General features: G+C 38.4%; 5 protein-coding genes, 1 long non-coding RNA gene and 1 pseudogene across 6 annotated transcripts; 4 read left to right on the forward strand and 3 right to left on the reverse strand.

Moving 5' to 3' along the window:
• The first annotated feature begins 4,403 nt into the window (after positions 1 to 4,403).
• LOC133739979 (uncharacterized) lies at positions 4,404 to 6,599 on the forward strand. Its single transcript, XR_009860944.1, has 3 exons — positions 4,404 to 5,376; positions 5,808 to 5,868; positions 6,488 to 6,599. It is a non-coding gene; the product is annotated as an uncharacterized LOC133739979 (long non-coding RNA).
• A 1,177-nt stretch (positions 6,600 to 7,776) lies between these two features.
• LOC133737634 (uncharacterized) lies at positions 7,777 to 8,613 on the forward strand. The gene has a single exon (XM_062165156.1). It carries the CDS (start codon positions 7,777 to 7,779, stop codon positions 8,611 to 8,613), a length of 837 nt encoding a protein of 278 aa, XP_062021140.1.
• A 10,141-nt stretch (positions 8,614 to 18,754) lies between these two features.
• LOC133737636 (uncharacterized) lies at positions 18,755 to 21,919 on the forward strand (annotated as a pseudogene).
• Positions 21,920 to 25,711: 3,792 nt separating this feature from the next.
• Positions 25,712 to 26,595, forward strand: LOC133737637 (uncharacterized). Its single transcript, XM_062165157.1, has one exon. It carries the CDS (start codon positions 25,712 to 25,714, stop codon positions 26,534 to 26,536), a length of 825 nt encoding a protein of 274 aa, XP_062021141.1. The 3' UTR covers positions 26,537 to 26,595.
• Positions 26,596 to 27,245: 650 nt separating this feature from the next.
• On the reverse strand, positions 27,246 to 31,883 carry LOC133738490 (serine/threonine-protein kinase BSK1). Its single transcript, XM_062166047.1, has 9 exons — positions 31,403 to 31,883; positions 31,160 to 31,295; positions 30,411 to 30,544; positions 30,192 to 30,297; positions 29,994 to 30,079; positions 28,794 to 28,982; positions 28,194 to 28,358; positions 27,993 to 28,106; positions 27,246 to 27,757 (listed from the first exon to the last, which is right to left on the reverse strand). The coding sequence occupies exons 1-9, from the start codon at positions 31,733 to 31,735 to the stop codon at positions 27,503 to 27,505; spliced, it is 1,518 nt and encodes a 505-aa protein (XP_062022031.1). The 5' UTR covers positions 31,736 to 31,883; the 3' UTR covers positions 27,246 to 27,502.
• A 5,041-nt stretch (positions 31,884 to 36,924) lies between these two features.
• LOC133735631 (protein ALTERED PHOSPHATE STARVATION RESPONSE 1) lies at positions 36,925 to 41,942 on the reverse strand. Its single transcript, XM_062163026.1, has 4 exons — positions 40,298 to 41,942; positions 39,948 to 40,138; positions 39,260 to 39,483; positions 36,925 to 38,506 (listed from the first exon to the last, which is right to left on the reverse strand). The coding sequence occupies exons 1-4, from the start codon at positions 41,574 to 41,576 to the stop codon at positions 37,768 to 37,770; spliced, it is 2,433 nt and encodes an 810-aa protein (XP_062019010.1). The 5' UTR covers positions 41,577 to 41,942; the 3' UTR covers positions 36,925 to 37,767.
• A 4,566-nt stretch (positions 41,943 to 46,508) lies between these two features.
• On the reverse strand, positions 46,509 to 47,132 carry LOC133737638 (uncharacterized). The gene has a single exon (XM_062165159.1). It carries the CDS (start codon positions 47,130 to 47,132, stop codon positions 46,509 to 46,511), a length of 624 nt encoding a protein of 207 aa, XP_062021143.1.
• Positions 47,133 to 72,089: the final 24,957 nt, after the last annotated feature.

The following is a 72,089-nucleotide window of genomic DNA, read 5'->3' on the forward strand; positions in this document are numbered from 1 at the left end:
ACTTGCAGGCTGCTTAGATGTTTTATGGTGTTAGTTGATGTGCGGACACACTGGTCACATGTCGCGCTATCATCCACTCATAATGCTGCTTATGATAAACTCCTGGCCCAGATCATATGGCTACAAGCTCACTACCCGGATCATCCCATTCAGTCAATTCGACTTGATAATGCTAGAGAGTTTACATCAAAAATTTTCAATGACTATTGCATATCATTGGGAATTGATATTAGGCATCATATTCCCATGTACACACCCCAATGGTCTCGCAGAAAAGCCACCATTAAATGACTACGATGGTAGCCCGGACATTGGTAATGCGCACCAATATTTCCGCTTGGGGTTATGCAATATCACATGCAGCTATGCTAATTCATCTACGACCCATAGCCACTCAACCTTTATTTGCATTACAGCTAGTGACTGGGTGCGAGTCTAATATCTCGTATTTATGCATATTTGAGTGGGCGGTTTATGTGCCAATCACGCCACCACAGCGCATCAAAATGGGTTATTGCAACGAATGCATATTTGTGTTGGATATAAATCTCCAACTATAAGTCCGCTATGTAGAACACCTGACAGGCGATCTCTTTACTGCTAGATTTGCGGATTGTCACTTTGATGAGACAGTCTTCTCGTCGCTAGGGGGAGATTAGAACGTCAACGTTCAATAGGAACGACAGGAATTGTCGTGATCTATCCCCACTATGTCTCATCTTGATCCTCTAAAAGTGACGAGATCACATATACCTACTGCAAACATGCCTGCAAGGATTGATGTCCCCATAAGAGGACATGGTGCCACCCAGAGGAGATGGGTACGGTACCACCACCATGGATGGTGGTATGGTGACGCCACAAGGTGGCATAATGGCATCATAGGCCATGGGTTCCACTAGAGAGCGTAGGAGACCCATAGGTTCAATGGATTCTCATCCTAGAAAGAGAGCGAGTTTGACACAACTTGATCCATTGATCATTGATATTCAAAATCCTTCTCATGAGAATATTCTGGATTGTGGTTATGTCCAAGAGACATCATTGGGGGACGCCTCAATGTTAGAACCAATTCCTGAGAATATAGAGATCTCTACAAACTACACTAGTGTACACGAGAACGTGGGATTATTGAGATCAATGACATCGGACCTTACTCCGTTGAAGACTGCCAACGTAGAGAAAATTGGCCTAAATGGAAAGATGCGATCCAGGTTGAATTGGATTCACTAACGAAGAGGAAAGATTTTGGGCCTGAGATGCCAACGCATCCTAATAAAAAACATGTTGACATTAATAGGTCTTCGTTAGATAGCGTGATGAGAAAAAGATATGGTAATCTCGCCTTATAACGCAATGCTTCTCACAAAACGCCCTGGAATCGACTACGAGAAGACATATTCTCTCGTAATGGATGTCATTGCACTCCACTATCTTGTCAGTTTGGTAGTTTCCGAATAACTGAACATGCAGCTTACGAATGTGGTCACTATGTATCTTTATGGGGATCTAGATACGGAATATAATGAAGGTTCTTATGGACTTCATTTACCTAAATCAAGTGGATCTAGACCACAGAGCGCGTTTGCAATGAGGTTGAAACGCTCACTAAAGTGACTGCTTGATTGGGAAGGGATATGATGGATTATGCTCACTAAAGTGACTGCTTGATTGGGAAGGGATATGATGAATTATACCCACGCGTTTCCATGATAAGTTCCAGATTTGTAATTATAGCTGTTTATGTTGATGAACATAATTTGAACCTTTGAGAGTTAAGAGAAACCGCTGAACACCTGAAATCCGAGTTTGAGATGAAGGACCTTGGGAGAACACGGTTTTGTCTAGATTTAGAACTTGTATACCGTGTCAATGAATACTTTGGTATTTTTATAAAGTCAAGATGCACTCCCATGGCCGTCCGTAGTCTTGACCCTAAAAGGGATACGTTTCATCCCAGGGATGATGACGAAGATATGTTAATTGCATAAGTGCCTTATCTAAGTGCAATAGGCGCATTATTGTACTTAACACAATACAAGACCGGACACCTCATTTGTTATGAACTTATTAGCTAGATGTAGGCCTGTGCCAACGCGATGCCATTAAAATGGTGTAAAGGCAATCTTTTGATACTTAAAGAGTACGATAGATATGGGCTTATTTTATCCCTACAGAGAGAAAAGGAATGACGGAAGAATGGGATCAGACCCCATTAGGCATAATGCCGCCGTCCCCACCGCTGTGACCGGCGAGATGGCCGGCTCCGGCACCACCAAGAATGGTCGGTGTCACCCTCCTCCCCTCCGTCAAAATGATGGTGATGTTTTGATGGGTTTTGTTGATGCAGGGTATCTCTCTGACCCTCACAAATGTCGCTCCCAAACAGGTTATGTCTTTACCATGGGAAGCACCGCGATATCTTGGAGGTCTACAAAGCAGACATCTGTCGCTACTTTCTCGAATCATGCAGAGATTATTGCTCTACATGAAGCCGTGCGTGAATGCATATGGCTAAGGTCTATAATTAGACATATTTGAGGAATTTGTGGTTTGAAGTCTACCACAGATGAATCTACATGCATATAATTAGACATATTTGAGGAATTTGTGGTTGTTTTTTTTTTTTTTTTTGGTTCTGGGCCCATGTTATCTTTGTTTTTCTATTATGATTTATTACTTTTTATTTTTCGTAAAATGTGGCTTCATGCCAGCAATAAGTCCCTATCAATCTATAGTAGGGCGACGTGGGCTTGGTCCCGGAATGCACACCCAGTGTGCCTTGTCTGGCTTAGCGAGGCGGCGGGCCATTTACTTGATTAAATGGACGCAACCTCCTAGTGGCAGGATGAAATTGAGTGTCGCCAAATTTATTTCTGTGCGGCAACATAGTGGGAAAGCTGTGTTATTTGTAATGATGCTTCTTCGTGATAGAGTTATCTTTCCGGTATGTCACCGCTATGTTAAAGCAAATAGAGTAGCCATTCGTGCACTCTTTGCTATTTGGTGCTTGTTAGAATACATAGATTTTATAGAGAGTCTTGGTATTATTTCAGGATGTTCTCTTTATGCTTGTTGTAATCTAGGTTCAGGTTTTATGTCCCCCCCTTGTATTCTGCAATTTCATTAATCAAGGCTTGAGGGCAGCCGCACCAGCCCCTTTCAAAAAAAAAAAAAAAATGCAGCTTGTATCGAACAAATGAAGTTAGGTTTCATCAAAGGCGACAACACCAAGCATATATCGCTAAAGTTCTTTCATTATCAACAATAAAATACACTTCTAAAGATTGAAGCAACTCAAATCCGATTAGAGGATAATGTAGCGGACTTATTTACTAAGTCGTTTCCTAAATCCACTTTCGAGAAACTTGTAAAGAGTATCGGATTGAGAAAGTTATCCGAACTCCCATGATTGTAGCAATCAGGGGGAGATGTCGATATCAGGAGGCATGATGTCTACATGTTCGATCTCGAAGAGTGAAGGATGTGTTGTACTCTTTTTCTCCTCCTCGAGCTTGTTTTTGTCCCATAGGGTTTTTCACTCGAGCAAGGTTTTTAACGAGGCAACGGATGAAGCATCACCACCAAGTTTGAGCGGCACAAGGGGGAGTGTTGAAGAATATTGATATTTGTGTGCCTTATCAAACTAGGATTAGTTCTATGATTGTAATAGGAGAGAAGGTTCTAGAATTCCTAGTCCTATTCGGAATAGTTTTCCTTGTATCATTAGAATATGTACTTTGTAATCCCTATATCTCCTATTGTCAATAGTGGAATACATACAATTCTCTCATCAATCTCTCTCAATTATCTCATATCCTCAAAACGGGAGTGGAAAACATATCCACTTTCTCTTCTGCCAACAAGGACCAAGAGACTATCGCCATTGTTAGCAAGCTAATAGATGTTGAAGCAGTCACTCTCACAGTCTTTGAATCAGTGTTGTCCTTCATCTCTGGGCCAAAGTCAAAGCCTAGCAGCTGGTCTTTGGTTTCCAAGATGGTGCAGTCTAAAAGAATAGCTTGTGATGAAGAAGCAAAAGTAAATGAATTTGCAGAGGTGGATGATGCATTGAAATCATTCAAGAGTGCAAACAAGGCACAGAACCAGCTTAACAATCTGGAGTCATGCATTCAAGACCAAGAAGAAGGACTCGAGTGCCTTTCCAGGCATTTGATCAAAACTAGAGTTTCCCTTCTCAACATCCTCATGCAACCACTAGATACTAGCTTTTTGATACATAGAAAAACACACATGGATACATACATGTATACCTCTTCCTATATCAATTTTGATAATACATACTGATCGACATACGCTTCTGCTCAAATTGCTACTAATTGTCTTGATAAATTATTATACATATATAAAACACACATGGATACTAGCTTTTTGATACTAGCTTTTTGGTATTGACCTGAAGCACCTGGATTTTTTTGGGTTTTAATTCGTTGTTTTATTTAGTTTCTTCTGGGTTTTATGCTTGCTTGCGAAATCGAGCAAACATAGAATTAGACAGAACCCAAGCAATAGTTGAATTAGAAAAAATTCAGAGGAAGAGGAATTTAGAAAGAAGGAGAAGAGGGATTTGAAGCCGGTTTTGCCCTTCGTCGTCGGTGAATTAGGATTTGGTTTCGACAGTACCGAATTTGTGGCTTTAGCGAGTTTGACAAGAGTTTGTGTGTAAGTTTTCTGCTTCTGCTGCTATTGCTTTTGTCAGTTTTTGTGTGATTCGGTTTTTGAGTGGGTCTTTTGTTGTTGGTGGTTTTGAATTGGTATGGGTTTCTGCGTTTTGGGGGGTTTTGTTTGTCTGCGGGTCTAGGTTGTTGATTATTGATTGGAGAGGTTTCAAGTTATGATTTTACTGTATGTTATATCGGTGGGGAAGTTATTAGAATCTCTTAGATTGTTGGTTGTTCTGGAATTGAAGGCTTAATAATAGAATCTAACATGTAAATGCATATGCATGTAATTCTTTAAATTCCAACTTCTGATATCCATATTGAGTTGATAAAACCGTTTCTATTATCTACGTACATTAACCCAAAGCAGTCTCTTAACCCAAAACCCAATCCAATTTAAGATTACGAGGTTATTGAGTCGGCCTCTTGCTTCGTTTTGGTTTGTTTCTTACTTTCAGTCAGTTTTTTTTTCTTTTTTCTTTTTTCCTATGTCATTGTACATTGTTTTTAACCAGCAAATTGATATATGTTTGTTGTCTTAGAAGTTCGTCTCTTTCTGTTTTGAAATTGTGATTGTCCCAATATTCTGATGGCTTGGAGATTTATTTGTCTGGTATGAATGCGAAACAAGAATCATTGACAAAGTTCCAGTGGTGATCATGTGGTCAGAGAACATCCTCAGTTGAATCGATAGGTATGTTCTTGGACCAAGCATGATTGTTTGATAGGTATGTTTTTGTTTGATTAAAAAAAGAAGATGATTATCTGTTGAAATTTTAATTTTATAAACCTCCAGTCTGAGTTCTATGTTAAGAGAGGTTTGCATAATATGAGTTGATCAATGAATTTGATAAGATTTTTGAGCTTGATAATCATGGATTTGATCTAGATATGTACCTAATTGTTGTTAGGTTTCTTATGCGTCTAAAACATACAATGGCAATTTTTTAGTAGTGTGATCTGTGGTCAAGATGATTTGTGAGTTTTCCTTTTATGTTATGCTTTAGGTGAGATAGCTTATTATATCTTTGACATGAATCTAAGGAAGCAAAACATGAATTTGGGTATTTGGTTTTGATTGTAATGGTTTGCTAGATAGCTTATTATATCTTTGATTTAATACAGAAAAGCAGCTTCCAAGAGCCGTACTTGAAATCAAGAGCCTGGATGTGTTCTGATCATCATTGTGAGTACCCTTACTTTTGTCTACCTCCAAACTGTGCAAACTTTAATTATTATTCAAATTGCATGAATGAGTTCATAAACATTAGCTCTAGATCAAAATCAGGTAACAAATTTATGGTTTGTATCTGAATAAGAATAAGAAACTATAGTACTGCAAATTTGCAAACAGCTTTGTCTCAATAATTTGCTGATGACGAAATGAATTCAAATTCAAATACTCAATAAGAACTTCATTTAACATAGTATTCATTTAATAACAATGAATTCAAGATCAGATTTCCACAATAACAAAAGTTAACTTTGTTAAACCCCCCATGAAAACTAAAGAGTTGCTGCTACTGATATAAAAACTTCCAAACAATGGTCACAACTTCAATGTTGTTTTGATGTTTGCTTTTCTTTATGACTAATTATCGCTACTAAACAGTTCTCCTTTGCATTTTTTTTTTCTTTTGTAATGATTTTTCAATTTCATACTAGGATATGTCTGCTGCAGCAAGGGACAGCTTACAAACCCAGTTTTCAATTTCATTCATATCTGTTATTTAAATTTTCCCTTTAGTATGCATATAGAAAAGTTAAGAAACAACTTAATGTAACTTTTCCTATTGCTTTTGCAGATTATATCCTCAGGCTGTTGAGAAGGCTTCACAAACTGATAAGCTGTTTGCGCTTCTCCAAACAACATTCATAATTTTCAAAAGTAGAATACTTAACTGTCATTAAGATTTCATTCTAAAAAAAAACTGTCATTAAGATTCATAACTTTCAGTTCAATTTCGACAGTGCTTTGAACCAAGCCTGCATTATTATATATTGTAACCTTCAATGCTTTTTGAGAATAGCCAACTTTATCTTTCTGTATTTCTCACTTTCATAAAAAATGAAGTCAATTTCAGTTATGTTTTTCATGGTTGTAATTTGTTAGCAACAAGTTCCGCGGCAAAGCGCGGGCACCATTGCTAGTTTAAAAATAAAACATGAATTTTAGCACGTACTGAAACAAAACAAGCACTTATTTATCTTGTCAGTCGAATTACAAGATGAAAATGAATCAACTTTGAGTCCAAAAGAACAGTGAAAACACAGTTTTCCCTCAATAAAAAGAACTGTAAAATGTAAATTCTACAATGTCAAACGAGAATCTGGATGGTAAATTTCTGGAGTTTTCATCATTATGATTGAGGCTGTCACTAGGGGTTTACAAGGAAATCGTATAACAATACAAGGCTAGAAGATAATCAATAATCAACAGGTAATGGATTCAAAAGGAAGGATCAGGATTACTACATGCATTAAGCATGCACACTAAGCATATGCTGGTTGTTTTCTGTTTGAGGGACAATTTCTGAAAGAATACAAATGAGATAATGGTGAAGGCTTCACAATAAGCATTTTTTTTTCTAGAGAGGTAGTGGCTTCATTCGTGCCTTGTTTGTAGATCTAATGTCTAGGATTACAAAGGAAATTAAGCATAGAGAAAAATCAGAGGAGAAAATAAATTATGTAAAATAACACATACATGAGATGCATGATTTTCGCATCACCACGTAATAGTAGACACAGGCTCAATGCCACTCGTGCAATCGCTGTCCAATAAGTTGACGATGATTGAATGATTGTTACATTATAATAGCACGCTTTGAGATTTTATATGCAAAATGAATCAGGTGATGATGAGTTGGTTTGCTGGTGTAGGAAGAGACATTGCATAAACATTGCCTAGGGAACATTTAGATCCAAATCAAAAACATGTTATCACTCACGGGTGATTGAAGTGGATGAGATTCCTTGTCCCCCTCCTACTCCAACACTATATATTAATCAGATGCAAAAGGAAAGAACCCATCAGTTTCAATTGTACATAATCAACAAGGTCTTCTATCATCTCAGAAATCACAAACAAGAAATGGCTTACCACACTCGCTCTAACAGCTTCCCCTCAAGGCCACACCCTCTTTTTCAAGAAGTTGATGAACATTTGTGCAGATTGAGGTCTTCCGAAGCCACTTCCACATCTTCATCCTCAATAAGAAAAAAACTAAATGGCCTGCAAGACATGCTTGATTGTGTTGATATGTTGCTTCAGTTGCAAGGCACCCAACAAGTATTAGCACAAGAGCAGCAACAAAAATGGGCTAATGAGCTATTAGACGGCTCTCTCTGGCTCTTGGATATTTGCAGCACCGCAAAGGATGCCATCTCGCAAACGAAGGAGTCCATACAAGACCTTCAATCAATCATTAGAAGAAAACGGGGAGGTGAAACTGGACTCACAAGTGAGGTCAGGAAATACTTGAGCTCTCGGAAGATGGTGAAGAAGTCAATCCACAAGGCTATGGGAAACCTGAAGGGAATGGAAAACAAATCTACTTTCTCATCCGCCAGCAAGGACCAAGAGACTATTGCCATTGTTAGCAAGCTAAGAGATGTTAAAGCAATTACTCTCAGAGTCTTTGAATCAGTGCTGTCCTTCATCTCTGGGCCAAAGTCAAAGCCTAGCAGCTGGTCTTTCGTTTCCAAAATTGTGCAGTCTAAGAGGATAGCTTGTGATGAAGAAGCGAATGTAAATGAATTTGCAGAGGTTGATGCTGCATTAATGAAGTCATTAAAGAGTGCAGAAAATGCACAGAACCAGCTTAACGATCTGGAATCATGCATTCAAGACCAAGAAGAAGGACTCGAGTGCTTGTTTAGGCAATTGATCAAAACCAGAGTCTCCCTTCTTAACATCCTGAGCCACTAGATACTACATACTAGCTTTTCAATCGATTTTGTACATAGAAACATACACATATATGTATATGCTCTTCTAATATCACTTTGATATACATACGGATGATATACTCTCTCCTGCTCAAATTACCACTACTTTGATTTATTTAAAAGAATTCGCTTTCCTGGTCATCACTTGGGAAATTATACTGATTATGAATCTTAACTAACACTTATTCAACTTCTATTCATAGCTCCCTTATAGTCCAATTACAAAATGAAATTAATCAACTGCGAGTCTCCAAAAGAACAGTGAAAAAAAAAATTAAAAAAAAAAAAAAAAAAGCAGCAATTGCTCTCAATAAAAGAACTGTAAAATGTAAATTGTACGATGTCAATTGTGAATCTGAATGGTAAATGTTGTAAAACAATAAAGTGAAAGAATTTGAGAGAGAGAGAGAGTTTAGACGCAGAGAAAGGAATGTGTGTATTTATCTCACCATGAGGAGGTTCATATATAGGGATGGCAATGGGGCGGGTTGGGGATGGGGATCACAATACCATCCCCATCCCCGAGGTCATTTTCCACCCCCATCCCCGCCCCAATCCCCAATAAAAATATACTGGAGATTCCCCGTCCCCATCCCCACTGGGGACTAAGCCTCCAAACCCGCCCCAAAACCCCAATAAGAATTTAATAAATAAAATAATTTTTTTCTCATATTGTCTTTTTTAAAATCAAAATCTACAACAAATAAAATTAAAACATGATTAAATTCATAAATCATAATTTAGTGAGTGCAAAAGTAAAAAAAAAAAAACTATTAAAGTAAAAGTGTAGCCATTAAAGTAAAGTAATAAATGTATATATTTGTGATTTATATAATAAAAAATAAATTTATATATATATATATATATATATATATATATATATATATATATATATATATATATATTATTGGGGCGGGTTTGGGGATGGGGATCACAATACCATCCCCGCCCCATCCCCAATCTTAGATAGCGGGGATTGGGGATCCCCATCCCCATTCCCCATTTGTCCCCGAATTCTCCCCCCATTAGGGGCGGGTATCCAATGAAGCTCCGCCCCGCTGGGGATTTTTGCCATCCCTATTCATATAGGAGTACATGGTGTATACAAAAAGGCAACGTTTAATAGCAACGTGTAGATCCTAGAGGGGGGTGAATAGGCTCACAATCAATTTTTTCGTTCAAAAACTTTCTCAGGGATTGCAACTGGGTGATCAATCCTAAGAGCTGATATTGAACAGAATGTATTGAACAATCAAACAAACCAACTAAAGCATTAAAGAACACAGATTTTTGTTAATGCAGTAAACACCCTATCGAGGGAAAATATATGTGTGGTCTTTAACTCTTGAAAGACCAAAACCAATTCACTATGAAACCAAATTACAAGATTACAACACAGTGATTGCACTGAACTCGGCAACCATTCTAGACTGACTCACTAGACTGTTTGTACTTAACTCTTGCTAATTGTTTACACAAGTAAACAACTTAGAAATCTTACTAAAACACAAGCAATGAACGCAGCAAGTTTTTCTTGAAGATTTTACCTTTGAAGTTTGCAATACCCAAATGACCTCATGGGATGCAAGATATGATATGTATGAATGATTGAATGGTTTGTTGTTTTTCAAATTGTTTTCAACATGGAACAAGACACTTTGAAAAACAGAAAAACAAAGAGATAGAACTTTAAACAACAAAGGGATTGAAAACCCAAATATTTTCAATACCCGAATAGGAACAGAGAACCCATATATATAGAGGAGGAAGAGGAAGGACAGTTCACTCAAAGAACCCTTAAGCTCAATTGGAGTAGGTAAACTCATACCCTTAATTTTTTATTGCACATGTAAACCCATGCTCCTAATTTCAATTGGGAATATCAATTCTATAAGCCAAACACTCCAACTCCTTAATCAAAACTTACACCCGAATGGAACCCATGAAAAACCATTGACTTTGTGAAAGAGATGCCATGTATGAGCTTACCTAAGCCATGATGAAGAGGGGTCTTCTTTTGATCTTCAAGTTTGAAGCTTGATCTTGGACAAGACAGCAAGATGAGATGGGATGGGGAAGCACGACAGCAACGCAGCAACGCAGCAAACTGTGATGAGGTTATCAAGTTGTAATTGAACTAATCTTCAAACTTGGCCTTGGCTTTCGACAGAAAGACAGCCACACAAAAGAGAAGAAGAAGCAAGTTGCAATTAAACTATCATGCCAAGATGGGGAAGCTGACAGCAAAGCAGAAAACTGATCTTTGAGACTTCAAGTGGGTCTTTGACAGCAAGACAACCACACTTGGTATAATTAGACAATTGTGGACATGGGCTACATACTTGGGCTTCTTAATGAGAGTAGAGTTTTGTTAAAAGAGGGAATGCCAAACATAAACTTATACTAACACAACGTCAATTACTCCTATACACAATTCTATCAATCACTAATCTATAGTGAAAAGCACATATCACTCTACATCTATTTACATGATTTAGCCATAACAATTTACAACACTCCCCCTTGGATATTTCATGTCAATAGTGTTGCCTAGGCTGGGCGCTTCTAAGTTGCCTCGTCAAAAACCTTGTGAAGTAATAAAAACCCTGTGAGAAAAAACAACCTTGGTTGAAGGAGCACAACGCGCTTGAGTGTGGAGTAGTAGTATCACAGCTTTAGAGATAGGTGAAGTCTTCTTATCAACACCATAAGTAGGTAGTATGTCTATGAGAGGGATGCATTAGAGTTGGTACACCAAAACCTTGCTCGGTAAACCCAGTGGGAGAAACCCTTGGTCGAAGGGAAAAGATGAGCAAATGCATATATATGTCGAATCAAAGCATCTTCAGGATGCAGTAAGTGGGGTGACCATGCCAAAGATGTGCCTCGTCAAAACCTTGACAGGTAACAAAACCCAGTGGGACAAAATAACCCTGGACAAATGACAAAAAGAGTACACAACGGTCAAATGAGTATGCTTCAGGAAACTCCCCCATATTTCGACTCCCCCTGAAAATTACATGTTAGGTAATTCAGATAGTTTACGTAAACCAATACCTATGCTTCTGGAATGTAGACTTTCGTAGTGACTTCGTGAAGAGGTCTGCACAATTGTCTTCAGATCAAATCTGCTTAACTTCAATCTTCTGATGCTCTTGTTGTTGTTGATTGAATGAGAACTTTGGTGCAATATGTTTGGTGTTGTCTCCTTTGATGAAACTCGTCTTTATCTGCTCTATGTAAGCAGCATTATCCTCGTAGATAATGGTCGGTTCATCAGTGGTGGAATGCAGTCCACATGTGCTTCGAACATGCTTTGTAATGGCTCTTAGCCATGTACATTCACATACTGCTTCGTGAAGAGCTAGTATCTCAACATAATTTGAAGAGGTAGCAACAAGTGTCTATTTCGTAGACCTCCAACAAATTGCAGTATTCTCAATGATAAAGACATAACCAGTTTGGGAATGCTCCTTGTGCGGGTCTGATAGATAGTCTATATCAGCATATCCAACAAGGCGAGCATCATTCCGAGGATCAAGGGGTTTTGATCCATTCCTTGATGCGTAGGGATAGAATAAGCCCATGTCCGTCGTACCTCTAAGGTAGCGAAAAATGTCCTTTATGCCATTCCAGTGGCGGTGCGTGGGCGCAGAGCTATATCTAGCTAACAAGTTCACATCGAATGAGATGTCCTGTCTAGGGCATTGAGTCGAGTACAATAATGCGCCTATTGCACTTAGATATGGGACTTCTGGCACCAATATCTCTTCATTATCATCTGCAAGATGATACGGTTCTCTCTAGACTTCGGACGACCATGGGTGTGCTTGCTTTTATCCTCATTAAAGTGTCTTAACATATTATGGATGTAATTCAGTTGATGGACCAAAATTTCATCTGCACTGTGCTCGAGCTCCAGGTCAAGACAATAATTTGTTCTCCCAAGGTCTTTCATCTCAAATTCTGACTTCAGGTGCTTTGCGGTTTCCTTGATCTCTTCAGGAATATCAATCAAATTCATGTTTTTGACATAGACCGCCACAATCGCAAACTCGGAACTTGTTTCCGTAATAAACACGCATGGGCATAGTTCATTATTCACTTATCCCATCCCAATCAAATATTCACTTAGACGGTTATACCACCTCCATCTAGATTATTTCAATCCATAAAGTGAATGCCTGAAAAGTAATGGAGAACGTGTTCCGTGGTCTAGAACTATTTGCATCGGGTATCATAAATCCTTCAGGAACTTTCATGTATATCTCTATATCATGATCCCCATAGAGATAAGCTGTGACCACATTCATAAGCTGCATATTCAGTTTTTCAGAAACTACCAAACTGATAAGGTAGCGGAACGTTATGACGTCCATTACGAGAGAATACGCCTCCTCGTAATCAATCACAGGGAGTTGAGAAAATTCTTTCACTGGACGAGCCTTGTGTGTCACAATCTCGTTTTTCTCATTACGCTTCCTTACAAATACCCATTTAAATTCTACGGGTTTAATATGGGGAGGTGTAGGAACAACAGGTCCAAAACACCTTTCTCTTTGTCAAGGAATCTAATTCGGCCTGGATTGCTTATTTCTTTTTTAGCCAGTCGTCTCTTTGACATTCATTAACAGAGCAAGGTTCGAGGTCATCGCTTATTATAATTTCGGTGGCCACCGCAAATACAAATATATCATCGATGATAATCTCATTCTGATTCCAAACCTCACTAAATTTATTGAGATTTCTCTATTCTCGGGAGTGGGTTCAAATGTTGGAGCGTCCCCCAACATGGTCTCTTCTAGGACGTACCCATAATCCGGATTTATCTCGTAAGATAGATCAGTTTGAGATTACGATGTTAAGAGGATTCATTTGTGTGAAGTTTACTCTCTTTTGGGGATAAGAATCCTTCGAACCTAATGGTCTACCTCGCTTCTGGGTAGGGACATATGACTCGTTAGCCGCCATGGTCGTACCTCGTCCATCTGGGACGACATGTCCTATAGGGACGTCTATCCTTGCAGACACATTTGCAGCATGTATATATGATCTCGTCACTTTAGCTAGATCAGAGAAAGTGTCTGGCATATTGTATTCTGTACTCTATAAATCTAGAATTGTTTGCACTTCACTATTTTCGTGCGGTTTAGGGATCAAGATGAGACATTGTGGGGACATTTCATGTTAATTCACGCCGTTCATCAGAAACGGTGACATTCTTATCTCCTCCTAACTGTGGGAAGACTGTCTCATCAAAGTGACAATCTGCAAATCTAGCGGTAAAGAGATCTCCTGTCAAGGACTCTAAAGAGCACATAATGGATGGGACTCATAATCGACATGTATGCCCATCCTTTGTTGAGGACCCAATTTTGTACGTTGTGACGGCACAATTGGCACGAGAACTGCATACCCAAATGCGCGTAAGTGCGAAACATCAGGTTCGTACCCAGTCACCAGCTGTAACGCAAAGTAAGGTTGGTAGCAGTGGGCCTCAACGAGACCAACATAGCTGCATGCAAGATTGCATAGCCCCATGCAGAAATTAGAAGCTTGGTGCGCATTACCAAGATTCTATTTGCGAGACCATCTTGGGTGTGAACATAGGGAACTATATGTTCAGCATCAATCCCAAAGGATATGCAATAATCATTGAAAGACTTCGATGTAAACTCTCTGGCATTATCAAGTCTTATGGACTTTATGGGATAATCCAAGTGGCAAACCCTTAATTTCGTGATCTGGGTGAGAGTTTAGCAAAAGCAGCGTTTTCTTGTGGACAATAGTGTAACATGTAATCACTTTGTCGATACATCAACCAAAACCATTAATATTTAACTGGTCCGCATGGTGGTTGGATATGTCCACAAATTTCTCTCGCATTCTGTGCAGAAAAATGGTAGTCTTTGCATATGATGGTCTAGTATTAAACATTCCTAACGAGTAAGCTTGGCATAATGTGTCATTATACCCAAGACCCTTATTCAGAAGGGGATGCACCTGCAATGAGTTGAGGATACAGTGCATCATACTTTGACCTGAGAGTCCCAAACGGTCATGCCATAGCAAGTAGTTGCTTGAATTAGTTAGCTTCTAGCTAACATATTTCAATTCCTCCAATGTACGCTTCTGGCCGCACACTCGGAGATTATGCAAAGATATTACACTCATTTTTTTCAGTGGTTTCAACGTGATAACCATTGGTTCGAATATCCTTAATACTCAATAACGTTCTTCTGGAACGTGGAGATTATAAGGCCTCATTAATGGTAGGTTCAGTACCATTGGACAACATACAGTGGGTTTTGCCATAACCCTCTATCAGGTTGGATTGGCCTGATACGGTTGTCACAGAGGTATGAATAGACAATAAGTTTGAACAGTATCTCCGATCTAGGAGTATGGTGTGCGTAATAGCACTGTTAGCCAGACAACAAACTTCCCCACAGAATATGCCTATTCATTTATTTAATTCAACGAATCACATGTATAAATAAGTTTATTGAATTAAATATATTCGAACATAATCACATTTCCATAATCCAAAATAATTGAAAACATAAATCACCAAAATCCGAAGATGTTTCATTCATTAAGATGAAATAGATATGGCACAAGGGGCCAATTATACCCATGTCTTTGAGTTCTAATCCTCGGTATGTTCAGTAACTGCCCGAAAATCCATGATCTCTAGTGTGGAATCAATAAAAAATGACCCTTCAATAAAATTGGTATTTCGAGTTCCGCGACCGGCGTAATACTCATCTACTGCTTCAGGCCTTCAGCTATTGCACAGCATGTGAGGGACCAGCAGTCAATTCCTCCACATCGATAACAAAGATCATGCTGATTTTGGTGGTGACGGGCCGAACCAGTGTTCCTTTCCACTTTGGCTTGTTGGGCAGGGGCACTATAACATGGGGCCATGTTTTGGGCCAGTTATATGGGCTATTTATGGGCCCATCTCTCTTTCATTGTCTCGAAAGATCGGACTTTTTTTTTTGTCCCTTCCATAGCCACAATTTCTCCTTTCGCGATTAGGTTTGCAATGAGCAACATCATTTGCTTCAAGTAAAAGTGCTGCTCGGGTACCGATGGGCTTGGCTTGATCATTCCTCAACAGGAGGTTGTTGTTCATTTCAGTGAGCAACAAGATAGTGATCAATTCTGAGAGTTAGTAAAGTGCCTCTCCTTGTATTGTTTTGGGCAGATAGGCTTGTTCAATATCTTGCTAATTATGTTTTGCTTCAGGCAAGAAGGCATGCCAACTTTAGATAATTTCTTCCAGAAACTTTCAATTGCTAAAATTTGATATTAAAGAACAAATAATCGTGGCAAGTGCTTTTTGAAAAAATCCATGAGCAACAAATGGGAACTTCGAGTTCTTACAACATGGTATGACAAATCAAATTAAACATGTAAAATCTACTGGTTTTATCATGTGTGGTGAATTTATGAAAGAAACTTCAAGTTCCTTAAATGGCATTATCGAAACTACAAGTTCGATTTATGTATGAACTACTGGTTCATCAGGTACCTGCATTTTCTACACATATATTCTAATGCGAAAATTTTGACAAGCAACAAAATGATATTGAATAGAGCAAATTGTAATAATATCTCACAAATTGGATAAATGGAAATCACAAATCAATTGAGATATTAATTGCATGCTAGTAATATAACATATTAATTATCACACAATTATGTGAACAAATGCTTCTAGCAATTTTTTTTTTTTGATCGGGTAGTTAGCTGTTAGTAACTCATACATCCATGCAGTGGTATCCCAGCGCCAGGACACCTGCACCGACATTGCCGCTAAAGCTAGGCAAAGTCAGACTAATCCAATGTACCGCAGACGCACGAACCCAAAGGGTCCCTCAAGTCTGCTGGCCACGGGATGGAGCTGGGATTCAAACGCTAGACCTGGGGGTTCCAGACTAGGCCGTTCGACCAACACACCACACCACGTGGTTGCTTCTGGAAATTAATTACTCATATTAGATATGGTGAATCTATTTATAATATCAAATCATTTTTCCTTTTATTTTGGTTCTACTGGACCAAAGAAAGAGTGGGCTTAATAATGAAGCCTACGGGGCTTAGTATGCGAGCTCGTGACCTAGGCTTTCATGCACTAGTCAAAGAGCATGTGAGGCCTGCTGTGCTGCTAGGTCCTGAGGAGGGAGAGTGACCCTGCTGGGCTCAGGCTGGTTTGCCAAGGAATGAAAAGTTATTAGTCGACCCTTTTGGTAACTCCAATTGAATATGACCAGGTAAGAAAGGATGAGGTTTAGGTGGAGCGAGACTCACTTAAGTACACAGCCTCATCTGAACCTTACCTAGACATCACATCCAATTGGATGAGCCTACTTGGAGAAAGATTCATAACCATTGCCATGGCAACAAGTGGCGAGCTTCTGTGCTAGCCTTGCAACTTGGGCCTAAGCTTCTGGCTCGGATTTGTTGTTGTGACTTTGGGCTTGATTTCAGCTTCTGACTCATCCTCATTTAATATTCACAATTACAACATAACAAATTCAATAGATGTTATTAAATAGTAACGTAAATAAATTAATGCAGCGGTTATGTACCTAAGGAAATGGGTTCAAATCCCATTAATGCTACAGGCATTACGTATAGGTAATAAATTAGGTAAATGCTTCTGGCATAATGTTTATGTAATAATCGCGTAATAATTTAGCCCATAATGCCTCTAGCATAAGGAATTATAATGGCATAATTCAAATTTGTGTATCCAAAAATTAAGCTCATAATTCGCATAATATACAATATTAAAATGTAGTAATAAATGATACATTGTGAAACTATTATGGTAATTGTTTTGGATAAATATCAATCAAAACCAAAACATGAATTGAATCAATTGATCAATCACCAATTAAATAGAGTTGAATCTGCTTATTCTGGCAGTATTAATATGGTAGTGATAATTACCAATTGGCCATAATGGCACAGGCTGGTACATGCTGTGGTTGGGTTCGAATTCCAGAAATAGCGGACTTTGTTTTTGCATGATTGATTGATGCTCTCTAGCTGTGAATTGGTACTACTGGACCAAGTGCTAGAAATAGCTACATCGAAAGAATCCTAATTTTTTTTTCTTCGAATTCCAGAAACAGCGGACTTTGTTTTTGCATGATTGATTGATGCTCTCTAGTTGTGAATTGGTACTACTGGACCAAGTGCTAGAAATAGCTACAGCCAAAGAATCCTAATTTTTTTTTCTTTTCCAATCAAACAATCCAAGACACATGAACGAATATATACAAATATGTATACCAAGTAAATAAATCATGTAGGATTAGCTAGGGTTCATGCATTATGGTGATTTTTCATATTCAATCAATAGGCTCAATAAGCATGAATACAAAATTAGATTTTGGAAAACATTACTTGATGAAGAACGGATGAATCTTCAGCTTATTTGTGCAGAACTGAGAAAGAATGACAGGGCATAAGCATACTCAAAAACTAGTTTCGGCATACATGAACCATCTTACCACTTTCTTCTGTATCGGAGAGGATAGGCCGATAGGGAGATCCTAGTAGTCTTCTATACAAGATGGCAGACTCAGATCTCAAACCTTCTAATTATTATGATACTTGTTTTTGGTTTTTTTATTTTTTTTTCCTTCTTCTGTTGAGGGAACAGGCATATATATAGTTTTGACTAATAAACTAATCAAATACGTAAGATGTATGGTTTTCGCATCACCACAAAATAGTAAACAGAGGCTCAATGCCATTCATGTAATCGCTGTCCAATAAGCTGACTATGACTGAATGCTTGTTGCATTATAATAGAACAGTTTGAGATTTTATATGCAAAATGAATCACTTCTGAGTTGGTATGCTGGTGTAGGAACAGACATTGCGCACATAAACATTTCCTAGGGAACATTTAGATCCAAATCGAAATTAATCATTTTACCTCACACTGATGATTGAGGTGGATGAGATTCAATGTACCCCTTCTAAACCAACCCTATATATTAAGCAGCTACAATTGGAAAGCAAATCATCAATCTAAGTTGTACCATTAACTGCATCTACAAGCCCGTCTATTTCTTCTCACAAATCAAAAAAAAAATATGGCTTACCACACTCGCTCTAACAGCTTCCCATCAAGGCCACACCCCATCATTCAAGAAGTTGATGAACATTTGTGCAGATTGAGTTCATCCGAGTCCACATCCACATCTTCATCATCAATAAGCAACAAACTAAATGGCCTGCACGACTTACTTTATTGTGTTGATAGGTTGCTTCAGTTGCAAGGCACCCAATTTAGGCAAGCATTAGCACAAGAGCAACAACAGAAATGGGCCAGTGAGCTATTAGACGGCTCTCTCCGGCTCTTGGATATTTGTAGCACTGCAAAGGATGCCCTCTCGCAGAGCAAGGAGTGCATACAAGACCTTCAATAAATCATTAGAAGAAAACGGGGAGGTAAAATTGGGCTCACTAATGAGGTCAGGAAATACTTGAGCTCTCGGAAGATGGTGAAGAAGTCAATTCACAAGGCTATGGGAAATCTGAAGGGAATGAAAAACATATCCACTTTCTCATCTACCAACAAGGACCAAGAAACTATCGCCATTGTCAGCAAGCTGAGAGATGTTGATGTTAGGATGTGATGAGAATTAATTAGGAAAGGCAAGTCCTAGTTGGACTTGGTTAGTCTTCCTAATTGGACATGGATGATGTCAAAGTTTATTCCTATCAGGAATAGGATCTTTCTCCTGTACAAGAAGGTTTGGTTTTCCTACTACCAATTGGATTATAATTGGGGTGCCTATATATAGAAGGCATGGGTAGTAAACCAAGGTATGGTCGGTGCATGCGATCATCGACAAGAGAGTGTATATCTCTTGGGTAAGGGAGCAGAGATTTCAAGAGTGAATACAGCTCTTGGGTGAGAGTGAGTTCTTGGGAAATTCTATGAGTGTGGGTGTAAAAGGGTTATGGGTTTGGGTTATGGTGATTTAGCTCAATTGTATCTAGTAATGTAATTATTCTCATAGTGAAGAACAAGTATCTCTCGGGAGGACGTAGGCATAGATTTATGCTGAACCTCATTAAATCTCGGTGTTCTCTTGTCGCTTGTCTTGTGGTTTGTTTACTTTTCTATCGGTCTACTCTGTGAGCCTTGACGGGAGGGATTCTAATTTCCTTAACAAGTGGTATCATAGCCGAAGGTTCAGCTGGGACACCTCATCATTCAAGGTGGAGTCAGTTAGATGGTTAAGGTGTTAACTCAAAAGTGCCTTAGGTGGAGCCAGCTCGGGGAAAATTTCTGGCAACGTAGAGCGGGTCAAAAAACTCAAGAAAGTCCTAATCGAAGGTAGTCGATAGGTGGAGTGACTCGGAGGCTAGGTGGTGCGAGCCAGACTAAGGAAAAATCCTAATCAAAGGTGGAGTTGCAAGAGACCAGGATATGACTCAAGGGAATGATGGTTGCTAAGAGTGTATATCTCACCAAGGTGGTTCGTGGTGTCAGCGATCGTGTTTGTTTGCATGTTAATCGTGGTTGCTCTTCATGACTTCAGGTATTGCCTCATAGTTTGAGGTGGAGTAGTTTGACAGAAAAGAAAGTTTCACTCTTTGGGTATAAGTGAGTGAAAGACATCCTAGTTCAACAGGGCTTAGTAAAGTGTTGAAGGGAAAGGATGTGAAACCGGAGAAGACAGCGGATAATGCACAGAAAACTGTCGGGGATTTAGTGATCATAGCAAGTCTAAATCCAAAGGCAGGGATGCTACAAGTGTCGTGACTAGGGTCATATGAAGCGAAAGGCTTGGATGGCATTACTATAGTAGAAACCGATTTTCATATGAAGATGCCCTCACAATCTCCATAGGTGACATATGTTCTTTGACTGGATATTAGATTTGGGATTGGCGTACTTTGGGTGGTGTGACAATGTCCCAAAGTTACAGAGGAATTTGATATTTAGGAGCTAGTTGGTTTCCAAGGGCTATAAGTGTTTATAGCAGGTGGAGCCGGAAAAATCACACATGGCGGTACGGTCCTCATACAGGGAGAACAGTGTGGTAGGTATCATCTGGTATGTCAGACCTTGATGGATAATGGGAAACAGGAGTGCGCATAGGCGAGTCTCATTTGCGGGTACAGCAGAGACGTCGTTGACAAGTTTCCGAGTTCAGATGATGGTGAGAAGGAAATCCTGCAAGGGAAGGGGTTGTTTTGAGGTCCCTCTTCAGAGTCAGCTGTTGATTGTTGACTCAGTGCAGTTACACATAGGATTGGCCGTTGCGAATCAGGGAGAACCACAATTGATTCAGGCTATGTGTTGCTGGTACAAAAAAGGCCAATGGTTAAAGATGGTGCAAGGTAATTTTGCATGGCATTCTCATCAAGGTGGAGATTGTTAGGATGTGATGAGAATTAATTAGGAAAGGCAAGTCCTAGTTGGACTTGGTTAGTCTTCCTAATTGGACATGGTTGATGTCAAAGTTTATTCCTATCAAGAATAGGATCTTTCTCATGTACAAGAAGGTTTGGTTTTCCTACTACCAATTGGATTATAATTGGGGTGCCTATATATAGAAGGCATGGGTAGTAAACCAAGGTATGGTCGGTGCATGCGATCATCGACAAGAGAGTGTATATCTCTTGGGTAAGGGAGCAGAGATTTCAAGAGTGAATACAGCTCTTGGGTGAGAGTGAGTTCTTGGGAAATTCTATGAGTGTGGGTGTAAAAGGGTTATGGGTTTGGGTTATGGTGATTTAGCTCAATTGTATCTAGTAATGTAATTATTCTCATAGTGAAGAACAAGTATCTCTCGGGAGGACGTAGGCATAGATTTATGCTGAACCTCATTAAATCTCGGTGTTCTCTTGTCGCTTGTCTTGTGGTTTGTTTACTTTTCTATCGGTCTACTCTGTGAGCCTTGACGGGAAGGATTCTAATTTCCTTAACAGTTGAAGCAATCACTCTCACAGTCTTTGAATCAGTGCTGTCCTAATTCATATCTGGGCCAAAGTCAAAGCCTAGCAGCTGGTCTTTCGTTTCCAAGATGGTGCAGTCTAAAAGAATAGCTTGTGATGAAGAAGCGTATGTAAATGAATTTGCAGAGGTTGATTCTGCATTGAAGTCATTAAGGAGTGCAGAAAATGCACAGAACCAGCTTAACGATCTGGAATCATGCATTCAAGACCAAGAAGGACTTGTGTTCCTATCTAGGCAATTGATCAAAACTAGAGTCTCCCTTCTCAACATCCTGAGCCACTAGATAGTACCTTTTTGATCGATTTTGTACATAGAAAAACATATACACATATTGTTAAAACCACAGATTCTTTGCATATCTCTTCCACAGATCAAGCTTCAGTTACAACAAAATCTCCTCCATTAATTGATGCATCTCCAGCTTGATATTGCTATTATCAAGGATCTGTTATGGCTAGAGTTTAGCATCAATTACAAAGCTAGGATTGAGCAGCTAGTTAATTATTGTAATTACAATCGAATGTTTTCTGTAAATGTAATCTTGTAAACTGCTATATATTGTAAAGGGTACAATTGCACAAATCAATGGAAAATCTATTTCTTCATGGTATCAGAGCGGGTTACCCACGTGTGCATGCCTCACGGCCACATGGGCTCCACGCACCCAAAGTTGTCCATGTGTATGGCTTGAAAATTCGCCACACGTGCGGGGGCATGTTGAGAATATATACATCCCACATGGGAAAAATGGGACCTTGCCTATGAGTTTATAAGGGTTTGGGCCACTCCATCCATTGCCAATTGGTTTTGAATGGCATCAGGCCATGACAGAAGAAGTCAATGCACTGCTCAAAAACAACACATGGACCCTTGTGCCTCCCTCTCCTTCTCAAAATCTCGTCGGTTGCAAATGGGTCTTTCGTATCAAGAGGAAATCGGATGGCTCTGTTGAAAGGTACAAGGCCCGTCTTGTTGCCAAAGGCTTCCATCAACAGCAAGGTATCGATTATGATGAAACTTTTAGTCCTGTTATTAAGCCTGCAACAATTCGTACTGTGATTACTATTGCTGTTTCACGAAGTTGGAATCTCAAGCAATTAGATGTCAAGAATGCCTTCCTTCATGGCATTCTGAAGGAAGACGTGTTCATGGTACAACCTCCTGGCTTTGTTGATCCATCAAAACCCCGCCATGTCTGCAAACTTAACAAAGCCCTTTATGGGTTGAAACAGGCACCCCGTGCTTGGTTCCATCATATGAGCTCATTTCTATTATCTGTTGGTTTCACTCAAAGCATTGCAGACCCTTCTCTGTTTATTTATCGTCATGGTCCACATATTGTCTATTTTCTCTTATATGTTGATGATATTGTGGTGACTAGGAGTGATAATCACCTTCTTCAGAGCTTTATACAGTGTCTAGGGCGCGGTTTTGACATCAAGGACCTCGGTCCCCTTCACTATTTTCTTGGCTTACACGTTACTACTCATCAACATGGCCTCCACATAAATCAGCTTAAATATGCTCATGATATTCTCTCTAAGCATGATCTTTTATTGAGCAAGCCTTTCAGTACACCACTGTCTGCCAAGTCTGATCTTACTGCCACTGATGGACCTCTTCTCGACAATCCAACAACATTTCGGGAATTGGTTGGATCATTGCAGTATCTTACTATCACTTGTCCTGACATAGCATTTGCTGTAAACATGGTGTCTCAGTTTATGAGTCAACCGCGTGTACCACATCTCATTGCCGCCAAACGCATTCTCCGATATGTCAAGGGCACTCTTGGACATGGATTGCTCTTTACTCCTCAACGTCAGCATGTTCATCTCTCAGCCTATTCTGATGCTGATTGGGCTGGTTGTCCAACTACTAGGCGTTCCACTTCTGGCTATCTCGTGTACCTTGGCTCAAATCTCATCTCTTGGTCCTCTAAAAAGCAGCCCACTATTGCTCGTTCTAGCGCAGAGAGTGAATACCGTGCCCTTGCTCATGCTTGTGCTGACACAATGTGGTTAGGCTATCTTCTCTATGAACTTGGTGCTACTATTCATTTTCCTGTGTAATTGCATTGTGATAATTTGAGCACCACGTACATGGCCTCCAATCCCATCTTCCATGCTCGCACAAAACACATAGAACTTGATTACCACTATGTCCGCGAAAAGGTTGCCATTGGGAACCATAGGGTCTGTTACATCCCTTCCGTCGATCAACCGGCTGATCTGCTCACCAAGCCGTTGCATAAACATCGTCATTCCTTGTTGTCACACAAACTTGTGAGTCCAGGACTCTCAAGTTTGAGGGGGGATGTTAAAACCACAGATTCTTTGCATATCTCTTCCACAGATCAAGCTTCAGTTACAACAAAATCTCCTCCATTAATTGATGCATCTCCAGCTTGATATTGCTATTGTCAAGGATCTGTTATGGCTAGAGTTTAGCATCAATTACAAAGCTAGGATTGAGCAGCTAGTTAATTATTGTAATTACAATTGAATGTTTTCTGTAAATGTAATCTTGTAAACTGCTATATATTGTAAAGGGTGCAATTGCACAAATCAATGGAAAATCTATTTCTTCACATATATACACGAATACTCTTCTGATATCAAATTAATATTGATATACACTTCTGCTTAATTAACTTGCCACTACTGTTTGTGATTTATTTAAAAGAACTCAATTTTCTGCCCACATGGTAATTTTTAGCAAGTACGTACTGTAGCTTCCATATATTCCAATTGCAAGATAATGAATGAACTGTGAGTATCCAAAAGAACATTGAAAAAACAGCTTGTCCTTAAAAAAAGAACGGTAAAATGTAAACTATACAATGGAAACTGAGAATCTGAATGGTAAATTCCTGGAGTTTTCATTATTATGATTGAAGCTGACACATGAAGTTTTTGCAAGCAATATATATCGATTGGCAAGGCTGTTAAGATTCCAATTGTCTCAAGGAAGATAATCTATAATCATTAACTAATTGTATTTGAAGGAAAGGAGGACTTGATTATCACATGCATTAAGCTATTAAGAAGTAGACATATGCTTACTGTTTCTATGTGAGGGACAATGTGTGAAAGATTCAAAATGAGATATTGGAGAGGCTTCACAATGAGATTATTATCATTTTTTTTTTTTTTTTTTGAGTGAGCTGGAGTACATCTTAATATCAATTAGAACCAATTTATTCTAGAGGAGCTGGCTTCATTTGTGCCTTGTTTGTAGATATCTAAGTTCTAAGATTACAGATGCAATTCAGTATAGAAATTTGAAGAAACAGAAGAGAACAAAATATGTATAAATACACATGGTAAGCAACCGATCTTTCCTTTTCTTGGAAATAAGCAAAAGGTGACAATCCGATCCACTCGTGCCTTGCTTAATGTATCACCATTTTTGAAATAATTTTATATCATGGAGTCGTATGGAGCACTAACCAAAGGTTCAAATATATATACTGATGCCAGATAAGGGGGGGACACTGCATAAACATTCTCAGATAACATTTGGCCAAATGTGAACCATCTTACCACGTACCTTCTTCTTGTATCGGAGAGGGTTGGGAGGTTCTGTTGCTCCCATCATAATCTCAAACTCTTCTAATAAAGATAATTGTTTCTGCTTTTCTTTCTGTTGGGGAACAGGCTAAATGAGATTAATAAACTAATCACATACATGAGATGCATGGTTTTCGCATCACGCACCACGTACTACTAAACCCAGGCTCAATGCCACTCATGCAATCGCCATCCAATAAGTTGACTATGATTGAATTATTACGAGATTTTATATGCAAAATGAATCAGTTTTGAGTTGGTATGCTGGTGTAGGAAGAGACATTGTATAAACATTGCCTCGGGAACATTTAGATCCAAATCGATACCATGTTACCTCTCCCTGATGATTGAGGTGGATGAGATTCCATGTTCCCCTTCTAAACCAAACCCTATATATATATATATTAAGTAGCTACAATTGGAAAGCAACTCATCAATCTAATTTGTACCATTAACTGCATCTACAAGCTTTTCTATTATTCTCACAAATCCAAAAAGAGAAAATGGCTTGCCACACTCGCTCTAACAGCTTTCCATCAAGGTCACACCCCATCATTCAAGAAGTTGATGAACATTTGTGCAGATTGAGGTCTTCCGAGTCCACAACGACATCTTCATCAACAATAAGCCACAAACTAAGTGGTCTTCAAGACTTGCATGATTGTGTTGATAGGTTGCTTCAGTTGCCCCTCAACCAACAGGCCTTGGCGCAAGAGAAGCATCAGAAATGTGCTAATGAGCTATTAGATGGCTCCCTCAGGCTCCTGGATGTTTGTAGCACTGCCAAGGATGCCCTGTTGCAAACCAAGGAATGCATGCAGAACCTTCAATCAATAATCCGAAGAAGAAGAGGAGAAGAATCTGAAGTACTCTCAAGTGAGATTAAGAAATACTTAACCTCCAGGAAGATGGTGAAAAAGGTAATCCACAAGGCTATTGGGAATCTGAAGGGAGTGAAAAACTCTTCTCTCAACAATGACCAAGAGACTATCGCCATTGTTAGCAAGCTGAGAGATATTGAAGCAGTCTCTTTCACTATCTTCGAATCAGTGCTGTCCTTCATCTCTGGACCAAAGTCAAAGCCTAGCAGCTGGTCTTTGGTTTCCAAGATGGTGCAGTCCAAAAGAGTAGCTTGTGATGAGGAAGCAAAAGTGAATGAGTTTGCAGAGGTGGATGCTGCATTGAAGTCACTCAAGAGTGCAGACAATGCACAAAACCAGCTTAGCAATCTGGAGTCGTGCATTCAAGACCAAGAAGAAGGACTTGAGAGCCTATTTAGGCAATTGATCAAAACAAGGGTCTCCCTTCTCAACATCCTAAACCACTAGCTATTAGCTTATAGAACAATTTTGTACAGAAACACACGTATATAGCTTCTTATATCAAACTGATATACATAATTAATGATATACTCTCTTGCCTAAATTATCACCACTCTTTTCCTCACTTCAAAAGCATTCATTTCTCGCAACTGGACTCACCTCGATTTCTGATGTCGAAGTTACATCATCTTATGTGGTGTCTGTTAAATTGTTAATGGAAATTTAACTTCCATATTGTCCAATTACAAGATGAAAATGAATAGTTAACTGTTCCTAGAACTGTGAATCTGTGAGGTAAGTTCCCAGAAGTTCTTGAAATTATGCATGATTAGGTCACATGGAATATTTTGGCAAAAAATCATATCATTTCAACACTGTCAAGATTCGAAATGTCTCAATAGGCATCATAAACAATCAACCACCAATCATATTCAAACGAGGACATAATTCTCACTTCCATGATATTGTCGTGCTTGCCGACAGCAGTACAATCTTTTTTTTTTTTTGAAAGGACAGTACAATCATTTATAGACCCATAAAATTCATATGATTAAAAGGTTTTTTTTTTTTATAAAAAACGAGTACAACAAACTAAAAATAAAAACCTAGATTGAGGAATTTTTTTTCCTTTTTATGTGCAACATATATCAAAGACTGATAATGTGCAAAATGTATTTGCCCTTATATTGTGTATATGAGGAACAGGTGCTACAACTCAAATCAACAATCCATTAGTCCAACCATTTTTCAATCATTGTTTGGCCACTTTTTCTTATTGCATATGACCCAAAAAACAGAGAACAAAACACATTCATGGGGCAACAGAAGTTGTTTCTCTATAAATACATCCTCAATTGTATAGACAATTTTGTTTCCCAACTCAGATTTATACAAATTTTTGGTAGCCTCAACAACGATTGCCAATTGGTAGAGATCAATAATAGATGTCATCACTCGTTACAAAGTTGATTATCATGATCCCCTGCCACCTCTTTGCCTCTTTTCTTCCAGTGTAGTTGCTTCATTTAACATGTCACCAGCGTCCTTGTGCATGTCCAGCTTGGCAAGAGCAACTGACTGCATGTAGAAGGCCGTCGGCCACTCTGGATAGACACATTGAGCTTGCATTGCATCTCGAAGGGCAGCATCTGGTTGCTCGTTTAACAGATAGCATAGACTGCGTCGTGCAAAAACAGTGGGGGACACCATAGTTCCAACATCTATGAACTGCACAGAGAAAATAGACCAAAGAGTTATGCCAATCAACAAAAGTCTAGCAGCAGTAATTAGATTTAAAAAGGTCTGATGCAAAGTTATGATAGAAAACTTTCTACTGCTATGACCTTCCTCCAATCTCCCAGGATATAATTGGTAATTTGCACATGATATCATGACATATCTCCAGCCCATAATATTACAACTAAAAAACAAATACATAAAACACACTTCTACAAAATTATACCTGGGAGTAGCAGTCAATGGCAGCTTTAAAATCTTTGTCACGAAACGCATAGTCCCCTCGCTTCCTTGCTTCCAACATGTCTCTCATCTGTTGAGTCCACTCTTGGAAGGATAACTGAATCCATGTAAATTTAAAAGAGATGTCTTAGCATAACTCAGTGAATAGGCATTTGCATCAGCAACCAACTACCTCAATAAATACCTCATTGGTTCCTTCGTCATCTCTGTAGTGCGTCATAACCAAGATCTGATGGATCGCTGTGAGGTCCATTCGAGAGCAGGCCTCACCCATTGCAGAAAGGGGCCGTTGTGGGGTTGGTGGGGCTTCCTCATGCTTCGGAATGCCAAGCATGACATAAGATGGAACCTGTAACCCATAATTTGGTAATTAGATTCTTTATAAGAAATTAAGTAGACCAGTAGTGCTCCTTCATCATCTTAACAGCACAGCTAATGACTATAACACTTAATTGACCCCCTTATGAGCTTATCATAATTTTTGGCTACGTCAAATTAATATATACCACATCTGAATGCCCAAAATAGGCGAAAGGCATCGCCCAGGGTAAGTTTATCAGCCACAGCATACAACACATTCCATGTGTGCACCCATCATTTTCAGTCCATGAGGGTCATCATTTCCAAATATACTACAAAAAGATTTGTGATTGGATCTGGTCTAGTAAGCAACCAATATTAAACTATAAGAAAGTTACAACTTTATAGTGCCAGAAATTGTGAAATTACAAGCGAATAATTTAGCAGGATTTGCACTTAGAAAGGAATAAAAAATGTCTCTTACATCAGGTTTGGTCTGCAGTGGAGCAAGTGTCGCAACAAGGTCCTTTCTATTAGGCCGCTCTCTGGGCTCATACTGCAAACATTGAGAGGCAAGATTGACAACCACTGTCGCTTCCTCAGTAGAAAAATTTCCCTCCAAATGTGAATCCATCAAGAGAATGATATTCTTACCCCGTATCATATCAAGAGCCTGAATACATGAATAGACATGAGATACATACTAGAGGATCTATCACGTACAAAGATCGCCCCATTTAAATAAATGCTATTATTGACATACTCACAAATCTTAAATAGAACTCACACACACACACATATATATATATATAACTATATATATATATAACTCAAGATAGTTTTTTTCATATGTACATATATACTAGAGGTATGGCATATTCTCATGAAACAATTAACTCTAGAAAATAACAGAAACTGATGACCAAGTCAAACTAAAATAAACAATAGCAATTTTTGCTTCTTGATCTTGTAGAAATTTAAAGAATTGTTTTAATTTGGATACCATTTCCATGGTCAAGCAATCATTTTTTTTTTTTTAGAGATTCCCAGTATTCTCCCGAACTGGCTTCACGGACGTGGGCTCGAAACTGGGGACTTTTGCTGAACCCTACAAGGGGGCAGGAAACTCTAGCAAATAGCTAGGTAGGTACCATAAGACTGTTTGAACCCCAGACATTATGGGAGCAAATCATGTGCCTAATCATTCCTACCAAGCCCTCGGTGGTTAAGGAAGCCTTTTTCATGCAGTGAAACTGTAAATAAACTGATTATCATTATTTTCAACTATGAGAACAGTTTTGCAATTAAACAAAGGAAGTGTTTGTATTGTATCCCACCAGGATTAGTGAATGATGTGGGGAGGTGAATCAAGTTATATGAAACAGGGTTTTTAATCAAGATTAGTTGTTTGCTATAAGTTGAGGAGGCTATGAAGCCAATATTGTACTCCAACAAGTATGAAAACTTGAATAATCAAGGATATTGTTATTCCAACATTCAAGTTAGCATAAACAGGACCACTAAAGAATATACAAAATCAGTTAACTTTACGTGACTACTTCAACTTGACACACTCGAAGAGGACTATAGCATCAAAGGCTGTAGATTATGTAAGCAAGCCAAGGTGTAGTATACATTTGCTGTAACATGTGCATATCAAATATTTACAAATGAGCCCACTTACATGACTTGGAGGGATGTGCTTTCCACTTAGCAAGTCTAGAAGGACAGTACCAAAACTGTAGATAACACTTTCTGGAGTGACCCTTCCTACAATTGTTAAATGGCAATGGAAGTCAGGAAATCCCATGGCGACAAAATCTTTTAGATAGGAAACTAGATTACAACACATAGGTGATATCTAAACTATAGAAGTTATTACCATTTCTTAAGTACTCTGGTGGTGTATAGGCCAGATTTGTGCTATAACTCTTCCCATCCCTACTATTTCTCATCAAGCCAAAACATGAAAGACGTGGATCGCCATCCTACAAGTCCATTCAACATGCTACATGATCATCTTAAATTATATGAAACACTGAAGTAACGAAAAACCCATGTATATTTAACATAGATATTATTATGTTTGAGGAAGGAATACCTCATCAAAGAGAACCCTATAAGCATTCAAATCATGGTATAACGGACGGCCCTCAGTACTACAATAATCTAAAGCTTCAGCAATATGAAGAGCTACTCTTAAACGCATGGCCCATTCAATGGTTTGATTCTCCCCTGCCAGGAGCAAACAGAGATCAAAAATTTAATCCAAGAAAGACCAGAATGCAGCCACTATTTCTGAATTTGATAGAAGAAGACTCAAAAGTCAACTTACATCATTTAGGTCTGTATTCAACAAGGACATGAACAGGAATAAACAACAGCATTATTCTAAACCAATTAACAGTATTGCAAGTTGTGCATTGCCACAATCAATAGAATACTGTGTGAAATTCACCTCGCCACAACTTTAACAAATGATAGACAATTTAAAACATCCTAGGATTAGCAATACTAATCCGTTACAAAATGCATAAGAAAATGGGTGAAACAACAAAGGCAGAACAAATTAAACCAACTAAAATTAATCACATAACCATTTCATTTATGTATCTAGGACATAAGCATTTCAATATTTCATCAATCCTGTCGCATAAAACACATGCCAAAATGTCATCTTTTTTATTTCAATGCTTGATTGTTGAAGCATCATCCATGAAACCAAGTAATTAGAGCTACTCCACAAAAGGGTCACTGCGAAATATTATTAGTTAAGCTCAAAAATGGCATTCTTGATACACTAAGCTAACCCGTAAAGTCGAAAAAAGGAAGAAGGATTTAGACACATACAGTGAAACAAATGCTTAGCTAAAGTATCAGTAGGCATGTACTCAGCAACAAGCAGCCTCTCATCACCATCACAGCAATACCCAATTAGATTTGCAAGCCTCCTATGCCTCAGCTTCCCCACACCCCAAGCTTCCTCCTACAACAAACCAAAAAAATAAAAAATAAAAAAAATTTCACATATACCCAGTTCACAAAAACCAAGCAAAACCCAAACAAAAAAGCCAAATAATTTTAGAAGGCTACCGCAAACTGCTTGGGATCGGGCCACGCCAGCTTGGTGAACTTCTTGACGGCGATCCAACGGCGGTTGTTGAGGCGGCCCTTGTAGACAACGTTGGGGGCTTTCTCGCCACTCTCGGATACTATGTAGTCGGAGCTGAAGTTGTTGGTGGCGGTTTTGAGGTCGGAGAAGGAGAATTCCGAGAAGGGCGGGGCGCCGCCTGTTTCGGGGTCGGATCCGGCGGGGACAGTCGGGTGGTGGGTCTGGGCCCGGGCGGCGTTGTGGGCTTGTTGGTGGGTCGAGACTTTCTCTGGGTGAGTCTCGGCGGTAAGGAACTTGGAATCACAGCAACCCATGTCTTGGGTGTGGTTTTGGGTTTCAGTATGACCTTGTTGGAGTTGGAAGACAAAACCAGAGCAAAACCATGAGCTGGTTCCTGCTTGAGTGCTTTGTGGGTTAGACAGAGAGAGAAGAAGGACAAGAGAGGTTTTTGTAAGTGCTCTGTCAGCTAGCTTCCTGGTACTTTAATGCTGTGGTGAATGAAGCAGCCTCCAGATTATTACAGTTTGATTAGTTACCTTTCTCCATTTTCTTCCCAAAACAGTTCTCACTGTTATTTTTTCTCTCCTCTTTTTTTTTTTTTTTTTTTTTTGTGTGTGTTAGTGAAGTATGGTCAGTTCACTCAGTTGTATTGATGGGATGAATAAAGTAGAAAGTAGAAAGTAGAAAGGGTATATTCGGCTACGGCTCAAATCTTTATTAACTGAATACGCTGTCTGAAATTAACATAAAACATGATAAATGTCTTCACAAATAAGAAAGCAGAATAAAAAAACTAGAGCCTGAACCAAACAATTGACTTTGACCGGTAAAAAAAAAACTCGCATGGAGTGATAAGATGCGATTATTTTTGAATTTCAACCGGAAACCAACATTTGATTTGTTTTTTTTCCATTCTTCTTTTTTACTATTGCAAGAAAAGATATTCAAGCATTAGAGCACATCCAGATATTCGGGATGCTTGATCAGCATTCTTATCCAAGTAATATTTAATTTTCCAAAAAAAGTGTAATGAATATTTAGCAAATCATATGAGCAAACGTAATTGACTTGCCAATTTACATGCACAAAAGTAGAACAAAAATTAATTTTTCTGATGGCAACATGTAAGCCACCAATCTCATTCCCTTCACTTAGAAATTTGATGGAAATTTAGTGACAAATTCATGGCACTAGCTTGGTCAATTAAAAGAATTTTTATGAGATTGGTTGCATTAATTAGCTAGATGTTTAGTTATGATTTGTGGTATTTTCCTCCTTGTGGTGAGTCTAGGCTCAATGTTTTTTTTTTTTTTGAATAAAAGCTCAATGTTAACGTAACAGTCAAGAACGAAACATAATAGAATCAACTACATATAACGTATATTAATTTTAATACGGCTTTTTAAACAGTAAAGTAGGAATCATGTAATGCTTTCTTTTGTTCCTTGAAATGAAAATCATTACAAGAAAAATTTTCATGTCCCAACAATGTAAGCTATTGCAAAGAAAATGGAAACATAAATCAAATAGTATAGTTCAATGATGTAATTATGTTGTTTGGAATTATTGAATTAGAAAATCTCAAAATTTAGTAAGGAATAATATGTAGAGAGTGAAAATTATACGACATGTGTTAAAATACTATAAAACTAATTGTCATTTTCAAACCTCTTTTTGTTTTTGTGAAAAAATGTCAAACATTATTCAAGTTTAACAGAATTTGGCATAACAACGTATCATTATTTAATTGTCAAAAAAACTATTACCTAAGTAATCCTACCTTTCTAACTATGAAGTCGTAAAACTAAAACGTACAAGGAATCTGAGGAAACAAAATCTCAAGAACAGAATCTCATACTATAAGTCTATAACATAATCGAATTAAGTAACTCTATTCAAACCTCCAATTTGATACTTGGACTTCCAATTCAAACTTTTCAAATGAAACTTCTCATTTTCTTTTTCTTCCACCTCCACACCGCTTATCTTCGACCTCTATCTGACTATCTCTACACCATATTTCAAGTAATGTCAGGCTGGCCAATTCCAACCAATGACCTTTTGCTTGAGAGCAACAACAATTTTACAACATAATTGGTCGTCACTTATCAAATTCTTAAATGTGAATGGGAAAGAGACGGCTGAAAATTCTGTAAAAATTTGGTGAATATGTTGGATTCAGTAGTTACCAATCATTTTGGATGGAGTCTTGTTGAAATCTTTCAGGTTTTTCTCTGCAAAATTAAATCTTAAAAACCACATTGCGATAATATGTTTTCCTTTTAATTTCCTTAAACCCCACAAGATTTACCCTTATAAATATGATTTGGGAGGATTTTTGCCACCAATTACCCTCAAGTGGGTGCTAGTCTAGTACCACACTAGAAAGGAAAGACTCGAGGAAAACATGTTAAAATACCATGTTTCTTGCTATTAGTTGACCCCAAAAATTAGAATACATCATGCACCTCCTCCACCATAGTAAAAACTAGGACTGTCACTCGGTCGGTTTGAATCGGTTATAGGTATTACTAACTTCAAAACCAAAGCTTTCGGTTTCAAAATTGGGCTACCAATTATCAACCAAAATTTTCGGTTTTTAACCATATCTACCAAATTCAGTATTTCAGTTTTCGATGTTACCAACTTTAGAATAACTAATTCTTTGTAATGTAAATTAGAATGAACAATATTAGATTTTTCAATTTTATAGTCGTAACTTTGTATTCATCTAATAGCTTTCTTTTGTGTATATATGACATCAAGTTTTAGCCATTTTCAATAAAATTAGGTTATTTAACCATTTTTGACCAAATTACCTAAAATACATGTACTATTAATGTAGTAATGTTCATACTATTATCAAAGAATTTATGTTTATTTCTTAATATGCATGTATGTGTATTGAAAACTATAGCATGTAAAGCTAGTATTTAGATAATCGGTAGATTCAGTATTTACCAAAATTAAATCAACTTTTTCAGTAATTTTCGATTTCGGTTTTATCGGTCTCAGTTACCAAAAAGTCAGTTTACCAAACCTAAAACATCAATTGGTATTCGGTCGGTTTGGTAATTACCAAATCAAGTAGCAGCCCTAAGAAAAACTAATAGGCAAATTGCAGAATCATGCAAACTTCTCTTATGTTTTCACCTTTGAAAATCTTGTATGGAACAAACATAGAATCTCATGACCTGCTATATTGTACCATAATTGAACTCCGTATGCACGATTTTTGGTCCACAAGAAAAAAGCAAAATGATTAGTAGTACTATAGTACTTGGTCATCAATAGGCAGATACCATAACTTGTTTGGTTGTTGGATAGAGTTTTTAAATGCATTTACACATCTTAGCATATATTCTCTACCCATAATATAAAGATCCTCACTTTCTTTGCGGAGACAAATCATTATATGCCACTTATTGTCAAAATCCATTCAATAATGTAATCCCCAAAAATCTTTTTTGTATCATACAACTATTCAAGTGTAACCCACATTCATAGTATATGAGTTTTGTCACTCTCCTTTGGGAAATGATTCAGAGCACCTACGTATACTGCACCTATAGAATTAGACGGTTGGATAACATCAAGTGCAATTTTTTGTTATTAAAAAAAGATTGACTATAAATATTAAGAGCCAAGGTCACGTAATATGTGCTCTGTCAGTACATAGAAGAATTTTTGATCTCGCTTAACTGGTCATCTAGTAATCGAAAAATTTACGGTCACTCGTTATTGAATTTAATATCAAGAGTTGAAATTAAATTAATGTATTAATGCTATAGTTTTAATCTTTGACTATAAATTTCTTGATCATCTGGTTTTTAGACCTCCATCAATTTTGTATCTCAAGAAGAGAGAATTTCACAAACGGTCACTCAACTATGACTCATTCGACACTTTGGTCACTCAATTTTCAAATATATCGTTTTGGTCACTCAACTATTACTCTGTCAATCACTTTATTCACCGAATGGGCATTTTGTCTTACTTTAATCACTTCTCCCATTCATTCTAATTCAGATTTCTCAATTTTTCATAATTGGTTGGTCGAAAATATCCTTGATATTGTGACAAATAATTTTTTTTAATGAAAAAAAATTAACGAAGTGACTAAAGTCAATAACTGAATTAAAGTTCAGCGACCAAAGTGATATATTTAAAAAGTGAGTGACCAAAGTGTCAAACAGGTAAAAGTTAAGTGCCCACTTGTGATATTCTCCCTCTCAAGAATGGCAATGTGATGCTCATAATAATAAAGCTAGCTAGCTCATTTATGAAGAATGGGCATTCAATTTTGAAGCCAGATCAAATCTATATACAGATTCTGCACAGTTACCAAAGGGAGAAGGGAAACAAGATGGAGTAAAAAGATGTCATTCAGTGAGTGTCTGGTTGAGATTGATGAAAGTGAGAAATTCACCCCGAGTTGAATTGAGAAAAGACTGGTGGGAGTAGTACTAGTAGTAGCTGCTCTTTCCTCCATTCCTTTAACCTGTTGCACTCACATAAAGAGCACAAGTTAGGCTACCCGAGAACTATAAACTATTGTTATTTATCCGAGATGGTCACAAGCTTTATGCTCATATAAATATTCTAGTAAAACCTAATTTTATGAAGAGATGGAATAGGATCTATGTTGTGTTTTGGTCAAAACGACACCTTTTGTGACTTTACTGTTCAGAATTTAAGATTTATTACCTAAATAAAATTTTAAACATATACTTGATTTGTTCATAAAAAACATGAGCGGATATCCACTCGGAACTCATTTTGTTCAGAACTAAAAACTCTACAAGAAAATGCTGAGACTTTGAATTTAAAATCTCTTCAAACTAAATTAATGAAAATGCCAGTATTCTATTTTCTTTTATAGTTTTATCTCATCTTCGTCCGTGATATTATTTAGATTTTAATCCGTGATCTCCACGATATCAATCGTTTCAAATGACCAAAATGATCTAAAGTCGCTGTAAGATGGTCCGAGGAGAGTTGATGTGGACCAACCAATAGTTGCTTTAGGCCCAAAGTCAGTGCTGGTTTGATGAAGACAGCCGTGCTGTATGTACTTGATGAAGACAGATGTCTACTGATGCATCCTAAAGCGAAGGATTAAGCATAAACCTGAATTAAAGTGGGCTTGGCATTATCGCTTTTGGACTTTCCTCCACTCTTGGTCTTTATTTACGTTAAAAGATTTTCAAACCCATGAGAGTGATTCAATCTGCTGAGAAGCACTGAATCTGTGTTATACTTCTTCACAGAAATCACCTCACTGCACTGCATTCTTGGTCACCTTTTTCAGCAGCCAGCCATAAAAACGCACTTCTCCGCTGAACCACGGAACTGCGGCGGCTGGGATACTGACCGAATCACAAATAAGAACATAGCAAGCAAAACATCAATGTCGACAAGCCTCAATTCGAAAGAGACTAGAGCCAATTCACACTTCAAAGTCACTGGAATCCACATTGCAAAGACATTAAGGCACTACGAATTCAGCCGAAAGAGGAGAATTTATTTGGTTCATTTTCTTATTGAAGATCGCTTTGCTCGGAAGCCAAAGCCCAAAGGTTCTCTCTGTACAATAATTATTATAAATGAAATGCTGGGAAAAATGAACACGGAAAAGAATAATAAATATTATACAAATATCTAGCTATTTTCGGGCATAGATGGGGACTTGCGTCACTCGATCCCTACACTGAAACTCATCATCATACAAAATTGAAAAGGACGTCCGCTTACTTGAATTATTTTGGCCCAGTTGTGCGCCTCTGTCTACTTTTGGTTTATGAAAGTGGAGCTCCTCTTGGTCTCTTTCCATGCATCGCTCACATGCTGCCAGCCAGATTTGCATTATTTATGTCGAGAAATCCGATTTCATGGAAAGTATACTTCGATCGATTCATAGAGCTGTGAGAATTGCTCATAATGCAATTCTACCAGTTAATGTCACGACAATAGGTTCAGAATCATTTCTTGGCAGGCAAATGACCAAGTTGGTTTATCAGCAATGAGTTTATCTTGTGCTTGCCACATCTAATTTATGCCCCCAGTCTCTGCTTCTGTAAATTGTCCATGAACTGTACTGGTTGTCTCATTAAACTAAAACTCTAAGGAGTCAACCCAGATAATACTCGACCTCAGCATTCAGGGTGCAAGTATCTCCAAAATATAAGCCACCACGAAGTATGGCTTTCTTCCAGCAGCATAAGTTCAGCTGAAGCAGCCCATCAAATGGCAAGAACAAATGGAGTGAAAGGTATTTTCTCCAAGGATTGAATTCTTGAACTCCATGTTAAAAGGAAAGGTCACAATTCCATCTCACGAAACAGCCCTATGAAACTCTCTCATGCTCCCCTGCAAGCCCATCTTCTTCACTGCGTTGCAAAAGATCCTCGTAAGCTTTTGTGGAGACTTCCGTAAACCTTTCCATGGCCTCAAAAATTCTTTGCAGACTAGCCTGTAAAGTACTATTTCTAGTCTCACTTTGATATACAATCTGTCCACCAGGATAGTCCACATCCCCCGAGACTAGCACCACTTTCTTGTCTAATGCTTGAATCTCCTTCTGAAGCTTTTGGTCCTTTTTATCCAAGTTCTTAAATTTCTTTTGCAGATCTTGATTTTCCGTCATTCTCTGCCGCATTTCAAGCTTACCTTGTTCCCAACTCTGAAGCACACTCATGGTGAAAACACGCATAGAATCAACCACCTCTCTTTCTGATATCCTGTCCAAAGCTTGTGACCACTGGTTACAAATTACAAAAACAGGAGGCGCACCTATTCGACCAGGTGAGAAGGGAACTATTCCATCTGCTGTTTCTTCAGGTTCATAAAGAAGACACTTTAAAAGCCAATTATTCAAAGCTCTCACATAACCCTTTTGAGCGCTAATCCAAGTAGAGAATCTGAAAGTCCAGTTAACAAGCTCATGCTCAAATTGCAATGTAGCATCAACATGAGCATCACTTAGCTTCTTTCCAGATCCAATAGGACCTAAACCCCTGGCTTCTCTGATTGCTAGGCACTGAGTACGATGGCATTCAAGCATAGATTTCCACATCCTGGTTAACCTGATATAAACAAAATCCACAAAAAGAAAATAAAGTAAAACATCAAATCTAATATGACATAGATGATTTACGAGCTGTTGTCCACAAAGTACATAAATTTTGAAACAAGCAGGGAAAAGAGCACTAGTGATACAACATTGAAAACAGTGAAAATAGAACCTTGCTAAAACAAAATGACAAATAGGTGAGAATTACTTATTTATTAATAAGACGTATTATTAAAATGTGCAAAGCCAAAAAGAAGTGTCATTCAGATTTCATCCCATGATAGAATCTACAGTAACCACAACCATCAATTCTACCATACCTACTTGTGCAAAACTTCCTAGCCCACTTGTGTTTATGAATCTATGAATTTCCCACTATTTCATCACCTAGCCAATCTCCCCTCTTACCAACTACAAGAAAGCACTGACCCTTTGCTGCAAGCAAACATTGGCTTCCTTCATTACTAATACGATTTCTTCAGTTTTCTTAATAGGAACAATATATAGTGGTAGCTGTTCTTTAAGCTACCTATAAATGAAGTAAAAGATTCAATTATGAGACTTAAGGACCCTATTTCATATTTTTGGTACAAGTTTAAAGATTCATACTGGTTTCATGAATTCCTAGATGAGGACCTTCATAGAGATCAAATCAACAATGTACATACACTAAATAAGGAAAAAATATTGACAGCAAAGTTTGTTGGTGTCACAAATGCATTGCAACCAGCAAAATAAGTGTCAGAACTTTGGTAGAACGACGTACCCTTGAATTAATTCGTTTAACTGTGGCCATAATTCTTCATCCCTGATCTTATTTATGGTCACAGATATCTTGTCAACAACTTGAATCGCAATTTTTATTTTTGTGGACAAGCTCCTTATCAAAGTTCGGGTTGTATCTACTTTCTGGGCCTCTGCTCCCCTTTCATCTAAACGCTTCAGCTTACGACACTTCCTGTCATGGACCACCCGCATCTTTTCCTCGGCCTGAAAATAGAAAAACAGTAAACCTATCAGAAGTGCTCAACTCACGATCTACATACAGCAGGGCAGAAATAAGGAGTACGCCCAGTGCCCCAAGCTAAACCACTATAAACAAAGCAATAACAAATCATAAATGACCGGGTCAAACAAATTTAAGAGAAAACTTTGTTATAATTTATTAAGACAGGCCCGTATCATGATACTTATGTTTTTGTAACATGAGGCCCTTTGGCTAGCCAGCAAAGCTGAACTGGTCAAACCTCTAGGGAACCAATTCCTTTTACTGAGATCTAGATTTGAATTTCACATATAATCAAGATACACATGCATTATCATGAAATTGGTACAGTCATTGTTCAAGAAACTCCGCTGGGGCAGGACGATTCAAAGGCATAAAATTCCAAATTTTGAAAATAGAAAATCGAAATGGAGATAAGTAACGGAAACAAAAGTCGAAACCAGCATACCTTGACTTCATTGTACAGTTTCTTCTCCCAAAGATAGAGCTTGTGCAACGTAGAAGACAGATTTTTAGTCCTCATCATCAGTTCTTCATCAAACCCCAATTGAGCAGGACCAGCCTCGGAGGATGATGCCCCATCAACACTGTTGGAAGTAGAAGGCTGCAACGACGCTAGCGATTTCATCTTGGAAGGAACTGAAAACCCACACAAACAGCTCAAAAGTCAAATCTCTGCTAACTAGAGTTCCAATTCAATCAGAACCAAACTAAATAAGACTAGCAAACTTCCATTTACAAAAACTAAATAAACTACTCAGATAGATCAAAGCAAGCAAATCTCCAATTTGTACCCACCATGTTTTCGATTATACGGATGCCTTCCCACCTCCAGCATCCTTGCGATTTCGTTACCCGACTCGGAAGCTCTCTGAAACTGAGCCTGAATTTCTCTAGCCACATCAAAAGCATCCCTAGAACCCGGCTTGAATGCTCCACCACCTCCACCGGAACTCCGGTGGTCCTCACGCTTCTCCTCCTCATCCACAACCTTCTTGTCCACCACATGGACCTCATACTCCACCCCGTTTTCGTTCTCGACGCTCGGCCTCGTCTGGTACAGCGAGGCCTGAGCTTCGACGACCTCCTCATCCTCCACGGCTTTCGAAGAACGATGATGCTGCTTCCCTTCCTTGTGGTGCTCTCTGTGAACTTCCTTCACCACTTCCTGCTGGTACTGGCTGTGGTTGTTGTACTCCTCGTCTTCCAAATCGGGAATTCCCTCTTCTTCTCTGACCTCCCTCGAGTCCCGGCTCGGCGTGTAAGCCGAGTAGTAGCTCTCAATGTTTGAGCTCTCGAACGGGTTTATGAAGTCCCAGGCGGAGGCTTTCGGCGGCGAAGGCGGCGGAGGCGGTGGCTTTGACTGGGGAGCCGGCGGCGAGGACACCCCGTAAGGAGGAGGCGCGGGTGTGGAATTACCATAATACCCACCGCTACTTCCACCGCCGTAATTGGAGTACCCGGAATAGGGATAAGGATTGGCGCCGCCGCCGTCTTGGTAAGGATAGGGGTAGTAAGATGAGTTGGAGGATTCGCCCATATGGTACACGTTCTCGGGGCTCATGGGTTTCTGCTGGTACACCACAGACGGCGTGGCTTTGTTCCTCATGTAGTTCATGTGCGTATACCCCTGCGGCGGGTAGGGGTTCATGTCGTCTTGGCCGCCGCCGCCGTCCATGTAGTCCATGCCGCCGTGGAGGTGCAGAGGCGAGGAGTGGTCGGAATGGTGGAGCGAGCCGACGGAGTCGTCGTCGGAATCTGAGTGGAATTGGAGGTGGGAGCCGGAGTTAGAGTGGGAGAGGTGGTGCGGGGAGGAGGATTTGGCGGCGACGTGATCGCCTTTGCGGACCGGAGGGAGGTTGAGAGTGGGAGAAGGCGGCGAGCCGGAGGAATTGGCGACCTCTAGTTCGATGAAATGAGTGAGAGACTGGCCGATGCCGCGGAGAGAGTGAATATAACCGATGTGGGCCTCGGCGAGAGCGTAGCGCTGGTGAATCGCCTCGTCGAGGTAGCTACACCGCTCGCGGCAGAGCGCCACCGCCGGCAGGTCGTCGAGCTTGGAGCTCGCGCAGCCCATGTCCGCTCAGCACAAAACAAAAAAAGTGAGCAACTTTACAGCACTAGGTTCGGAGATGAGTACTGGGTCAGGGGCGGATCAGCAGAAGCATGGCTGGAGATTGTGGTAGCTCGGAATTCGGGTTGTGGGTGTCACTGGTTTAGGGTTTGTGGGGGAGGGAGGGGAAGAGAGAGAGATAAGGGAAAAAGGGGTAAAGGAGGGAATCTTTGCCAGCAAGGAGTTTATCGTCGGCTTGTAGCAGAGAGCAAAGAGAGAAGAGAGAGAAGACTGAACAGTGGGTTTGTGTTTATGTGTGAAAGAGAAAGAGAGAGCGTCGGTGTGTAAAAACCATTTCTTTATTTTGGTTTTAAAATTTTGGGTCTATACCTTTTAGAGTTTAGAGCATCAAATCTCTTAAAAAAAAAAAAAAAAAAAAAAAAAAATCTGTGTAACAAACTGGGATTAGTCCCAGAATTGAGAGGAGGTTAGGTTAGGTTTTTCTCAGAAGGTATACAGTTATGGACCTAAAAACATTCTATATTGGGGGGCTTTGGACTTAGACCACGAGAAGAAGCTTAGCAAATAGCAAAGACTAATCGTCAAAAAAAAAAAAAATAGCAAAGACTGAGACTTTCGGAGAGAGAGAAGAAGAAGACAGTTTCGTCTTAGGGTGTTTGTTTGGTTTGACGGGAAGTTTGACGCCTGTTTCTGCAAGTTTTCTCGCGGGTACCATCGTTCCATATATGCCCCTTTACCTTTGCTAGTTTTATCTCGGCGGTTTCTTCTTCGTTTTCAATTATGGTAAAGTAATAATTAGTCACATTTTTTGGTTTTGCTTGGAAATGCAGTCATGGATCAATGATTTTCTTCATGACCAGTGTTTTACTGTTTTTTTCCAAAACCATAATACATGGGAGATGCTTACTTTATTATTAAGCGTTCACATGAGGTCTTACCGAATAATTCGAAAGTTTCAAACTACTATGTGACTGTAGTTTAAATAATCATTCAGATTTCACCGTCTTTTAGTTTTATATAAATAAAAAATTATAGGATTGTGACGTGACTCGTGATAGTTCGGAACTACTTAATAGTTTCTCCATATTCAAAGTAATCATTCGAATATTTCATTTTCTTTTCGAATAAAAAAAATGACCATTAGAATCATAGTTTTAGTTGCTAATCAAAATGATTCGCAAAATCATTTGGATTTGGCTGTATATATATATATATTTTTTTTTTTTTTTTTTTTAAGTGAAGTATTCGTTGTGGTTCTATGGCAGTCTAAGATGACTTAATAATTTCTGCACATATTGAGTTATAATTTAACTTTTAACCTTATTTTTTTCGAATAATTGTAATCCTAGTTATATTTGTCTATTACCCGATTCTCTCGGAACTCAATTCTTGCCATTCTAATATTAAGAACTCAATTCTTATTATTTTCTTTTCTAAAGTAAAAAAAAAAATAGAAAGCCAGATATTTAACCTGAATAATATCAGATCTTCAATCAATGTAAGAGTTTTATTGGATATTAGTTACCTAATTTCAGTTACAAATCCAAGCTATAACCAGTTGCAAGCTGCTGCTCAAGAATTAGCGGATTCAAATTAGCTGGCCATTTTTATTTTTTGGTGATATCACTATCCAATTAAAACTTGCCACGTCATGTAAAATTAATTTAATGCTTAAAACATAGGAGTTAAGTTCATTAAATTCCTTTTTTACCAAAATCGAAACCAATGATGTCGTTTTGACCATCAGAACATGATAAATGGGTTGTCACTCTTTCTAACTTGAATGAAAATTTCTAACTTGAATGAAAATTTCATGAGAATAGCATGAGCCCTCTTAGTAGAGGGAGGCACTAGGCATGCTCATTTTCATTAATTAGAGGCTTAGAGAAGGCAACAAATGTCTATGGAAATCAATGGACATTACCAGAAGGAGGTGGGGAGAAAGGGGAAAAGGTTAAAAGGATATAAATTGTAATCTGGGTTTGGCATATAACAGATAGATAACAGCATCAATGATTTATAGGGTTTAGGGTAGGATAGGTAAGGTAAAGCTGAAAAGAAGAATTGGGGTCATATAACAAGAATTTCAGTTTCATTTCATTTCACGGGGCTTGAAACACATTGTGCTTTGTACTAATGTGTCAAAGGAAACAAATAATCAAAGCTTAAGCACCCCAAAAGAGAATCCAATTTGCACAAGCAGGAACCAGGAAGGTTTCATCTCTTTTTTTTAATCATCTTTTCAACATTCAATGAAAAATCTGGTGCTTAATGAAACAATGTTAGTACTCAATCCCTTTCAATTTAATTTGTATGTTGTACCTTTTCTTGGACCAATTCTAAAGTTGAATTAAAAATCCAATATTTATGAATGCATGAATGTGATCACTTTATTCATTGTTTATGAAGGAGTAGTGGTAATTATACAATATAATCCATCACTTTTCTTTAACGTACGTAAAATAACGTTTTTCAATTTACGCACTTCTTTCTTTATATTAACCGTATTAATCTTCTTTTATGGTTTTTCATTTTCACGAGACAAACACGAAAGAATTTGTCTCTAAATTCAACTTTGTCACGTTCTTTCACTAAACTAACACGGATAGTACTTAATTGTAACCATATTCACATGAATTAGCATTTTGTAAGTGCCAAGAAGCATATTGATGTCTCCATCTCAAAGATCAGGACTTGCAAAACAGGTGCCAACTTGATCATCAAGAGGGTAGTTCGATTTGAGTTACTATCATTCCAAAAAGGGCCTAAAATTAACATCTTTTTCAGTCTTTTTTTTTCCTGTGATCTTTTCCTTTCAATACTCCGCTGCAAAACGATCCTTAAAATGGGGTTTTCATGGGCTTAACCTTTCTTTATTTCTGGTCTCTTTCCCATATTTTAATTCGAAACCCCCACCCTGACAAAAGCTTCCATCAGAATGTTATAAATTCCCTTACTATAAATATGCTTCGCATATGCAATGCTGAAATTTGAATATGCTCCCAACAAGGTAAAACCCTTTTCCAATGCCAAGTAGGGAATAATAATAACACAGAATTTGGTTGTACCTAATTGGAATTGGGAGGTGAAAAGTTCTGGTCTTTGTTGAGACTTGCCAAAAGAAGAACAATATAATATAGTCTCTCATAATTAAGCAAAATGTGTCAAAAACCTCCGATATAATATTAGGGGCCACTGGCATTTTGGGCAATCCAAACTAATATCGAGTCTCTCATCATCATTAAGTTTCAAGGATTTGAGTCTTTTTCGCATCAAAAAAAAAAAAAAAGGATTTGAGTCTTTGTTTGAGAAAAAACATGTCAAAGTCACAATCAGCCATTGACCACCTTAATTCTTATATATTTGTTGCAGATAATAAAGAAATGAAATAGAGTAGACGTGTTCTATTAGGTCAGTTTTTTCTTTTGTGTTCTGCACCGTCTAGAGTCTAGACTATGAATGCATTGGCGTATTCTAGCTTAAAGCTTTCTCTCAAAACTAGAAGCAAGCAACCTTGGACTAATTGGACGCAACTGTTTTATGTTTTTCCAAATGGCTTCACCAGAAAGCACCTCCCATCCATCACTTTCCTCATCATTCAAAAACCCACTTGATGTGTTCCAAAAGATGAACTACAATCCAATAACTGATGAATCATTTTTTTATCGAATTGGCAGTTTCAACCGTTTGTGGGTTGATCATACCGGTGATGAACGTATCTTATTCAATAATAACTCTTTCATTAAGTTTGCTGGGTGAGAATAGTATTGAGATCTCTTGAGAAGCTTCGCATTAGATTGGATAGAACACGTTTTCCTTTCAAACCATCACACTTTTTTTTTTTAATCGAAAAAGGTCAGCCCGATTTTATAATTCAGCAAGCAGTACCAGACGACACACTCCAATGGAGTCGACAGTAAAGAATCGTCCTTCTGGACTTACAGAGAACCTACTCTAGACAAATAGAAAACTCCGCAATCCAAAGTACACTTACCTTTTAAGAAGTTATGCACCATTATTCTAACAAAACCTAGCTACTCATAAGCTAATAAAATAAAAGATCCAACCAAGTAGCCAGTTTTGCGACCCAAAACAAAACTAAATAGTGCTAGTAGTGGGGGATGCCCTAGCACCCCCATCGTTTGAACCTGCATCCATTCGCTCCGCAGCCTCATCCTCCTGGTTCGGAACTTCAGCAGCTACCGATGGTAGTATAGCACCCTCCCCTTCCTCACGTGCTTTCCATTTTCTCTGCTTTTTACCTTGCATCTCCTTATCAAGAAGTCTCGCACACTTGGGCTTATTCTTGCTCCCCTTAAAACGCCCCACTTTCTCCTTCCGTGGAGAAACCACGAGCTGACCATTTTTATGTCGGAGTACCAACTGCAATTCATCATCGACCTTAAGCAGGGGAGTAGAGGTGTTGACAAATCGCTTGCCAACTCTGCCCAAAATATCCACCGCCTTCCTTTTAGTCCCAAGTAAGGCTGCACCCGAGAGTCTTGCAGCACCATCACTTCATGACCACCACGCGAGCGCAGAGGGTGCGCCACCACCAACAGTGGGACCTCACTACTGCCATCCCCGAGCTTCTTACTCTTGTTACTCTGCAGAGCCCAATTCTGTAGAAACTCAGCCATATTAAAACCTGCAAAAGCCTTTTCAATAACACCTGTGGCTCCAAGAAAATTGGAGGGAAGTGATGCATGGACTTCCTGTGGTGGTTGGACTACCACCATTTCAGCTCCTAGCGATTCCGATACCACCACATCACCCATCAAAGGCAACACCTCCTCCACCAGTCCTGTGCTACTACCCAACATCGAACCTCCGTTGTTCTCCCTACTTCCTTGCCCTTCTGACATGAGAGAGAGTTCAACCATAGCCGCCCCGAGATTTGCGCGCAGATCTCTTCTCTTTCAACAATGAATCACATCATGCCGCATCGTGGATGAACAGCCCACAATTACGGTAAAATCCCTTTAGCTTCTCGTACACCAACGTCAACTCTGGTACCACCACCGGCGAAAACTCAAACACCATCCAACCCCGAACCCTGTCACACACGTCCAGTACAAGACGGATATGTTGCTCCTCTTCCTTCCGGGTAAGGGCTGTCTGATCAAAGCGGACAACACGACCGATAGACGCCCCAACCAACCCTAGCGCCTTCTTGTTCCGGAGCACCAGTGGGAGACCCTTGACAACGACCCAGGTCTCCAGAAGATTGAGAGAGACTTCCGCCACCGGCCCTATACCATCATACCCACCCAACACCAGCATGGTGTTCCTATAAAACCACGGGCCTCCATGCAAGATTTTGTTGCGATCAGCTTCTCGATCAAATTGAAACACAAAACGATCCCTTACATCTTGGATCGTTAACCCCGAACGAATCCTCCAGATTGAAGAGATCGTTCCTTTGAAGCCAGGAAACATGGCTTTGGGTCTAAGTAAACGCCCCACCATGTACCAACAGTCCGCCTTCAGAGCCTCAAGCCCCGCAGATCCCAGCGACACCCTTGCGGAACCCTGCGCCACCGCCATTGAGCCAGCCATTGGGGTAAAAGGTATGGAAATTTGATCGAGGAAGAGACCTCGATAAACCCTAGCAGAGAGACGGCTAGGTCAATTTTTATCAATCAAAACTATATAATCACCAATCAAACAAATAAGTATTTTTCAAACCCTCACACTTTATATTACCCGTAAAAATATCATGAGAATTTTATTTTTCTTCAATTACAAAGAAATTAAACACCCAAACTACAAAGTAGATATATGCTTATATATATTAATCAAAAAAATAATATCATGACCTAAGTATAGGAGAGTCGAGAGTTTTTTCTTTTGAAACCCTAGCACCGCCTCCTTTGAGCTGCTTGCAGGGAGGCCCTCGTCACTTCCACCAGATCGATCCAATTCTCGTTTTGAGGAATCGTGGGCTGCATGGTGCTTGGCAACGCTCGTTGGTTGCCTCAAGTTCGGGCTGCGACCACGGTAAAGATGCTTCGGTGGTCAAGGGAGTAGATCCGGGTTTGGGCTCGGGCAGCGCCTTCCTTCTTACAGTGATTGGCGGATCGGTACTGGGCAGTTTGCTGCAGCGGTACAAAGCGGTGTTTGGGTCTCGCTTTGGTGGATTGGATTGCTAGCGGCACCGGCGATGTGGCCAGCGATGGTATGGGCACCAGAGTCGATGGCTTGGCTGATCAGATCCTTAATCCAGGGACGCTGCTGGCGTGTGCTCTGGTGGCTTTGTTGGGTGCAGACGAAGCTGTGGGCAGCTGACAGACGACAGCCATATCTAGGTGCCCGACACTCGGTGCCTAAATCAGATCTACCAAACTAAGACAATATTGGAATGACCGAGGGCGGTAACTATACATGTAACAAAACTAGCTTCACGAAGAATGTGATGAAATGAAATATGAGATTTTTTTTTTTTTTGCAAGATTGGGGATGTCTTGGATCATGTAGGTTTTCCTCTAAACGAGTGGAATCAATCATTTTCGTATTATAAAATTGATATAGCTAGTATATTAACAATGTTTATCAAATTTTCTACAATTTAAGTTACTCTGCCCTAGAACGCACTGCAAGCAGAGGCGGAGCCAGGATTTCAAGGTTGGGAGGGGGGGGGGGGGAGAGGGCCGAAATATTAAGCATAAGATTAATTTCATCATACCTATTTAGAGAAGTAGAAATAAAATACAGGTTGTTGTTTGTGATAAATTAAAGAAATACTATCCTAGATAATTTTTCTAATTGAGTTTTATCGTTAGTCTACTATGAGTACCTAGCCATTCATTCTAAGGGATTTGGAACCCAGCCTAACTGGGAGGCTCAGCCCCACGCCCGGTTCCATTTATTATATTAATAGTAGTAAAATTTTGCATCGGGGGGGGGGGGGGGGGGGGGGGACATAAAACCTGAACCCCGAGCTACATAAGAACACTGACACATATCCTCGTAGAGAACGTCCTGAATAATAGCAGGAGTCTCATCTAACCATACATCGTCAATAGCAAAACAACTATAAGCACATATTTTTGGTCAATTATGTGGTTAATCTTATTTTTGGTCAATTATGTGGTTAATCTATTGACAAGCAAAGGACCATTTTTGTGTACCAAGCAAAGCCAGAAAGAAGAGTAATTTAATAGAATTTATTGTAGTTACCAAAATAGTTTTAGGGGGCCTATAAGCACAAATAAATGAGAAACATTTCCTGCTTATGTTAATCATACAATATGTAACATATAATTGCATAGACTAGGGGGTGCCAAGGCCACCTCAGGCTTTGGTGTAGCTTCGCCACTGACTGCACGAGCTTAGGGTTTTCTCTGCATTTTCTTGTGCTCGTCCAGCAACACGTCCATGCGGCGTTGTCGTCAGATGAGTGGCCTCCAATCTTGTTGTCCCTCTTCGGCGTGCGAGCATGTTTTCTACTAGAAGTCTGGTGGCAGGGGTAATAGCAGCGACTAGCAAAGAGCGATAGTGGTCTGTTGGGTTGATCCGGTTAGGGTTGCAAGTTCCACTCTAATCGGAGTAGTGATGGACGGTGATCGGGTCTAGATAAGTTTGCCAAGGCTGGCGGTAGTACTGCGACGGAAAGCTCGGGCTCCTGGTTCTCTCTATTCGATAAGAGGTTGCGCATGCGATCCAGGTACGATCTGCATGGCGGAAGATGTGCTGATGGGCGGAGATCATGGTAGGTAGGGCATCGATGGTATGGTGACAGAGGTTGTTTGTCTAGGGCAATGGTGGGCTGGACATGGAGCAATCGGACCGATTTTGCATGGTGGGTTTGGTGGTTGGTTTGTGGGCTTGGCTAGTGGGCTGGTTTGACCCTTTGGGTGATTAGGCCCAGTTCAGCCCTATTTTACTTTTCTGTTGTTTTATTATTCTAATTGTTTCTTATGTTTCAGTTCAGTTGCGCCTTAGGCAAGTAATAAACCCCTACATAGGTTCTATAGGGCTAGTCGAGTTTTGTGTCTGTATGTGCACTCAACGTGCCTTGTCTGCTCTAGGTAGACGGTGAGTTTCTTGCTTCGTCAAATGATCACTTCTGCCTAGTGGTAAGGTGAAACTAAGTATCGTCGGATTTATCCTCCAGTGGCAATATAGTAGGAAAGTTGTGATTTTGGTAATTATGCTTTGTTATATTTGAGTTATCTTTCTGTTATATCACCGCTATGTCAAAGTAAATGAAGTAGCTAGTCAGTAAAACACTATTTGCTAATTAGTGCCTGGTTGAATACATTTTTATAGTACAGACTTCCGATATCATTTCAAAACGTTCTCTAGATGCTTATTGTAATCAGATGTTACATTTCGACAGTTTCATTAATCAAGATCTGATGACACCCGCCTTAGTCTTTTATATAATAATAATAATAATATAATAATAATAATAATAAAATAATAATAAATTTTTATTTTTATCAAGCTAATAATCATTCACATGTTTCAACTTTATAACTAGCATAATAACCGAGTACATGATTACATTTTAATGAATCGAAATTTCTCTTTAAATTATAATGTCACTTTCTTGAAATAAAAAAAGTTCACTCTCGAACAACAATATCATGCATGATAAAGAGAAAACGTACATAACACTAACATGTTGACAAAGGAACATACCTAGATACGATTATTAGTTCTTAAAACAATTTCAAAGTCCTTGCTAGCTTTGAATGATAGCAAATTTCTTAAACAAATGAATATTAGTACCACTAATACACCTTTTCTCCTCAAAGACCAAAACCTCATCTGGAATATTCAAAATTCCAACCCCCGAGTGCACGTGGGGAAGAGTTGGTCCAAGTTAGAGACTATACATTATGTAAGGTTTTCATAACATTTGGCCTAAATTACACACCCATGCTAAGGTGCCCAATTTAGTAACATTGTGTATAATTTCATGGTGTCATGCATCACTGTTCAACTTTACAGATGATTCAATTTTCATATTATAAATTGAAAATATCATTTTAAAAGTTTCTAATGAGACACAAGTGGAATATTTTCTTTTCGGTCCAATGACCTGTCTCCCTTCTCCTTTTTGTGAAATGCTATTTTAAATATCATCTTGATCTACTTATCAAAAAATAATTGTTAGCTTGAATCTTGAACTAGTACTCATGAATTTTATATATATATATATATTTGTAGTTAGCATTTGATTTTTATTTCTTTAGTTTAATCATGGACCTTTTACTAGTGAGCATGCATTATCAACAGTTTAAAGCGATCAACTAGAGATAATGGAGCGGTTGCTAGATTTGGGGGGCGTTAAATGAGGTTATCATCTTTTCATAAAATAAAATATAAAAAAATCTTTTCATAAAAAGAAAAAGAAAAGAGGTTATCATTTACTTGCAACAAAAAATGCTCTCATGTTTTTCATACATTTATTTTACATCTAGTTGAACCAAATTTACCACACTAACAACAAATTTATTCACAAATTTGTAAACAAGTAGTATGTGGAGTAACTACCTCTAATAGAACTAAAACTACACAAAAATGACTCACGATACCACAATGACAATAAATTTATTATTTACATATGTAAATGTTTGTAACATGCAGATATATACTATTAAAATTTCCCTATATATATTGTTCATATCTTTAGAAATTAGTCGTATGTAGAAGAATAAAATTGATGAGATTTACATATGTTGAAACCAATTGTGACAAAATTAAGAGGTTTTCTTAGAGCATCTTGAGCAATGCTGACTATTTTTAAGTGAAATTTTAGCTAAAACAGCTAAAAAGAGTCAAAGTAGCAAAAAAGTTATTTTAACTAGTCACTTTTAAAATAAGTCTGCATCAGTTCTCTATATTTTAGCTAGTTTTGAATTTATATTATTAATTGATGAAAGAAAAAATAATTTAAATGTATTTATGAATTATATAAAATAAATTAAAATGAATGTTTCAAATTAACAAAATAGGATGTCGTTCCTAAATCAACATAGCTAAAAGTTAAAATAGAGAGTCACTTAGGAATCTGGTGCAGCTACTAAAATTGATAAAAAAGTAAACATGCTCTCCAAAATAGTTAAGGAGTCAGGATAGAGAATCTGCTAAAAATACTCTAATGAGTAGAAAAATTTGATTAAGAAACATATTTTCCATATTCGTGCTTCACTTTTTTTATTATCTCTTTGTATAACAATTTTTGAAGCTAGCCGCTCGCTCTGCTAGGGCTTTCGCAGAAATTTTCTTCGACCAAAATCTCCAAAACTTTTGTCTGGACTCTATGATGCAGACTCCTACTGGTACTATGGTTGTTCGTCCTCCTTCTGATTCCGCCAGGGTGTCTTTGGGCGAGGCGGGGCGGGTAGCGCTGCAAGACAACAACTGGTATATGGTTGGGCGACTGCTGGGGTCGAAGTCGCGGTTTCCTGGGTTCAAGGGCACCATTGCTTCGATCTGGCGTCTCAAGTCCGGTCTCTCTGTTCATGATTCCGGAGATCGATTCCTTTTCCAATTCACTCATGAAGCTGATCGTAATAGAGCGCTGCATGGCGGGCCGTGGTTCTACAGGAACACGATGCTGTTGGTAGGGGATTATGATGGCGTTGGCTCAGTGGAGAGCGTTCCTCTGTGGAAGATGGAGATCTGGATTGCGGTCCAGGGTTTGCCATTGGCCCTTCGCAACAAGCATGCCTTAACCCTAATTGGATCTGCGGTTGGTCAGGTTATTCGATTTGATCAATCGGCTCTTCGTAGGAAGGAGGAGGAGCAGAGGATCCGATTGGTGTTGGATACGCGTCGGAGGGTGCGTACTTGGATGCTCTTTGAATTCTCTCCCACAGTGCAGCCTGAGATTACTCTCATTTATGAGAAAGTTAAGGGATTCTGTAGGGACTGTGGTTTATTTGAGCATGAGGCTTCAGGGTGTGATGGCTTTTTGCTGAAAGAGAAGGCAGAGATTCAGAATGGGCCTCCAGTAGCGACGATGGCCGGGTTGTCATTAGACGTGGGTGTTCTCCCTCTGGAACCAATGCCAGCTCCTATGACGGAACTGATGTCTTCTGCTGAGGTTAGGGGAATGGTTATGGAACTGGAGGTGCAACTGGATGGTAAGTTGCATGGTTCCCATTTGTTGGGAGTGGTGAAAGCCCATGCGTCACAAGGTAGTGACGTGCTGCATGGCTCCAAGATTGATGGAAGTACAATATGTGCATCCTTAGGTTTGATTAAGAACAATGGTGTCGGCTGGTTCAAGAATTGGCAGAAGCTACTCCCAGATGGTGCTAAGTCAGCCACCCTGCCAACCAACGTTTGGACCACAGTGAAGAAAGGCCTTCTGAAGCCGGGGGTTGATTTGGGTTCGACTGGTTTGGTTGCTGCTGGTACCAAGAGAAAAGCGAGCTATGATTTGCTCAATGCGGGTAAGAAGATGTTGTCGCTTCCAGCTCCTGCTCTTAGAGTGGATGAAAACATCGCTTTGGTATTACAACATAAGAATGGGCAGCTTATAATCTCGCCCAAAAAAAAGAAGAAGTTGGGTCGTCCTCGAGGTAGCAAGAATAAGCTGAAGGCTGCTAGGACTTTGGATCAGGAGCTGTCTGAGAGGAAGTCTCGCAAATGGAAGACTCATATTGACTCTGGTGCTGCGCATGAGTCCGCAGGTAGCTTGTCCAAGGACACAGTTATTGCTGAGGCTGAGGCATTAGATACAGAAGGTGATGGAGTTGAGGGTGATTTTGCATCCTCTTCTCCTAGTACTCTTTAACTTCTTCTTCAGGTCGCAGGACCTATTAACTTTGTTGTTCTTTTCAAACCTTCAGAGTTTTTAGCTCTTGTGTAAAATAAAAGTGCGTAACTTTAAAATGTGGGTGTACTTGGGGTATTTGGCTTCTTATTCTATATTTAGAATAGGATTTTTGGGTACTCTGTAAATGACGTTTTATGACGACCTTTAAGGGTACGTCGTTTTTGTATTGCTTGCTAAATTATAATGAATGGATGACCTTTTTACTCAAAAAAAAAAAAAAAAACAATTTTTGAAGCTTTTAATGAACACTTTATTGCGATAATTCTGCAGAATGCATGTGATACAATATTCTTTCACGCGTGACAGAACTAGCGATATTGTATCCTCATTCTCTAGCTTTGTTTTAAGGAAAACCAATGTCTGAATGATTGAATGAAAGGAAAGATGAAGTAACCCCAAGAGTTCTTCAATCTAGTCAAAGGATAACCCTTTCGCCCAATCCAAGTGAAGAACCTTTATGTTTGATCTTCACTGTTAGGGTGGCCAACTTTAAGTCCCCATCAATCAAACGATGAAAACGAATGATAGAATGGAAACGAAGCAACTGCCATCCAATGCGGAGAATTGCCACTGTTGAGAATAACAATGGAATCTTAGGACACTTGTTTTTCTAAGCTACTATCATTATATGCTTAATTTTCCTCATCTTTCTTGCCAATGGCCGCATGCATAATTGAGATGGAGAGGAAAAATCATGAAAAGCAAGAGATTGATCCAATGTATTCCAAAGTAGTTGAACATAAAGATTAATCTTGAAAATCCAGGTACGATCATGGTGGTTTATCTACCGCTGCTAATTCTTTTCTCTTTTTCTTCTACAGTTTCAAAAAGTTATATTAGAACAAAATTAAGATAATTGGGCAATTGGGTAACCGTAACATTTGTAACATTTTTAAAAAAGTTTCAACACCACAGTAATGTTCACCCACTCAATAATTGAGTATGAAAATTATACTGAGTTACTCATAAATCTGGATCGGTGGAAAAAATTAATTTTAATTTGAGTTGTTTTATTTATGCCACTATGTAGATCCAAGGCTGACTGATCATCATTTCTTTATTTAGTTAATAAGCATGAACGCTACTGTTCAACACCATATTTGATCTTCAACTTTTGCAGTTGTAAGGAAAAATGATAACTTAGTGAGGATTGAGAGAACACTTCCGGCCTATCTTTTTCTCTTATATTTTTTAAATTCTTGCTTAAGTCGTAAAGCACATTGATTTATTTTTTACTTGAGCTAAAATTTGGGAAAGATTTTCGAAAAAAAAGTTATTGCCATTCATTCCTCAAGTGAGAGACAAAAAAAAAAAAAAAAAAGGAATTCTCAAATAACTAGTTTGACTATAATTTCGGTTTTGTAGATATGAAAGTTTCTAATTTTAAAGTTATTAATAGATTGACACCCATAATTTAGATAAAAATACAAAAAAAGAAGAAGAAAATAAATAAAAGAAATTAACAAATGTAAACTTTAATTTCCTTCTTGGCTTTATAAGCTTTTGTTGGTTTCCCAAATAAGGCCAATTAGATAAGTGACACACTTCCGTCTCCAAACATAATTCATTTTGTCATTTTCATGATCTGAAAAGACCCATCTAACCGCCCAGACTGAAAATCTTGAATCCAGGGAAAGCTTGGCTTTACATGGGGACAGTAATACAGTCATATATGACCTACGTGTTTCATGCATATTTATACAACAAGAATTCAATTCCCATCTGCCTCGGTTCATATTCGATTTTAGTACACAACCTGCTGGAAAGTGGAAAGCCTACTGTTTAGTGTCTAATCAGAAAAGGGAAAGAAAAAAAAAATTAATAAAGCCTACTATTAATAAATAATGTGTTTAAGATCCTGTTTGGTATTGCTTCGCTTTTAAAAAAATCAGCTTTTATTCAAAATTTTAGATTATATTGTGCTTGGTAAATAAATAAAAAGCAACTTTAATTAAAAGTTATATGTCACTAGCAGCAGATTTTAGAAGCAGCCTAGAAGTTGCTTTTAGAAATTGTTGTTGATCAAAACACACTCCGTAGTTGTTTTATGTATTGATATCACTTTTAAAAATATTATTTATTAAACACGAAATTGTTTTAATTCACAACTGATTATTCTCACAACACAGTAGCAACAGTTTTTTTTAAAAGTCACAGCAATCTCAAACTAGCCCTAAAAACACTTAGGGCTAGTTTGGGATTGATGTGACTTTTAAAAAAAACTACTACGGCTGTGTTTTGAGAATAATCAGCTGTGAATTAAAATAGTTTCGTGTTTGGTAAATAATATTTTTAAAAGTGCTGTCAGTACATAAAACAACTGCAGAGCGTGTTTTGATCCACAACAGCTTCTAAAAGCAACATCTAGGCTGCTTCTAAAATCTGCTGCCAGTGACCTATAACTTTCAATTAAAGCTGCTTTTTATTTATTTACCAAACACAATAAAATCTAAAATTTTGAACAAAAGCTGATTTTTTTAAAAGCGAAACAATCCCAAACGGGGCCTTAGTTTGTGTGTCTGGCCTAAACTCTGATTACTTGTCTAAGTTGTAAATTGGGTTAGTCTTACCTATATCTATGGAGATATTTCAATTATTGTACGATTCAGTTTCCTTGTAAGACGCATATTCTTTCCTTGTAATCCTCTATATAAAGAGACATCTACTATCAATGAAAGCACAACTCATTCTCTCCCAATTTCTGATTTCCTAAAACACGTTATCAGCACGAAGCCCTAACCATGATTCAAGAAGTCAAACCCTAAATTTGTAACCTTGAAACCCTAACTGCCCCCTCTGCACACCTTATAGTTCTCGATCCCAGGAGCTCAAAACCGACTGGAGAACCATTAGAACCGGCCTTAAATCCACCAAATCGGCAGCCAGAAGTTTTGAATTGGTCTGGTTAGCCTTGGTGGTTTGCCTCGTTTCGCTAGCCTCGCTTCAGCACAGCCTTAGTGCAGCCCCGCTAATCTCGCATGTCTGCTCGCTACCCTCGCCTGCCCAACACCCAGCAGCCCCTGCACAGTGCCTTGCCAGCCCCAGCCAGCCACTGGCGACCTCTCCGGCAGCTTTTTCCGGCAAATTTTCTGGCAACTCTAATTCAAGGTAAATTATTCTAACAGTTCACGTTTTTGAGTTTTTTCAATTTCTCTTCTTTTTCTCGGGGACTTCCAATATCCCTTCTTCTACCTCCTAATTCTTCTTTTATGTGAAGACTAGGCCGAACTGTGGAGGTTCGTGCCATCTCCAAACTTAGAGTTTGTTGAGATCTCCAAACTTAGAGTTTATAGAGAATTTATGATTAACCACTTACATCATTGTTTCGATCTAATCGAAGGTCTCTTGGAATCGAATTTCTTGGGAGCGATTACGCTAAAAAATTTCTTTTGTTTTCGTGGTAGCCTATTTGCTCCGAAACTAACCCCTTATCTTTTTTTTTCATTTTTTTTTTCAGGATGAGTAACCTGAACAAACTGGACTTCGCTCCATTGGGGACAACTGACATTGGATACCACAAGTGGATTTGGGTTCATGATCAAGGCTCAAGGAATTCTATCAACGATCCTTGAGCCCTCCTAGGACGTGCCCACCATAGCCTAGGCTCAAGCTTTCGAAACAAATAGAGCAACTATGGAAGCTAATAAGGCAAAAGTCGTCATCCTAATGACTCGTCACATGGATGACTCACTCCAATATGAGTATCTGAATGAAGAAGATCTCAGAAGGTTTTGGGTCTCACTCGAAGAACGCTTTGGCAACTTTCGTGACTCCCTGCTTCCTGACTTAGAAGTGAGATGACACAATCTCCGCTTCTGTGATTTCAATTCAGTTCTTGATTATAACTTAGAAGCACTTCGCATCAAATCCTTGATGGAATTATGTGGAAAAGATATCACAGATAATCGAGAGGATTCTCTCTACCTTCCCTGTCTCTGCATTGATGGTTGCTAAGAACTATCATATAGATGTAACTGCAGGATGTATAACAACGTTTCATGAGCTAATTAGAGCCATGAACGTAGCTGAGAAGCACGATAATATCCTTGTAAAAAACTATAATCTGAGATCCGTGGGAACCAAGTCTATGCTCGAGTCCAATTATAGTCGCGCCCCTAAGGGGGGGCACCAAGAGCGAAACCCTAAATTTAGGCACAATTCTGGACCTTTTGATCCATATTCTCGCTTTAATAGGGAAGGTACCGCCAAAACAAAACGGACACGAAACCATGGTGATCAACGTGTAAAGAGAGATGGAGGCAATGTCTCTGGCCATGGTGGTGGTGCCACTAACCACATCAGCCATCCAAATCGCGTCCCAAAAGCGCCTCGATCAAGGGAGCTTGACCATAGGGATGTTTGTCTTCGATGTGGAGCGTCCGGAAATTGGAAAAAGGCATGTAACGTATCTTAGAATGTTGCAAACACATACAAGATATATCGTGAAGTAAGGGAAGCAAACTACATGGAACAAGAGGATCAAGAAAGTGATCTCGAACTAAGGGTGGAAGACTTCAAATCTGGCCAAGATCAAGAGACTGGCTATTTTGAATAAGTCTTTATTTTTCAAGAGATGTAATAAGGCAATTGCCACAGTGTTAGTAGTAGATGTCATTGGTTTAGTTTTTCTTTAACTAGGCTCATCCAAGGTGAGTATAATGTCTATGAAATTTTTTAGATAAGTGGTACTTCAGCGAGTTTTGCTCCACCAACATCTCTCTACTTCTCTGGTCATATTTATTTTGGAGTTACCGAAAGAAGTCAAACGACTACCTCTATTTTGCATTAACTAGTTTCGGATTAGATTTTCTTTTGGTTAAAGAAACAATGATGTACTCTGTTGGCTTATGAATAAAAATTTCGAGTTCTTTTCATTATGACTCCATTTTAAATTCTGAGCATATTCCTCTGTGACTGTGATGGTTGGGCCATGATTTTTAGTTCAAGGACATGGAATGGCTCAATTCCTCTTGCCTAATGGCACCTTGATTACTATCGCAATATCTCTCTACTTTCCTATAAGCCAACAAATTCCATGCAGAAACGCATACTGAGAACGAAAAAGAGTTCCTTTGCATTACCTCTAATGATTGCGAATAAAGGCGCATCTTAGAGAAACTTATGTGTCTCTCTAGTGGACTTTATGTCATCAATATTCGAGCTATTAAATCCAATAAAGTTATGAGGGAAGATCTCTTGGATTTAGACACATGTTGGCTTTGCCACGACAAGATAGGTTATCGTAGTCATGATATGATGATCCTTATATTAATGACTTCGCACAGACATCCATTCTTTTAAGCGAAACGAAGCAAGAATCAAAGGTTGATTCCTGTGACAGCCGCCGCTGTCCCTGTCCATGACGCCATGGATGGCGATGGCGTCCATCATGGTGATGGTGCCATTGGTGATGTTGTAATCACCAAATTTGCTTCCAATAACATTTAAGACGCTCAGGCCAACTAAAATCCTCATTGGTTGCTTCTAAGGCTCTTCGCTCGTTCTGCAAAGCCTATTTCTAATAGAAATTATGACCGAGACTATCCTACATAAAGGATACAAAAACACTCATTCTGTTCTTACATAGAATCCGAGGGGATTCTGTGAACTAATTCAACCAACTTGCGGGCCGTTTAAATACTACATGATGTTGGTTGATGCCCAAACATGTTGGTCACATGTCGTGCCATTGTCCACTTGTAATGCTGCTTATGCTACACTCCTAGCACATATCATATGGCAACAGGCTCACTCTGCAGATCATCCCATTTAGTCAATTCGACTTGACAATGCTGGAGAGTTTACATCGAAGACTTTTTATGATTATTGTATATCATTGGGACTAATGTTGAACATCATATTCTCATATATACACCCAAATGATCTCGCAAAAATGACTACGATGGTAGCCCGACCATTAGTAATGCGCACTAATTTTCCCATATCCGCTTGGGGTTATGTAATATTGCATGCAGCTATGCTAATTCGTCTACGACCTACTGCCACTCAATCTATCTCTATGTTACAGCTAGTGACTGGGTACAAGTATCTCGTACTTACTCATATTTGAGTGTGTCATTTATGTGCCTATTGCGCCGCCACAGAGCACTAAGATGGGTCCACAAAGACGAATGAGCATATATGTTGGATATGAAGCTCCAACTATCGTCCGCTACCTGGACCCCTTGACAGACGATCTCTTTACCGCTAGATTTGTGGATTTTTACTTTGATGAGACAGTCTTCCCGTTGTTAGGGGGAGATAAGAACATAGATGTTCAACAGGAACGACATGAATTGTCGTGGTCTGTCCCCACTAGGTCTCATCTCGATTCCTACTAAAGAGACGAGAACACACATATCTGCTGCAAACATGCCTGCATGAATGGGCGTCCCTACGAGAGAATGTAGCGCCACCCACTGAGGTAGGCATGGCACCAACGCCATAGAGACTGGCACTGGCGTCACATGCCATAGCCCCAGCAAGGATGTGTGGGAGACCCGTGGGTTCGAATGATACTTTGACATTATTGATGATATATCTACACATTTTATTACGCATAAGCTTGTTGAGTCTGATGATATTGAACCATTCTCTGTTGATGAATGATGGATACCAACGTAGAGAAAATTGGCCTAAACAGAAAAATGCGATCCAGGTTGAGTTAGATTCTCTAACGAAGAGGAAGATTTTTCGAGCCAGTGATGCCGACACCTCCTAACATAAAACTTGTTGACTAATAGGTCTTCGTTAGAAAGCGTGATGAGAAAAAGAGATTGTAGTCTCACCTTATGGCGCAGGGCTTCTCACAAACGCCCAAAAATCGACTACGAGGAGACATATACTCCCGTAATGGATGTCATTGCATTCCACTATCTTGTCTGTTTGGTAGTTTCTGAATAACTGAACATGCATCTTGTGAATGTAGTCACTACGTATCCTTATGGGGATCTAGATACAGAATATACATGAAGGTTCTTGATGGACTTCATTAACCCAATTTAAGTGGCTCTATACCACGTAGTGCGTTTGCAATGAGATTGAAACGCTCACTAAGTGACAACTTGATTCAGAAAAGATAATGTCAATGATGAACTATGTCCTTGCGTTTTCATGACAAGTTTTGGATTCTATCGCAGTTCATGTTGGTGACATGATCTTCGTTGGAAGCCTTAAAGTGTTAAGGGAAACCACTGAACACTTGAAATCCGAGTTTGAGATTAAGAATCTTGGGAGAACACGGTCTTGTCTTGGTTTGAAACTTGAGCACTGTGTTGATGGATGCTTAGGTGTTTTGACAATGTCAAGCCTTTAAGCACCCTCATTATCGTCTGTAGTATTGATCCTAAAAATGATCCTCTTCGTCAGAAGGATGATAATGAAGATGTGCTAGAGGCACAAGTGCTCTACTTAAGTACAATAAGCGCATTATTGTACTTAGCTCAATGCACAAGACCGGACATTTCATTTGCTGTGAACTTGTTAGCTAGATATAGTTCTGCGCCAACGTGACTCTATTGGACTGGCGTAAAAGATATCTCTCGATACTTGAGACATATGATTGATATGGGCTTGTTCCATCCCTATAGAGAGATGATAGATTCGGACCCATCACACACCAGGAACGCCGCCAACACTGACCTGCGTCCTCTATCCCCATCCCAAAATGACATTAGTGTTTTGGAAGGTTTTGCTGATGCTGGGTACCTCTCTGACCCACACAATGGTCATTCCCAAACTAGTTATATGTTCACTATGAGAAAGACTGCGATATCTTGGAGGTCTACAGAACAGACCGTAGTCGCTATATTTTAGAATCATCCAGAGATTATAGCTCTTCACGAAGCAGTTCGTGAATGTATATGAATTAGATCCATAATTACGCATGTTCAAAGCAATTATGAGGATAATGTTGCTTGCATTGAACAATTGAAGCAAGACTACATCAAAGGCGACAACACCAAGCATCATTAGCAACAACAGACTCTCCTCAAGATCAAAGTGAACCAGGTTCGATCTAAGGATAATGTGGCAGACTTGTTCACTAAGTCATTGCCTAAATCCACTTTTGAGAAACATGTTGGTAGCATCGGTTTGCAAAAGTTATCCGAACTCTCATGATCATAGTCATTAGTGGGAGATATCTACATGTATGGTCTCGAAATGTGAAGGGTGTGTTGTACTCTTTTTCTCTTTCGACCAAGGTAATTTTTGTTCCATTGAGTTCAATTGTTACTTGGGAATGTTTTTGACGAGGCAACGAGAGAAGCACCACATTTGAGCGACACAAGGGGGAGTGTTTAAGGACACCTAGTTTGTGTGTTTGGCCCAAACTCTGATTACTTGTCTAAGTTGTAAATAGGGTTAGTCTTATCGATATCTATAGAGATATTTCAATCATTGTACGATTCAGTTTCCTTGTAAGACGCAGATTCTTTGCTTTACTCCCCAAATTGTAAACCACACTCCCATTTAATTTTATAATATTATTACAATTAATGATATTGTTGTATTCCATGCCAGAATTACTCTCATCCGTCTCTTCCTCTCTTCTCCTCAGTCAAACTCTCTCTCTTGAAAAACAATGATTTGTAGAGGACCAGAGGAAACTTCGCCTCACGGACCTTATTAAGTAGTTACTCCACCGTCCTCGGCTACTGGTTAACATTCTTCCTCATCGACTAAATCAGCCAGTTCCCTATCCAACTCGGCACCTTCCTCCTCATGTTAATCTTCATAGCCATTCTTAGAGCAAGTTCACCCGTTGGGTCACCGGGTCACCTACTATTCACTGCTTTTTAGTGTATATTTTCATTCTCTGGGTCACGAAATACACTGTGCCCGTGACTCAGGGCACGAAATACATTGTGCAGGTCACCATGGTGACCCAGAACACTGTACAGGGTGACCTAGGGCACGAAATACACTGTGCTCGTGACCCAGGGCACGAAATTAACACTAAAAAGTAGTGAATAGTGGGTGACCTGGTGACCCAACGGGTGAACTTGCCCTAAATAGATCGAATACTAGAATCTCAGGGGACGTAAGTGTCCTGCCGTGCTCCACTGCTTGACTTTGTTTTTCGTCAACTTGAACACCACTATTAACGACTTAGAAGCTCGAATAGCGTCATCTAATGCCTTGTTCGGGTTCTTGCTCGACCTGACCGTCTATCCGGCTACCAGCAAAGCTTCGTCGATGAATGCTTCTCCGGGCTGGTCTTTTTGGCGGGTCTTGGACGATGCCAAAGTTGTCATGGTCGAGAACACTCAGATATCCATAATTGGATCAATTTCATATACCCAGAACTCAAATTTGTGCAAATAAGTCAAATTTTAATTTTGGGTATCTGATTTTGTGTTAAAGCTGGAGACTTTGAATGGAGAGCATCTGAAAAGGTTGAATATTTGGGGCAGTGTTACAGTGAATGTGTAGAGTGTAGAGATTTAATTGTGGGGGTGGTGTAGAAGAGACGCCTAATGATGAAGGAATTGGGCTGGGATGCTTTAATTTGATCACAAGCTTGAGAACAAAAAAGGAGGAGCAGACATATATGAATCCATTTTCAGAAGGAGCTCAAGCTTTCTCTTTTTTTTTTTTTTTTTTTTTTGGATGAGATAGATGAGAGAAGACAAGGGTATTTTTGGAACAGAAAACATATCATCATTAAAATAATATTATAAAATTAAATGGGAGTGTGGTTTATAATTTGGGGATATATATATATATATATATATATATATATAGGGGAAATTACTGGTCCCCCCTTTAACTTTTGGTGCGTCGACAGTTCAGTCCCTGTTATTCCAATTTTAACAGATAACTCCCCAAACATTCAAATTTCACACAATTTGATCCAAAATTACCATTTTACCCCTCACTTATTTTTTTTATATATCTAATACACACACACACACACACACACACACACACATATATATATACATATATCTACATATACATACATACATACATACATACATACATATATATATATATATACACACACACACACACACATATACATTATATACACACACACACACATATGTATAAAATTATACATATATTTATATATCTACATATACATATACATATACATATACATATATATACATATACACACATTAGATAAATAAAAGTTGTGAATTTTTTTTATAATATGAAACATAAACATAGTATATAGACTTACCAAATACATAAGCACATTAGATATATATATATATATATATATATATGCATATGTGTATGTATATATCTGCATATGTACATGTACACACACACATATATACATATAAATATATATAAAAAGAGAGAGAGAAGAATAAAAATATACACACACACACACATATACATACATATATACATACATACATACATATATACTCACACACACACACACACACACACACACACACACACATATATATATATATATATATAAAGAGAGAGAAGAATAAAAAATATATATACATACACACACACACACACACACACACACACACACACACACATATATATATATATATATAAAGAGAGAGAAGAATAAAAAAAATATATATATACACACACACACACACATATATATATATATACATATGTATAAAAGAGAGAGAGAGAAGAATAAAAAAAACAAAAAAAAATAAGTGAGGGGTAAAATGGTAATTTTGGATCAAATTGTGTGAAATTTGAATGTTTGGGGAGTTATCTGTTAAAATTGGAATAACAGGGACTGAACTGTCGACGCACCAAAAGTTAAAGGGGGGACCAGTAATTTTCCCATATATATATATAGACACACACATGTACATATATAACACACTAAAACAAAAGAATATTATTTTACTTATTGATTTTCTAGGTGAAACAGATTGATGAAGAAAGCAACTTGGCTAGAATGCTAGATTCTGTCTCAAGAAGTCGATCTATTTCATTAGCAACATGAGGGATATTAACCAGATCGATCAATCCACCCATTCTTCCTTTTCCTTTTTGGTGTCTTCGAATGACTTGGGAAAACTGTTCGAGGATGTTCATCAAATGGAGTTTTGAGTATCACATATTTACAATGATGGTAACGGCTGATGTTCTTGCGAATTATGGGGTTTGATTAGTGAGAATTCTTGTGGTCCATGGTTCCAAAAATTTCATTAGCTTTCTTTTATGATCATGGCCTTAGTTCTAAGGTGTGATAGGCTCTAATTTTTTGGCAGCGATAAAGAAGTCACATCCGAATTAAGTAATTCTATGTATTTTTATTGGCGTACAACTATTAGGAGAAAAATATCGATCTATATAATTGGCATTGGCTCCTCTACACGATGAGGTAGGAAAATACGTCGGCAACCATCAATCCTGATGAACTTGAGATTTTCAACGAAATTTTTGTAGAAGGACTAGAGTGCGACTCTTTTTAGTGGATCCACCATCTTATTTTTTCTTCCAATGCAGGGATCATATTTACCTTAAAGTATAATTTTTGTAAATTATCACATTAGTTGTTATAACGATAACAAACTTATCAAAGTAGTAAATTATTACAAGAAAAACAATGCATGTATGTATCACAAATTTACTTAAAAGTGTAAATATGTACGTAAGAGGTAAAACTCGATCAATGCTTATCCGTTTTAACTACACGCATGTTTTTATTTTTTTAAATTAATAATATTCTCCTGTACGTCAAAATTTATTGAAAAAAAAATATATATATTTTGAACTTGAGTTCAGACGAGTATTAATTTTTAATTCTGCCTCCAATTTTACATTTTATAATAAGAGACTTAACAACAAATATACTAGATATTTCTGACTGAGAGTGACCAACGTAATAGTATAATACTAAGTTACTAAACTAATCGTTTAATAGCCATTTCTATTTTTTTTTGTCCGGATTAACAACAAATATACTAGATATTTCTAAGTTGCTGCTCTGATAATCACGTAGCTAGTATGCGTTAAACATGCATGCATGTGATAAAAGGATGGTGTAAAAGATAAAAGTAGAAATTTGTTAATCAGAGACTAAATTTTCTTCACCCGAGATTGTTCTGCAATTATAATCTGCATAATTTTAGGGTTAGTCTCTTATTTCGTCCTCACCTGAAAGACAAAAGTAACAGAGAGGGGTCAAAGGCCACGATTGCAGAAACAAATCTATATTGTAGTCTCTGTCTATACCAACCCAGAAATATTACTAACCCCATAACATTAACCACCACCATGCCCACGTCGTTTTCACTTAATCGGATCAATGTATAATAACACCATGTCCTTTTCGCTCACTTAATCACGCCATGTTTCAAAGCATTACTTCTCCAGCTTCCAGCTAGGGTTTCCTTTTCTTTCCAGTTCGGTACCCTGCACTTTCCATCTCAACTGTCACGAACGCCACCAAAACCACTTCTTTTAACATCCAAACAAACCAGCTGAGAGTTGTGACTTTGTGACTTATGGTCATAACCCGTTTCTAACACTAATCATTTTCATCGGTAGGTGGCGACCGTGGCGGATTTAAGAATCTTCCTATATAGATAAGAGTAAGACTTAATTAGACTAAAACGAATATTTTTCGTACGATTTTTTCTCTTGTTCATGTCTCTTATACAATATTTTTAAAATCATCTACGAATACCTTATATACTCGTAACTTTGTACAACACATTCTTAGGCTCACTGCTAAATCCGCTTTTGTTTTTCACTACTCAAACACCAAAATGATCACATTCATCCATAGAAGCTTTGGGATTGAGTTTTTCAATTATGAGTTACATCCAGGTCTTGTTGATTTTCAAGTAGTTCGGTATTGGTGGAAACATGGGGAACTTAATTATATGTTGGCAAGGCTGGTCCATTAGGCATGTACTAAGTGAATCTTGCAAGGCTATAAACCAAAATGCTAGCTATCAATTATCATGTACATGGAGTCTGATTAATACAAGTTAATAATTATATGTTGGCAAGACTGGTCCATTAGGCATGTACTAATTAAGTGAATCTTGCTAGGCTATAAACCAAAATGCTAGCTATCAATTATCATATACATAGAGTCTGATTAATACAAGTTAACGATGGTACCAGTCTATAGACTAAAATGCTAGCTACCAGAAGCATTTATCTTTATTACTTACTTGGATGCTGTACTACTAATCAAATAAGTTGAAGATACATGAGGTATTATTGTACAAATTTCTTGATCATCTTGTACATTGTACTATCAGTACGTATAGACAGTAATTAACACTGAAATAAGAGGAGAACAGTAAAGTGAAAAGGAAATAGAGTATGATGGCCCTGTCAGAAAAGCTTTGCTGTATATAGCATTCATTTTTGTATTTAATTTGACAACAAACTATTTGGCAATGTAAGAACAGGGAGATCATTTACTTTCTTCAATTACAAATGTTACAATGAAACCCCACCTATTGATAAATAATGATGACTATAACGAGAACTAGTAACATTAAGAAATCTTCGCTTGTGCATGCTTAGTTTCTCTAAGAATAAACTCCTTTATTTGTATAGTATATGCTAATTGGGTATATGATCATCATTCTAAAATTGAGATGGAAGTGCTATTTTCACAAAGATAATCAATTTGCAGGAGATGTTCAAAAACATATTGCAACGATGAAGTCCCATTGTAGCATGCAACATATATCATAGGATCAATAAAATTGTTGTGCATACTTGATAAAAGAAACGGTTAGTATATCACCTTTTGATTAGTTTCCACAAATATCTCAAGCTGACATTGAATATTTACTAGCAATTTCGAATCTTAATAGAAATAGAAAAATAAACAAACATTGGAAGAATTAGGGAAGGAAAATATCTACATTGGAAAGATTGTAATGACCTGCATGAAAGAATGCATGAAATCCATGAGAGTTTTGCATTTTAGTTATGAAAAGAAACTGTAAAAAATATAAATCAAACTATACGAGCTAGCTTTTTATATGTATTTTACTATTTTTTAAGGAAGTTTGCATTTTAATGGTTCGAGGTTGTTTTTATTTCTATCTATATATGTGAGTTAAGATTTGAACATCATAGAACACAGGATAATAGATTCTTATCAGCCACTAGCACATTTGCCACAGGTTTGTGATTATAATTAGTTATAACTTATATGATTAATTTGTCCCTCTTTCCATCTCTACCTCAACGAAAAGAGAATCAATCATCCACCATAAATAAAAGAATCCAATGGTGCTAGCTAGCTAATACCACCACTTCGACATTATTATTGGCTCATAACACATCTCCACGTGACTTACATTTCAAGCAAATATGGGTGGACACACTCACACTGGGTACTAATAATATATGTGATGATTTGTCCTTTAGATTTATAATTATGTGCTTAATTGCAGAATCAAATCTACTCTTCTGGGCATGCACTACACTCCATTATATTGTACAGTGATAAATGAACTCGAAGAAGATCATACATATAGCTAGTTTGATAATAATTGCGTACCTGCAGATTTCTGTAGCTAACTATCATGCAATTAACAGTAGCTAGTCGTGTCAGTGACTCCTCAGTACTATATATCCACAAGGAAGAAGATGATGAATAAAACCAGACAAATGGTGGGAATTAGTAGAATCATATATGCATGTGATCTAATTGCTATTTCAGACTGACTCTGTACTCGATTTTTGGCTTCTCTTCTCACCCACATGATGAGAGTAGCTAGATATAGAATCCTATAGTTATGGAGTCATTATCACTCATAATTCAGGTTTCTCTCTGCAAGCCTAATGATATATATTCTTTCTCCAATTCTAATACTCCAAAACCCCAACCAATTTTCTTTGCAGCGTACTGGTTCAACATACCACGTGCCATGAACGTGGAAAATAAAAGTTGTTCCAAAAATCTTTAATTTTTTTTTTTTGATGCAATGAGTGATAGCAGAGGAGCAACCTCTCTAACACTCCAATTTATTAATCCAAAAAAATGCGAATGACAATGAAGGGGGACCTAACCAAAACTTCCAGAATAAACAAGCAAAACAAACAAGTCAACGAAATCTAAACTGTGAAAGACCCAAAACATCACTCTCATAGAACGACAAGAGAAATGGAGGCATATCCCACCATACGTGCTCCAACAAAGATGTTCCATGATTAGTTAGAGCATCTGCTACCTTATTCCCTTCTCTAAATATGTGTGAAGATTTGAAGTTCATATGTGAGATCCTATATAAGCAATTTAACCAACGTACTCGGAGTTGCCAAGGCACAAGAGAAGGAGAGCGAATATAATCCAATACAGTAGATGAATCTACCTCTAGCCATATATGTTTCCAATCGCGAAGCCAAGCAATCTCTATAGTAGTAATGACTGCCATTACTTCTACCGCAATAGAACTAGGAATATCTAGGTTAGAAGCAAAAGCACCAATAAACTGACCTTTATAATCACAAAAGACAGCTCCAAATCCTCCAATACCCTCTTCATGTTTCTAAGCGCCGTCAGAATTAATCTTGATCGATCCACCCAATAATGGGGGGATGCCAATTAACCTCAACCACTCTAGGAGTACATCGCGGTCTACAACAAGCACCAAAACTTTTCAAGATACGTAGATCTTGAATTGTATTATGCATATGACCTGTTGCAAGTCGATCGACTAGCTGCTTGGATATGTCCTGAGATTAGGCGACTAGCTGCTTTTTAAACATGAAAAAATATTTAAATTTTAAGTAGATGAATATGTGATGATATATAGATGTTACATAAAACTTGAGTTTTTGGTAAACATTTTATTTGCCCTTTTTCACTATATTAGTCAATCTATAAAATTAAATATATTAAGATAAACGGTAAAACAACATAATCAAAAAATAAAAAGAAATAATTGATATGAGAGCAGCCGCACAACTATTTTTTTTTCTTTCATTTTATTTAATATTTAATTTTACAAATAGTATAACTAATGCAGCGAGGCTGGCAATGTGTAGAAAGTGAAAATGAGTTAAGATAGTTAAAAAAAATTTGCAGAAAAAAGTTAAATTTTGACCTAACCACTTGGCTCTTCTAACGTTTACTCGTACACAGTCATTGACGACAAAATTTTCCAAAATTTCAAAAATCCCATAGCGGTTGAGCTTTGTGCTACATAAGGGGAAAAATACTTGCATCCAAACCAGTATGTATGTGAGAATCTAAACTCTCTCTTATTTACATATACTCGGCAATCAAAATATATGATTTAACCGTTCAAAAGTTACATCAATAATTAAATATCATTTCTGCAATAATTCATTGTAAACAAAAATCGTTTACTCATTCGATTGCATCAAACCAATGGATGGTTGTTTTGAGATTGTTAACTTTCATCGTAACTGTTCATTTTTTTGATGTAATTGAATTTGTAAACGATTTTTGTTGACATTGATTTTTTGGAGAGACAATTTTTAAATGTTGATTTAATAATTTTTGAAATGTTAAATTATGGATTTAGATTGCCGACTGTATGTAAATAAGAGAGAGTTTGGATGCTCACAGACATATTGGTTCGGATGCAAGTATTTTCGATCCCACATTAGGTGGTACCCAAACAAATGATTGAAGTAGCATTACTCTAAAAAGAAGTTAAATTAAAATCCGGACATTTGACGGGCTCCATGTGGTGTCTAAAAAGGTGATTTAACTAGTATTACTCTAAAAAGAAATTGAGTTAAAATTTAGACATTTGACACCAACTAATAAAAACACTCTTGTTTATCTTTATATCAACCAAATTAAAGACGTTGAATTTCAACCTAATCTTATTCCCAACTTATTGTGGGTGTGCAAAATTTTAAGGACGGTTTCTAGTCAAGAAGTGGTTTGAAAAGAGGCAGCCCAATCTGTTTGGAGGTTTACTCAAGTTGAAATCCCCTCAAGGTGGATTTGGGTGAGGTGAAATCATGTTCTAGTCAGAATACAGACCAAAAGAGAGGCGACCCAATCTATTTGGGGAATTTTGAAACGGTCAAGTCCCCTTGAGGTGGATCTAGATAAGGCGGAAATAGTCAGCTCAGCCGAATCCGTAGCAAGCAGGAAGCACTCCCCCACGTTGTCTCGAGAGTGGCATAATGGATCCATTAATGCTTGACTTTGCGGACATTACACACTATTACACGCACTAATCGAGATACTGCTCAACCTCACCTATATCCGATCGAGGTAAGCAATCAATCCCGACTACACTCGCTACTACTTAAATACTCACTAACTTAGGCATCAGAATATCAAGTACCCCCCACCCTCCAAATTTGACTTGTCAACACCGATCCAAATTCCCATGGCGTGAAGACACTCTCTTGAACAAGAAGTCTTCACTCTCACTGTAGTTAAAAAAATCAGGTGAGGAGATATTCTACCGAATTTTTCCGCACCAATACTTATATTTTCCTATTCGTCTTCATGTAGGCCGGTTACCTGTATGGTAAATTGTGGGTGACAATGTCACAAGTAGATTAGTAGCTATAGAGACCTAGCTATATAAAGACTTTGTCCCCTGTTAGTTACCCTAGCAACTTCTCTGTAAGACTAGAACATCAGCAGAATGAAACTAGCTACTGAGCCAGGAGTCAGCTGACCAACCTGAACATGTGAAATCCTTTGTCCTTGAAACTGCCACATCTTCAATATGGTTGATATTAGTTTTCAGAATCCACCCTTTTATAAAACACCCTTCATTTGTTTATTTCCTTTCAGATTCGGTGGGCTTTCTGTGTGGTTTTACACACACACTCACTCACTCTCTCTTACTACTGAATTGTTCAAGTATATGTTGGAAGCAGGCTAGAGTTTTACAGAGAAGGCGAGACATACAGTACACAGTGCTGCAACAAAGTTAAAATTAATTAGTGTCCTCCATGTATCTCTGATTTGATTCTGGGTTGTAAGCATGTGCCAAAGCATGTATAAACATATTAAAAAGCTATGACGACCGTACGTGTCTGATAAAAGGGGAGAAACCCAGATATGATCATGGGTCAACAATCCCTCTTTGAATCTCTGAAAACCCCTCCACTCCACATTCAAGCTTGCAAACTGCCATGAAATCTACTTTTTGCTGAAAAGAATCTACATTTAATTAGCTCTTTCTTTCTTTCTCCCCCCCCCCCCCCCCCCTAAAACTGCAAAGAGAAACTACTGTCTCTAATTAGTTGGTTGAATGTTCCGAGATAACTTGGAGCAAGTGAAAAAAGCTAATGAAAACCACAAAAGCTGAAGTAGCTAGCTAGTCTAGTCAAGGATCGAGTGAGAATATACACACTGCCCTACCAATAATCTATAAAGCCTAAAGTATAGGGAACTTTGTGCAGGGTTTCTGATTCAAGAGGATCTCCTTTCCTTCCAGTCTTCCACTAAGCACAAATATAGCGAAGAAACTAATGCATCATAATGTTCTTATAGAAATTTGGGAAAGTTTTGAGAACTGTATATCCATCAGGAGCACTTGAATGTGGGCTCATTGCTAGGTACAAAACTTAATGGGCTCAGCTGGACCCATTTAGGTTTAGATGCATCACATAAAGAAGGGCAAGGGGACCATATATCATTGGCAAGGGGACCATATATCATTGCTTCAAAATTATACAAGGAATGTACTACTTTTTTTTTTTTTTTTTTTTTCTTCGAAGAAGAATGTACTACTTATTAGTAATTATACAAGGATGGACGTCCGCACTTTTGCATCTGTGCGGACGTCCGC

This window comes from Rosa rugosa, chromosome 3, assembly GCF_958449725.1.
Source record: "Rosa rugosa chromosome 3, drRosRugo1.1, whole genome shotgun sequence".
Lineage (NCBI taxonomy): Eukaryota > Viridiplantae > Streptophyta > Magnoliopsida > Rosales > Rosaceae > Rosa > Rosa rugosa.

What these genes read in the sequence shown, in the direction of transcription:
- LOC133737634 (XM_062165156.1), top strand. Translation starts at nt 7,777, where the DNA reads ATGGCTTACCACACTCGCTCTAACAGCTTCCCCTCAAGGCCACACCCT.
- LOC133737637 (XM_062165157.1), top strand. Translation starts at nt 25,712, where the DNA reads ATGGCTTGCCACACTCGCTCTAACAGCTTTCCATCAAGGTCACACCCC.
- LOC133738490 (XM_062166047.1), bottom strand. Translation starts at nt 31,735, where the DNA reads ATGGGTTGCTGTGATTCCAAGTTCCTTACCGCCGAGACTCACCCAGAG. An exon ending in ACCAGAGTACTTAAGAAATG is followed by an intron (nt 30,080 to 30,191) that starts GTAATAACTTCT and finishes TAACAATTGTAG; the next exon opens with GAAGGGTCACTCCAGAAAGT. An exon ending in AGCACATCCCTCCAAGTCAT is followed by an intron (nt 28,983 to 29,993) that starts GTAAGTGGGCTC and finishes TCATGTATTCAG; the next exon opens with GCTCTTGATATGATACGGGG.
- LOC133735631 (XM_062163026.1), bottom strand. Translation starts at nt 41,576, where the DNA reads ATGGGCTGCGCGAGCTCCAAGCTCGACGACCTGCCGGCGGTGGCGCTC. An exon ending in TCCGTATAATCGAAAACATG is followed by an intron (nt 40,139 to 40,297) that starts GTGGGTACAAAT and finishes GTGGGTTTTCAG; the next exon opens with TTCCTTCCAAGATGAAATCG. An exon ending in TTAAACGAATTAATTCAAGG is followed by an intron (nt 38,507 to 39,259) that starts GTACGTCGTTCT and finishes TGTTTATATCAG; the next exon opens with GTTAACCAGGATGTGGAAAT.
- LOC133737638 (XM_062165159.1), bottom strand. Translation starts at nt 47,132, where the DNA reads ATGGCTGGCTCAATGGCGGTGGCGCAGGGTTCCGCAAGGGTGTCGCTG.